Source organism: Caloenas nicobarica, chromosome 4 (genome assembly GCF_036013445.1).
Source record: "Caloenas nicobarica isolate bCalNic1 chromosome 4, bCalNic1.hap1, whole genome shotgun sequence".
In the NCBI taxonomy this organism is placed as follows: Eukaryota; Metazoa; Chordata; class Aves; order Columbiformes; family Columbidae; genus Caloenas; species Caloenas nicobarica.
Window position 1 is genome coordinate 47,977,140 of NC_088248.1, and position 72,089 is coordinate 48,049,228.

General features: G+C 37.8%; 2 protein-coding genes across 8 annotated transcripts; one reads left to right on the forward strand and one right to left on the reverse strand.

The window, feature by feature from the left end:
• Positions 1 to 465: 465 nt before the first annotated feature.
• Positions 466 to 53,476, reverse strand: MICU3 (mitochondrial calcium uptake family member 3). 7 transcript variants are annotated; one of them, XM_065633360.1, is made up of 15 exons: positions 53,154 to 53,476; positions 40,878 to 41,031; positions 36,910 to 36,941; positions 35,986 to 36,064; positions 32,941 to 32,988; positions 31,451 to 31,533; positions 27,361 to 27,432; positions 25,993 to 26,031; positions 22,237 to 22,332; positions 17,082 to 17,179; positions 15,109 to 15,280; positions 10,408 to 10,516; positions 9,269 to 9,426; positions 6,348 to 6,422; positions 2,662 to 2,746 (listed from the first exon to the last, which is right to left on the reverse strand). In XM_065633360.1, exons 1-14 carry the CDS (start codon positions 53,433 to 53,435, stop codon positions 6,354 to 6,356), a joined length of 1,491 nt encoding a protein of 496 aa, XP_065489432.1. In that variant the 5' UTR covers positions 53,436 to 53,476; the 3' UTR covers positions 2,662 to 2,746; positions 6,348 to 6,353. The 7 variants fall into 7 exon arrangements, with proteins under 7 accessions (XP_065489431.1, XP_065489435.1, XP_065489436.1 ...); XM_065633362.1 differs by lacking the exon at positions 2,662 to 2,746 and adding an exon at positions 5,046 to 5,311; XM_065633359.1 differs by lacking the exon at positions 6,348 to 6,422 and having other exon boundaries at positions 466 to 2,746.
• A 9,004-nt stretch (positions 53,477 to 62,480) lies between these two features.
• On the forward strand, positions 62,481 to 66,780 carry FGF20 (fibroblast growth factor 20). Its single transcript, XM_065634454.1, is given in 5 exon segments — positions 62,481 to 62,510; positions 62,512 to 62,568; positions 62,570 to 62,999; positions 65,278 to 65,381; positions 66,535 to 66,780. Coding segments are annotated over 5 exon segments (867 nt in total).
• Positions 66,781 to 72,089: the final 5,309 nt, after the last annotated feature.

Sequence of the window (72,089 nt, forward strand, 5' to 3'; positions counted from 1 at the left end):
TTTCTTATCTTACAGAAGAGAACAAGAACTGGTTTTACTAAAAGCCTTAATCTGCACAACTATCACATGACTCAGTTGCAGTGTACGCGTTTTCTCTGCTGCCAGGAATCTGTCAGATTTTGAACAAGATTTTCTGGAGCACACTGACTGCTGCCTGTCTGAGGGGTGCCTCCAGAACAGATGGCGTGTCCCGTTACCCTGCTTTGTTCTCACCTGTCTGTCCTTGTACTTCCAGATCTTTTAAAGAGAATTCTGTGGCAAAAATCCACAAAGCTATGTAAAAAAATGACTGAAAGAAGCCAAAAAGTCTTAATTTTTTTGTCATGGTGAGATGGTCTAAGTCAAAGCACTTGTACATTCATGTTACACAAAAAAGATTTTTTTTTAATGACAAAAGAATTTTAATGATATACACTGCAAAGAAAATTAGTTTCAAGTGCATTTATTTTGAAATAAACAAGACTATCATATGCATATATTCATATTTATATTAAATAACTTATTATTAAACATGAGAAAAAAATACTCTTAAAAACTCATCTGCCACATTCCATTTTATATTAAGTGACTACAGTTAGGAAATACATAGAAAAACAATAAAATTGTCTCAAGCCAGCTGTAAAAGCAAAGTGCACTATTGCCTTGGGCAGTGGAGGAGCTGGATGATGATGGTGCCGCTGCTTCCTCCGAGGGGAGGGTCCCTGTGAACGGGCAGCAGTGAGGGACAAGGAAGGGGGGGAACCCTGTCAATAAAGAAGCACTGAGACAGTTCTGTGTACAAGACGATACCTTGAATACAGTTAATTCCCTAAATGATCACACAGGGATTGCAGCTTATCCATGTTCTGTTGTGTCTTTATCCCAATTTATTTCATTTTTCTTGTCAGTAGTTTAAGGATGCCATGGTGGAAATTTGTTAAGTATTTATAATGAAATATTAACTAAAGTAGAATTCTTCAAAAGCTTTCTGAACTGGCTTTTTCTTAGAAAAAGAGCCACACTTAGCACATTTTTTTATTTCTAAGATTCCCAGAGTGGAATTTCTTAAAAAATTATCTTCCTTTTGATTTCGTTTTGATTTTTTAGCAGAGATAAATCTTACTATAAATTAAACATTTCTAAATGTAAGTGTACTTACACGGATGCTATACATCTTTTCTATTCACATGTAATGTAAGATGGCATCTGAGCAACATGTACACTAAATAAAATTTTGAAAATGTTTGCTTACATGTATTTTGAGTAATAAAGGATTTAAAACCATTATTTTGGTTATATTTTAATTGTCATACTCCACCAAATATCCGCCTTTCCAATAACAATTTACTGACATTAGTTTTAGTGTGTGTATTCAGTTAGAAATCCTTCAAGGCACAAATTGTTCCTAAATAGATACTGACATTTAATGGCTAGTGAAGCTTTTCAAGGAGGAGATAAGAAATACATGTTCGTGATTGTTTGGGTTTAATTCATACCACCTAACAATAATCTTGAAATGGAGTAAGGAAAAACACTGCTGCTGAATAGCAAAGAAAAGTTTAGAGAATGAAAACAATGTAACAGTGTCCTTACCACTGTTTCAGTAACATCTAAATCTGAAAGGCATGAAAGGTCATGGTGCCTACTGATCACCTGTGCTCTCCATAACCTTTGTAAGGCCTAATTTATGTCTGCTATTTGATGTATAATATTCAAATAATATCACTTGGTGAGTGTTGCTTTGTCTTGCTGCATGCATTCATGTTCTGGTTTGCTTTTTTGTTTGACACAAGTTATTGATCTATTTTTCAGATACTGATTCCAAAGTAGCAAGTTAGATAACTATAATTTCTATTCAGTGCCACGTCTTACTTCGTATAAAAGTGCACTATTCACAAGAAACACACGAAATTTTACTCTACCAGAAATATACCAGTGAATTTATACATATGGCAATAAATTCTATAATAAATATTACAAAGTGTGTGTTACTTTATGTGAATTTGAACATTTTGACTTTTCTTCAACATACTGCTTGTAAGACATTTTAAAATCTGTACTTTTTTTTTTAGGATAAATTAATAAAAGTAATAGTAAGACTTGGAAAATCTGAACATTATAGTCCATACAGTACCATTCCTAGGTAAATACCTATCATTCACATTAAAACCATGGCAGCTTCATACTTTTTAAAATAACAGCTTTGTTAGCTTCTAGGAATTTAATTTGTACATTCAACTCGTATACAACGTTTTCTCATTATCAATTTAGCACAAACTTTTAACAGTGCTCTTCTGAGAGCAAATTCACAGTCTAAGCTGATGTGGGCAGTTTCTCTTTGTTGCCAAAACATCTGCCTACCCAGGTGTAACACTTATTTTTGTTTTCTTTTAAATGACAAACATACCTCAAAAAATAATATTCAAAATATGTTCTTAAAAAAAAGGCTTCTGCCAATCAGGTGATAGTTCGTTTTTTAAATAAAATACTGAAAAGGAGTTGTAAGGGCTGTTGATCACTATATTAAGTGGAAAAGAAGTCCCGTGTTTTCTATGGCAGCTGGAAGATTCACAATTTGCCTGGGTTAGTTTATTCTTCATTAAGAATTCATGGGAATAATAGTTCTAACCAGTGCAGATACTCCTTCTTTCTTCCTTCATCTCAGCATATCTCGTCTCCGAAATTGCTTCCATAGATCTCTGAGATGTTCACTGGTTACAGTCATCACACAAGAGTAATATTCCTTCCAACCATACTTTGGAGTCTCCTGTGAAAAGTGAAAAACATACAATTGGAAAAATATATTGTTCACTAAATTCCTTAATATTACATTAAATTTGACTCAGACTCATACAAACTAGATATATGTTTTAATATTAAAACCGTGAAAGATCAAATACTTGTATGGCTCAGAAGCACTTCTGTAAAATAAGAGTTATAAATCCATAGACAGGTTAAGTATTCAGAATGCATCCTCACCTCACAGCACACAGTTAGTATTCAACAAAGAGCCTGTGTATAGTAAAAGCTGCAAGAAAGGATTTCCTCTTTATTCAGGTATGTCCTGCTCTCTCTCTAGTTTTGTTTCTTGCTTCTTCATGTTGACTCTGGACTAAAAAAAGTCACCTCTAACACCAAGTAAAAAGCATAGAAAAATATTGATATTCATGAAACTGGAACAAAAGCCAAATACAAAAAAATAGGTGGATGATATTAAAGCTTCGTTATAGGAGGTTCCTTTAAACCTAAACTGCATTGTAGTTCATTGACATTAGTAAGTACCCAGTGAAAGGAGAGGAATATTGGCCAAAAGCTGGCCTGGGAGAGCCGCTGGACTCTGTGCCATCTGTAGTTACCTCTGGGTCTCATTATTTTTTCTGCTATTCCTACCTTCACAAGCCTGTTTTGATAGTAAGTACAGAAAGATGGAGAGGGGCTAAATATTACATCAACCGGGGAATGAAACTAAATAAGGAACAGGAATTTTAACTGTCGATGAGTCAGAAGGATTTACAAGTAATTTTAAATTGTCATCCATCTTAGAAATTAAGTCCAGTATCTAGACGTAAATGGTTACCATGTCAAGGTGAGAGATTGCCTGTTTTGGTTGAACTGAGTGAAGAAGTTACAATTATTGTGACACTGCACTATATTAAAACCAACCATTAGAGAGTAAAGCCCACTTTCCATTTATTCTTGTTACTCATCTTGTATAACTCAAAAGCATAGAACATGATGCAGAAGTTGTAAATACTCAGAAAATAATCTAATCCACAGCAGTATATAACCGAGACTTTAAATGAAATATCAGAAACAATACTTACATGAATGCATTATTTAGTTGAGATTTATAGACAATCTTATGAAAAGATGCATTACTTGCAAAATGCATTGCATTATTTAACAAAAGCACAGTCAGTTGATTAATCAGTGCTTTAAGATACATATTTATTTTTTCTTTTATGAAACAGGTTCAGAAAAATGTTCGTGAAAATCAGTGAAAGAAACACTGAAGTACATTAAATGTTCATCTCCTTATTTCTAATGGATGCATTGTTGTTGTATCTCCTCAGAGTGTACGAAATCCATAGAAAGAACATTTTACCCACATACTCTGCAAGGCTTTCACATTTCACTGGGACATTTTCCTCCCACTGTATCTGGGTATGTTTTTAAAGTTCTCCCACTGCATAGTGTAGATGTACTATTATTGAACCTTACAAATCTCTACTGCGTATTTTTTCCCCAGTTTAGTCCATCTCAACAAATTAATTAATTTATTGCCTGAATTCAGATCTCTGTCAAGGTGTCGATGTATGTAAACTTGATGCTTTTACCACAGGCTCTCTTTTTGTCACCAAGCTAATTTTATTAGGCTTGATGATGAGATATTGGATTCTTGTGTGTCACTGCATTTTCTTCCACTTGGTCACATACCCTTCACTGAAATTATTAGGGAAGCATCACGACTGTATAGTGTTTTGCCAGTTTCCTGTAATAGCTGTTCTGTATCTTGAAAAATTTACAGTTTACACAATACTTGATATACGAATACAACAGGGGTTGTAGCAGAATCAGTGGGGACAAAAAGACAAAGTACTCCTAAAAATTATTTTTAAAAAACACAGGAAAATAAGAAAGGACGTTTTGAGAGCCAAATGTTTCAAAGAGATGAAGTTACATAAAATTAACCAAAAGCGATGAATTTCCTCTTATGTGACTGGTGAGTTGGATTACCAAAATGTTTTTAACTATCTCATTAGTCATTTACACTTCCCATTAACCAGGTGGAGAAACCAGATGGTTGGTTTGTTAAGATCAAATTTCCTTTTCTGTTCCTCACATATTAGTACAATGCTTCAGTATTTGGGTTATACTTATAAAAAGGAAGTATAATTTTTTAAAAATGTTAATAATTAATCAAAATAATAAAGAAATAATCCTATGGATGCTAAATGTTAGATGCAGGAGAAGAGCATATGCAGATCAAACAGAACTCTTGTCTTCTTTCTAGGAGGACAAATCAGCCATGTCCCAGCTCTTGGCTGGGTAAACAGACCTCACCTCTCATCTTTACAGATTTAGATTTTACACTGTTGCTGGAAACCAGCCATCGCCCCAGATAAACAGGATCCAAGATTCTTTGTTTTCATGCCATGCTGTTTGAGAGTTAGGGAAGAAAGACCACAGGCCCGGTGCACTCAGTGGCATACAAGAGCTCAGACAGGCGCAGGATAGGAAAGGGCAGGATTCAGAAGGTCAGACGCCAATGTGATGATGTATGGAGGCATCTATCGCCATTCAACAAAAAAATCTCAGCTTAATATTGTGCCTGAGAATTAAAAACAGTGGAAGAACAACAGTCAAACCCTCCTGGCTCAGGAGCACACAGATGTGTTGGCTGCCCCCCAGGTCCACTCATGGAGCCTTGTTTGTCATGGTTTGCATATCTCTGTTCCTCCCTTCTGCACAATAATACATCTGGGACCTACATTAACCATTAACGGCCTTCCTAGCAACTGCTGAAAAGTCCACAAATAAAAACAGGAAAAAAGTGCTGGCACCAAAACCTTGAATTGCAAAAGAACAAACTCTTGCTTTATGTAAGAAGATAAATGTGTACTGACACATTTCTGCTGTGTCCACCATGTGACAAACAATTTCACAATAGTGCTAGAGTTAGGTTATGGTTGGACTCAATGATCCTGAGGGTCTCTTCCAACTGAAATGATGCTGTGATTCTGTAATATGGCTACAGAAGATGCACACTCCATTTTTTACACTGAAACCCACAGTACAATCTAACTGTAAAAATGAATATTCATGTAGCGGATATGCAGAAACAGCCATGGTCATCACATATGGGCAAAGTGCCTATTTTTGAAAATTGCCAGTATAGCATTAACCGAGCCAACGACACAGTATTGTTTTTGGAAGTGTAACTGTATAAATCAAAATGGAATCAAGTTACTAACAGTCTCTCAGGAAGAAAAATCTGCCTCTACAATCTTCATTAATAAATACTTATTAGCTGTATGTACCTGAGAAATTACTTGAGAAGTGGTCACAAGACAGACAGAAAACAGCAACAGGAACTATGAAAGAATACTTTTCCTTATTTCAAACATAGTACAAAATTGCAGCTGGCTTACAAAACAGTGACAGTGCGAGTCAGCCATTGTCAGCTCCAGCGTAAAACTCCATTGCTTCAGTCAAAAAACACAACGTGACATTTTGAGCTACTACGCCACTCACAGTCAGAGAGCCTATTCCTGAATTTTGGAACGGAAAACAAAGCAGTGACAGTTTAACATTCAGCCATTCCTGCAAGCATGCCAGCACACTCAGACGGGGCGGCCAACACATACCGTCATTTATCTGCTATAGAGCTCCTTCCTCACGCAGGATTTGAAAGTAGTGTACCTCTGTACAGGCTTGTAGCCCTGTGGAGCAGAAGATGGAGAGGTGCGCAGATGCAGACAACATGTGAAGGCAGCCAGAGGTAAGCATAAGACAACGGTATTGTGAAAATACAAAAAAATGGCTTTCGGTGACAAATAGCTAGAAGATACAGTACAGTATGTGCTAGGTAAGATGTTTATCATTTAGTCATTAAGTTCTAAATCTTTCAGTTTAAAAATGGAATTTATAAAGGAAAGGGAATATTCTCATATATTTTTAAATTAAAAAAAGGAAATAACTATTTTAAACCAAACCAACAAGGAAAAATACAGCTTTTCATGTCTGCACATTTTAATAAGTTTATGGCAATACTCTAACTGACCGCTTGATGGCAGATTAACATACTAATTTGTTTCAAACTATTAAAACCAAAAAAGGTTTCAAATGAGAGAAATTTCATTTGATAAACTCTTGAAGACACTTTTCCAAAAGCATACCTAAAATATATGTTAAAATGAATATTTTTGTGTTCCCATAAGGAGTAGCACCTGACCTTCCTCAAGTTTATAAGTTTATAGCTAAGCTTTTAAATAGGAGAAAGCTGGTAGGTACTGACTTGACTTTTCAGAACTCCGGTTTCATCAGACTTGTGTAACTCTTTGCTCTTAAATATGTTTGCATTAGTCTGACCATATAACTACAAAATGCCTTTTTCAAAAATACATTGTCCTAGTACCAAGCTCTGTGATGCCCTCAAGATTCTTCTGGACAAACATTTTAGTAAAACGACTTTTAATAAAGTTGAATTACTATCTGTAAGATGTTAATTGTAAAATCATACTTCAAATCATAGGCCTATTTGAAAATATTACTTTTAGATGTTTTAGAGTGATCATCAGAGACTACATTGATTTGGGGAGACATTAATCGTAGGATACTTAAATTCAGGCATTTACAGTTCATAAACAGGTTCAAATTTCTCAGGCCAAAAGTTTCCAAGTTGCCACAAAATACTGCATAAGCAAAAGATATAATGTTCTATTATCTCTACAACTGAACTGACCAAATCTTAATACGGATTTGAAAGACAGTTATTAACAAAGAAAAGGTTAGTGATTTGTTAGTTTTGATGTAGCACAAGACAACATTTGAGCCCTTCACATTGTAGGAGCAAGAGGGCAAACTTCTACTTCTTCTGGCCACACTAAATACTGTTAACTTTTAATGTACAAACTATAGGAAGCAATTAATGACACTTTCCACCCATTTGTTCCGGGCAAAAAGTTCTTTTGTGTTCTTTTCATTCTAAACCAAGACTGAGGTGGGCAGGGGGTGTTTACTAAACTGAAAAGGCAAAAATTTGCCTTTATGAAAACTTAGAGGAAATTGTAATTCCTAAGTTTGGTACTGCATGTAGGCATGTCTGCATATTACTGAATTATAGAACCAAATCATGATCATGTCCTATGCAATCCAGGAGATATATCTAATTAAAATTAGACATAGCATTTATGAAAGACAGTGCTATTCTTCTGAACATCGCTGGCTATTCTTTTATAGTCCAATATTTTATAGTGGCTTAGGCAAAAGAAAGCATAAGACTGAATAGTGCTGGGTGACAGAGATTCTTAAGGATTACAGGTGATTTCTGTCAAGCATTTTGTGAAATAGAAACGTAATACATTTACAAGAATTACTGAGTAAGCAGACTTTTCTGGTTCAATTAACATACACTGCACACTTACAATTAGTAAACAATTGAAACATATAGCTGAACATCTTGAAACAGTTATGAAACAATCATTCCCACACCATAATAAAAGGAATTGAGGACCAACGAGGAAATAAGTTTGTTACAAATGCAGTGGCTGTTATCCACATATTACGTTCAATCATAATATTACAAAAATGACAAGTACACTATTAGACTCAACACCACAGAAACTTCTAAAATTATATTTAGGAAGCTAACTAAAAATGACTAAAATTACATTACAGAAATAACATACTGAAATGTGAATTTAGGAACCATAATACAGTTTAAGATTTATGTCTAAGGGATTAGGTTGTCAGTAAGAACACCATTTTACATTTAGTTAAAAATGTTAACACCTGTCATATGAAGAAAAAAAAGTGACTTTTATTGATCTTGCTCTAATTAAAATTTTTTCTGCTACTATAAAGTTTCCCTGTACTACACAGAACCTGAAGAGGGCAGCAAGGCCTCTACATTCACCTAAAAGGTAAAGCATGATATAAAAGCTTGTTGCCTATGAAAATTTTCTGCAAGTAACTTCCTGCCCCCTAGCTTCTTGTAATTTACTATATTAGATACAGGGTTAAATTCTCAAAAGCAACTTTGAACTAGAATATAGCATTGTTCAGCACCACTTCATTAATTCTTTATTTGAAAATAAAAGCTATCTTCTGCTGCAACTCTTTCCAACAGTCATTATCAATACTTGGTATTTTAAATAGTGTTTTAGAGGAGCCAGTGGTTGACCTTCAACTAAACTGCCTGAGTTTAAGAGAGACAAACTCTCTTTTCCCTGCAAACAACCCAGACATAATTGATACCTTTGTTAAAATCCTTAATTCCAATCTATCTATCACACAATACAGAAGAAATGACAGTACGCACAGGATTTCTCATCTCCAATTTGATTTGTGTACTATGAGGGTACATTACGTCCTCTATGTATTGCTTTTCAATTAAAAAATATCAAGAAGAAATTTATCTTATAGGCTGCTTCACGATTTCTACAAAACATTCATCTTTAAACATGCGTACCTGTGGGTTTGCAGCCTACTGGTGCTACAGGTGCTAAGGTAAGTAGTGGTAAGTAGCAAAGTCAACTAAGATAACTATAAAATTTAGAATCCTTACCCTAAACCCTCGATTGAGTCTGTCTTTCATAATGCCAATAAATTCTTTATAACTCAACTGGTCATCTCTGTCGACATCAAAAATCTTGAACACTGTGTTCACCAAATGTGGTGAAAGCTTCACACCTGTGGCTACATACACAGCACGTTTGAATTCATCTGCATAAGGAGAACATCAGAAGAAAAAACAGAATACATTAATGCAATCCTACTTTGTGGACAACATAATTTGAAATACAAGCAAATTTTTAACTTGAGTTTTCACATTTAAACACTCAAAAAATAAGAAAATGTGAAAATTAGGATTGAATTTCACAGTTCTAAACCAAGTAGTTCTCAACCGATATAAAATGATACTGCTTAATTGATATCAATTATTTTACACAAGAGATAACAGTCCATATATTATACTATGTGTAATAAAATTAGAAAATCATATTATAATATAAACCTATGTTACATATATACTGCCGGCATCTACTTAATTGACACAAAGCAGAACCTAAGAAACAGAGCACAGAGAAAACAGTGTACTCCTTTGGCAAGGCCACATGAGGTAGGACTGTGCTGGTGTTATTGTATCAGACCCATGAAGATGCTACTTGAGGAGAGCGCACAAGTCTGATCACCTCACATATTCTTCACCTTGCACTCCCCAAGCATCTCAACTGTTATATTAAGGATTTTAGTGAGTACACACTTGCCTAGTTCTTTCAGCACGCACTTACTGATTTGTTCAAAAATCTGTCTAATCCCTCTTTGGACCTTCCGACGCTGTTTCCTTCTACGACCTTCGTGGAAGGCCAGATTCCAGACACCCACTGTACAAAGAAATGCTTTTGTTTGCTTAGAACTGACCTCTTACTGGTGTCATCAAACGTCTCTTAACTCTTGTATTGTAGGATTTGGTGACCAACTATTCTGCATTCAGCTTATCCAACACTTAGATGACTTGTAAAGCTTTATCATATCTCTTACGCTATGACCGAGCCTTCTCCTCTCAAAGCTGGAGTCCCAGCCTTTTTAGCCTTTTACCTCAGACATTAAAACTGCAAACTAGGAATTACAAAACATTTTTGTATTTTTGTCAACGGTTCTGTATCTTTAACAACAGATTTTCATAACAATATAAATACTTACCTTGACCTATGGAACGACTTGCAAAATTATACATTTGCATTGCAATTGTAAAATCTTCCAGGTTGTTCAAGAATTGGAAAAATGATCTAAACTCATCAAATGTGATACCCTAAAAAATAAAAGAACAATATGCACCATAAGAATTAACAGTAGTGATGACAAATGAATAAACCAAACTTGCAGTTGCACATACCTACTTCATTTCAGCATAGATAATACACCCATTGAAAAAAACCAGATTTGTACTGAAAGTCAATAAAGTAAAGAATTGGAGTTTCCTGAGGTATGCAAGATATCTTTCCTCTTTGTCACTGCAACAGATATCAATTCTGATCCCAAATCAGACAAAAATATTGTTTCATTGTTTAAGGCAATCTTTAAGAATTCCAGAATTATGACAATATGGCAGTTAATATTGAGAATAAGAGTCTAGGTTTGTATGAATATTGTAATACGTTTACAACTGAAAACCTGCAAACCGCTATCATATATATGTGAGTATGTGTGCTCACATAAATACATTAAATTAATTCATAGATACATGTTGTGACCTAACTTAAGCTCTGTACTTTCAGGTGAAGCTTTTACATATCCAAATTTAGACACCTAGGCCTCTCCAGCTGATACTCCCAAATATCAAGTATCGGCATCTTTTGCATTTTGACTAGACTTCAGAATATCTTCTGTGAAAGTTCCTCTGAAAGTGCTTTTGTTAAAAGAACTTATTTTCTCTCCTTTTCTTGTGATATTTGTTCTGCTTTTCTTTCATCTTAGCTACAAATCCAAAGACCCAATAAACTATCTCTAAATCGATTTTGAAAAAGACCTTAAACAGAGACTTTGAATTAAGCCAGGACCATTGCCTATGTCTCATTCTCCATAGTCCATCAGCCATTCTGCCTATGGGATGGCATTCTTCAAACCTTGATCTCCCTGGTCTCCTGTAACTATCATTCCTGGCTATTCTTCTGCCTGCTTTTAGCCTTTTATCCTAGTTAACTATTTCTCTCTGAAAACAAACCTGAATACAATAGAAAGACCTGTAAGCCTTTCTGTTCAAACTAAAATCTTGACCCACATCTCTCCTCAAAGACATACACAATCATATGGTATGGTGGAACACAGAAATACTAAGTAGGTTTGTGGCAGAGGAGAAAATGGCAGAGGTTGGGTGTAAACCCAGGTGAGACAGCAAGTACTGTGGTAAATGTGGAGTGCCACACAATATCATTAAAATAAAATACTTCAATAGGCCTCCACCCACTTGAGATGTAAACCACTGCTCAAGTGATCCTACCTAAGGTCTAGCTAAGATTTATAAACCGTTTGATTGGAGAGCTTGACCCATCCCCCATCACGAATTGCTTTTCTCGACAAGCATATTTGTTCTCTCTTCTGTCCTCTGCTATTGGGAGAAAACTCTCATAGACACAAGCAGAACTACCTCCTTACTCTCCTTTGAATTTTTAACTTAAAAACTTAAATTTACTAATACTAACCAATACTGTCTTCTTGTTTCATTGCATTTGACATCTAATAGTTTACATCCAAGTTCTGTTCCTTGCACCCTGTTCAAACTGAAAACTCTCTGGGACTGGAGTAATTTTGTCACGTATTTGTGAAGTACTTAGATCAGTGAAATTTCAGTCCCCAACTAGGACCCTCAGGTACTATGGTAAAACAGCAATAATACAGAACGGCTGTCAACGTCTTGAGCTAACGTTTTTAGGTTCACAAGGTTTTTTTAAAATCCTTAATTTGCACCAATTTGTCTGTAAAGATTCCAAATGTGGGAGACACTGTAAGAGGTTAGGCTACTGCAAAAATCCTGGCTCTTTCCAAATAATGAGAGAGGATGTGATCAGTCTAGATGGAAAACAGCCTTTGCGTAGGAAAGGCTGCGAAGTGCTGGTTCTTCAAACAAGCCTTTTTGCAGCTTCCATGTTTCCAGCAGTGATGAAAACTGCTGCCATGAATTGACACTGGAGATGAGGCTGGGAGATAAAGGAGCCACATCTGCAGTTCATGGCTAAACTGTACATACTCTCTAACATTTTAGCAATGAGAAAAATATCTAACTTCATTTAAGAGTTCCACAATTTCTGCTGAAATCATCTGCAATCATACATGTTTATTTCCTCTCAAGGAAAAACAGCAAAGGACACAAAAGAGGCAGAAAGGCAGACAAAATGACACTTGGACAGTTGGCCATACAGCCTTCTACTGTCTCTCTCTCTTCCTAGCACCATATTTTGTTCAACTGGCAACTGTAATAACATTTTGTACTTGCCATATGTTTTGCATTTTGACATAGGAAGTTAGTTAGTTACATGTAGCTATCCCAGAAATTTCCTACTGGGCACTATTTATTTTGTATGTAAAAGGAAACAAACTTTTTTATTTATTTGCACAGATTATATTTTACTACAGCAAAGAAAACTGTTATATTAATGCACCAATGCTGTTAAAAATGCATAGCCTTTCTTTAGGAGCTGATATTTGTAGTAATTCCATATGCCAGCTTAAATGAATCAATGTTTGACATCTAGTTAGTAAGATGAGGAAAACATCCTGCAAGCAGGCAGCGTGCCAGCCGCCACATTTTAACATGACTACAATATGCCAAATGATCATCGTGTTGTTTTAGAGGCTCCTACATACAGTGACGTGAAGATTAACATTGCCAACTTTGAGAGTAGCTGTCGATTACTCTACAGGCTAGACTAATTTTTCTTCTAAATGGAATCTTCTAGTTTTTATTAGTATTGCAGTGGATCACTGTGATAAAATAGAGAGTGCGATTTGTAGTTTTCTATTTGTATGTTATTACAACTGTAGAAAAGTGCAAACATATGAATAATGCCTCCATAACAATATGAGGCAAAGTCCCATTCTCAAAAGCCCATGGCCAGCACAGGAGATGTCACAGGGATTTACTTCTTCCACTGCATTGAAAGTGCATTTACCTCAGCAGTGATATGGAGCAATGGAAAATGGCAATGTCTTGTTTTACTTCATGGAGGCATAGCATATGACTGCAGATACATGGAATTGGTCAAGTGCCAGGATATTCCCAGAACGTAGCAGAAGCAAACCTGTAAATGAGTGACACAGCTTCCTAACATGGAACTTTTCCTTAGCTGATGGCCCCACCAGAGATCAAGAAGAAAAAACTACTGTGGAAGACTTGCTATCAGAACAGTGCCACTGGACAACTTAGGGATGAACTTCAAAGAATACTTGTTTTCAAATGAAAGCGTCAGTATTTATATTTACTTAATCAACTTCACCTTTGCCATTCAAAGAAGTATTTCTCTATACCTATGACTGTCTTTATTTTTCAGTTACCCAAGTGACACTTATACCATTGATGTTATACAAGCCAAAATGTGATTTTTTTTTTCCCCAGATTCCATATGTATGGAAATCTTGATTTCACCCTAAAGAAAAACATCTGGGAACCCTGCAAAAAAGCTTGCTACCATTTCTGTTGCACTGTCTTGGCTTGGAATATTGAAAACTGTACAGACCTTTCAGAGTAGATAAACCTGAGCCCCTCAGCAGCTAGACCAGGAACTCAGAAAGGGTCTGTGAGCAGGAACTCTGATCCCAATCTTGTCGCTTCATCTTACACCTGATCCGGAGCAAAGCAGACAGCCCTGCTTTCCCTTTCCACTCCCCAGCTATATTTATCTCTTAGTGGACCTAACTGCTGTACAACCACAGCAGATAATCAGACAATCCAGATATTTGAACAGATTGTTGGTGTATGTTCCTATCAGGTCAGCTGACTGATCTCACTCTGTAGACTGAAATTACGAGATAACAATAATAATAACACCACCACCGCCGCCAAACAACCCCCTCCCCGACTCCATAACAAAACAAAACCCAACCAAACAAAAACCCCTCCAAACCAGTTTATTACTTTTCTTCACAAGTTCTGCTGTCAATGCTATCTAAATACATGGCTATCGAAAGAGATTTCCAGGACAGAGTAATCTGATCTCCTTATGTAAACACGAATGGAAGTATATCCAAAACATCCATTATTTGAAGAGCTACATTTAACCTTACCCAATTGATTACCATTGATGCATAGTTGCCACTACATTTCTCCGATTCACTTCTGACAACACATTTGTTGTTAAACAAATGAAGGACTATCTACCTCTCGACATTTACTGTTTTTCTTATCTTTTCTATCTCTTCAGCCATTAATAAGAACCACATAGCCATCAGTAATTATATACAAGTGATCCATTATTAAGACTATAAAACAAGACAAAGGGTATCAATGTTTTTTCTGAAGAGGTGCTATCCCAGTGGCAGTGCAAAAGAGAAGAAAAAAAAAGGTTTTTTAATGACTCATTGCTAGAAAATTGTACATTTTCAAGTCTTACGGTTTTTGCTGTTTAAACTGAATTTTCATGTAATATAAAGCCTTGTTATTTAAACATCAAAAATATTACTAGCTAAATCCTATGAAACATAATTCTATGCTATTTATTCCTCTACCTTTTACTCAGCAAGTAATCTGAAAAACATGAGACACGCATCTTATGATCAGAGTAAAATCCTAGTGCTAATTATAATTAATTCAGTAACGGAATCCCGTTCAGTCCAACAAGGGTATGTTTTCATCTTGGTGACACTAGGATTGGATGCTGTGGCCCACTGCTGTTTTAGTTAAACAATTACCTTTTCCTCAGGAATCCTGCAGCGCATGTTTTCCAGGTAACTGGATGTATTTTCCACATTCGTATACCTCAGAAGAATATGGGCAAAGTCCTCCTCACTGATGGTGTTCATCCCATTAGAGTAGGAGAGGAATTCTATCTCTAGAACCTCAGTTTGTAGGTTATCCATAAATCTAAAGCACAAACATAAATATGAAGAAATAGTAATACAATTAATGTCCTTACATGATTCATAGAATATAAACCTAAATACCATTATACAAATTACATCTCTTTTCATAGCACTAATGGTAAATAGGGTAAACCCTTTATCTGTGTTGACATATTTTCTAACCAATATAACAATCTTAACTCGAAGATGAAGTGTTTTAGCAGTGATTAAAATAACTTAATACATTTCTAATTTAATTCTGGTTTGTGTCTGCTTAATTTTCTTCTTCAGTGGGTCACTGATCTTTATTTTTATACGCTGGACTGAAAATTCCATCATGGTACTAAATAAATTCCCCAAATTTATTCCCCATATAGTTACTTACAGATTGTGATTAAACCTTACCTTTCTCTTCTTAACAAGCTAAATATGATGAGCTCTTGCAGCCTTTCAATCTAAACTTTTTTTTTTTAATACTTCACTATTCTTATGATATTTCTATAAACTTTTCCCAACTTAAGAACATATTTAGTATATTCTGGACACCAAAACTGGATAAAGTATACAACCAGCTACATATAAAAAGGAAACACAACTTCCCTGATTCTTCTTGATGTCCTAGTTATACAACCAAGGATGAAATTAGCTCTCTGGTCACAGTACTGCACTGTGAGTTCATGTTCATCTGATTGTCAACCACAACCTGGAGCATTTCCCTGTTACAGGTTCCCACGAGTTCCCATCCTGTAGACACCACCCGTAACACTCCTTCCTAAGATACAACTTGACTTCTAAGAACTATAAGGAGCTCAAATCAAACGGATGTCTAGACAAAAGTATAAGTTCAAGGTAAACATACAACAGTATTTCCCTCATCAATCCACAGGTTGATGTGTTTTTTAGCTGGTAAAGTGCTAAATAAAATTTGATGGATCCCTCTTTCATGAATATGTCTACTAGGTTTTGACCTCTTTAGTACACACAACATCTTATGACAATTGATGGACATCTTAACTTTCTAGAAAAGCCTTCTGAAAAAGCACCTTCTTTTCTGGCTCTTGTTCTGAACTCACATCATGATTTCACTTGATGACGGTTTTTAAGCTATGTGAAATACTTTTAATGACATACACAATTTTAAGGCAAAATATTTTGCAAACATCTGATTGATTAGAATGCACAGATAAGCGATAATTATAAAGACAATAGGTATTGGGAGTATTTTCTGAGGAAACAATAACCAAGCACCGTATCTCTTTCAATCATACAAAACTATACAGTTTTATGGCTCTGTTTCCACGGCATTCTCCCTGTATTTTTAAATTCTGTTTTAACTGGCCTAATAATTAAGCCAATAGCTTCTTCCACTGTGTTTTCACTTTTTCCCAGAAGCAGCTCGTTCTTAGGTGCCTACATGATACCTTCAGAAAAATTTTTACATTTAAATATGTCCCTAAGAGCAGAGATGCACATAAATTTGCTTTAAAGCACTGACAAACAGGGGAAAAAATAGAAATAATTCAAAACCATGAAAAAAATTCCTACCTACCAATAAGGACAGGATTGGGGTATAACCTCTCCTCTTCAAATCAACCGCACACAAATGCTAACAAAATTTGCAAATGCAGCAGCATCAGTAAAGGACTTTTTATTGTTGGTCCCCTTACTGTTTTATTTTGCTCCTTGTATATATAACACACACAAAGGGAACATAAATTTTATATACGTGTCTGCATAAACTATGTGTATAGTAATATAATATACATTAATTAGAACAAACATGCAACTATATTTTACAAGGAAATAATGAAGTTGAGACTCACCTATAAAAATCTTCAAAGTTCAGTTCAGCTTTTCCTTTTTTGCCAAAAAAGTGTACAAGCAGTGTGGTATCCGACAGTGAACTTGAAAGATCATCACGCTTAAATATTAGAATAAAAAAAAAATAAAGGCCATGATTGGATCAGTTACAGAAGTATAATTTGAGAATGCCTGTCACCACAACAGACCCTTCTATTAAAAGAGTTTGTGTTTTATGTTCACATAATCTTAAAAAATATTTTAGCATTAAAATCCATTAAATTAACTTAGTCATGCAATCTTCACACAAAATAGCATTAGGCTGTTAATTGCATTTAGTAGAAAATGCTTAAATCAACAGTTTAATGTAATGCAAGCTGCAATGAAGGAGGGGAAAGCATGAAAAATAAAACCAGAAACTCTTGAGAAAAAAAAAGTTCTAGTCGGTTGAGGTAAAACACAAAAATAACTCCCTTTGTACGCTATCTCCTTTCCTTTCTACTAAGCGACTACAAAGAAATTAAAGGAAGTTACTTCATATGCTCTTATTTTATATTTCAAAATTAAGTATGGGATTGTATTCCAAAAATCACTCAGATCAGTCAGGTGTACTTTATATGATTCTTTTCTGTAAGTAGCAGATGACTAAGTTTAAATTTTACTGCCCAAAGACATTTAAAACAACAGAACTGTAAGAAATTTTGAAATCATGAAATAATATGTTGACTCATTCTTTTAAGAATGTTCCTCATCTACAGAGTATGTAGTCTCTGCATTAAGACAGAAATCTTTCAACATGTAGGAGTACTTTTTCCTTAAGAAACATCAGTTTTGAAGGCACAGAATTAGAATAGTAAAACCAACTAATTTTGACCATTTGGAATAGCAAGAGTTGCAAATAGGAAGACATGCATATAAACAGAAGTAGCTATCATCAGTGTATAGTGCCTGTGCAACGTTCCACTTTTTTCCAACGTATTAATTACCCTTAACTGTCGTATACGTGCATTGATTTTACCTCTTTTACAAAGAAACTCTTGATATACTGAAGAGCTAGAAGAATAATTCAGCAACATAAGGCTTTTAAATAAGCCATAGTATTCCACCATGGCAATATCCTTCTGGCATTAATGTGCACCTGCCAACATTTGAAACACAAAAAGTAATACATATAGTCTCCTTGCTGCACCTGCCTAGGGAGAACCTTGTGTCGGAGCTCTCATTTTTCTTACAAAGACAAGATCTTATGAAAAGCAAAGAGTGAGAGCTGGTAGTCTCTGGTCTTCCTAGGCAAGCCACCCCCCATCAGCAACACCATGTTGTTATGAAAGTGTGACTGCCAACTCTAGTACAAAACAGAACAGACAGTACAGAAACCTAGTAAGTATTTGGGAGATGTAACAGTACTAAGTTTATCACTGCAATGTTAGATTTCAAACCTATGGGATTTACTGTAAGTATAGAAAACTGTTTATACAGATCTATAAAGATCTACATATACAAACCTGCAAGCTGTACTCAGAGTCCTTTAAATCTGACTTTATTTCACAACTGAAGAGGCCACAAATTTATAACAGGTGGAGAAAGTCTCAATCAAGAAACTAGGAAGAAATTTCGAACAGTATGCAGTAGTTCGACATCATGTACCATGAAAAACCATTTCATATCTACGTTCTCTGAAATATACTATATTAATTTCAAATTTACATCCTGATTTGTAAAAAATGTAAAATGCATATGTACTTATGTATCAACAAGGAAAAACATGAGGCAGTAACAACACAAATCCTTTCCTTTCAACATCCAAGAACTAAAGAAATGGGAGAGACTTCTCCGTACTCCAGTATAATCAGTTTAAGATTCTCAAGATTGTATTTCATGTACTCTAGCTTCCTCTTTATTCTCATAATCTTCTCCAGGGAGAAATAAGATGACATAGTCTACATACTGGCAGAGAGATATTTCATGTCCTTCAATCGAGACAGTTCAGCTCTTCAAGTGAGCAAACTATTTCAGAAAAGTAATCACTATTTGTCTTTGAATATTGTTATCCTCCGCTACAGGACACAATATACTGAAATGCAGATACCCTGATTTTTTATGTCTTTTAAGCAATTAAATCCCTAAGCACATTCAAACAATCTCCCTCAAGTACACTGAAAAGATATCGAATGTTAAATTACGGCCTTTCATCTTGCAAAAACATTCCAAAACCTTAGACTTAGGTTGCATTCACCCATACCTAAAGAACCATTTCAAAAAATACAATCTGTAAGTCTTCACAATTCCCACTTGGTCAGTCTGACTAAATGAAAAAAGCCTCACCCCAGAAATTCAAGCCAGTATGCTTTTCCACAGAATTGCAGGCAACTGAAAACTATTCCTGTGCTCCTTCTGGTTTGAGAGCATTACATAAATTCTCTCTCTTAAGGGGTAATGGTAAAAACAAGTCTTAATAATTTCAAACTATTATTTATTTTTCATAATAAAATGAATTTTGTATTTTTGATCAGTGAAAATGCAATGACCACACTTGTTTCCATATATAAAAACACGAGACTCTATTTTGATAAAACATATTTTAGAAGTCTTTTAAATGAGAATAAAAACCTGCCTCACTTCTCTTTACCTTTACACTAAGTGCAATAAGACAAACAGGAGATGAATGTTTCAGTCACATTACTGGCTTGCTGCATAATGGCAACACCTTGTCCTCTCTCTATTTCCTAATGTGAAGAGCAGGAATTTGGTTGGGGTTTTTTTGTTGTGGTTTTTTTTTTTTTTTACATTCTGCAAAATTAATTCCAAGCTTTTGATTAAAGAGGGTCAACTTAAAAGGAAGTCAAACTCATGAGCGATGGTTCACTTGTAGCAACATTATCGTGAGAATGAAGTATGCATATTATGTTTTGAGTTCCTAAGAGCTTTCTTACTGCACGTCCTTGATTTTTCAATAGTGATAACAACCATACTGATTTCCAGTTTCATTTAGTAATTTAAAAATAAACCCACAAACTGAACTCAGTGGTAAATGGCATATTCCAACAGGATAGTGTAGTTGCTTTAAATCAGGAATGCCAGGAACAATATTGTGAACTGTCCTACAAAGAAACTGGATGTGACAAATAACTTTTCCCCCAGCAAAGAGACCTTGTAAGTTGATTCTTGTAACAACGAACCTTATTTACACTTCCTTTCAACTTACACAAGGCCTTCTCAAAAGGCTGTGAAACAACACAGACTCCAGTGTCACCTAGCTTTATGCCACTTTCTTAGTAGAGATGCCTATTAACATCATTCAGATGTGAAAGTACCTGGGGGAGATAAGAATATGGATGAAAGCCAGCTGGCTCAAACTTGAACCAAACAAGACAAAGATGATTATGGTGAGAAGTGGGAAATTCTCAGTGAAGCAAATGAAGGGCATACTTTCTTTTTTCATAAAATGAATTAAAAGTGAGCAGAGAGACTTTTTATACATCTTATGGACAATTTAAATTGATGTTTAATTTAACTGCTGTTAAGCTTCAAGTACATTGCAGTTACAGACAAGAGCCTGAGGCATCAGATGTAAAAAAATCTCTCTCTTCAAATTAAAGTTGTGTAGAGATTACCAAATTTAAGTGTATCTATACTTGGGACTGAATTAATGCCAACTAACTGTGGATTAAGATGACAATTCAGAAAACTCAGTGCCCCAAGCTCCTTAAATAGTCAATGAAAAGACCAGCCCTCTCTCCCCTCTGTGTCTCCCTTAGCTGACTAGACAGGAACACTGATGTTCTGGGCCTTAAAATTTGGTGGAATAAATAAGGACTAACAACTGGAATCATAGCTCAGGACCTCATCAATTTAAAAGCAAAAAAAAAAGGCTCGGTATACTGCTTTATTGCTGGATTACTGTTAACATATTATTACTGTGAATATTGATAGAAAGATTGGTCTAAAACTCAGTTCTGTAACACTACATTTTCTTTTGTTCAAAGGCAAATGAACTCAAGCTGAGAGAGGTACAAAGAGACCCAGTTGATACCTGGGAAATGTAGATTCTACCCTAAAAGAAAAATCTAAGACCTTACTTTGTTTAGCCTACGCTAATTAAAACTATGGGCTATGATTGCATTTATAAAGACAACCACGAGTAAGAAGATTAAGTCTAAAGACAAAAAGCCCTGTGAAAAGTAAGGGACAACACACTGGTACAAAGGGACTGTAAGTAAATTTAGCCTGGAAAGTCCATCCAAGTCCTCAGGTTATTCAATGGCTTCTGCAGAGGAACAGCAGGGACAAAACACTACTTTTAATATGGAGCACACATTGCTTATGAAGCAAAGAAAGGGATTGTTTTACCCTGAAGGTCTGTTTCAGTTCCATGTTCTTTTCTCATTACGATCCTGCATATGAAGCACGGGACTTGAGACCAGAGAGTCAGTGGGGAGCTGCTCTATGTCCTTTAATGCCACAACCAGCAGAGCAATCACCCTTACTGTAGGGGGCACAGAAAAGCCTGATTTATCTAGTTTTCTAATGCTCTTAAATGATCAGTACAAATAAATGTCTTAATTGTCTGAAAACAGATCCTGAAACAAGAATCGGATTAGAAGTCAAAGAACTATGGAAATTAATTTGACAGCACAGTGATACTGCTAGGCCTCCATAATGATCATGTAATATTCACAGGCTGTTTTAGTTACCTTAAAACATTTTTGGTTCAGTTGAACAATTAAAACAATTTTTGCATGATACTGTTTTTGTGAAGATCAGCTATGATAACATATAGAAAAAGCACATTAAGGACCTAAGCATTAAAAGCTTAAAGGGCTGCAACTCTCGTTAAAGTTGTCACATCACTGGACCAAGTCGAAATGACAAAGTATTCCTGAATTATTTCTCTAACTGTGAAATATTGTCACTACTAGTATCAGAAAATGCTTTTTTTTATAAGGACTGAAGAGGGCTTGATCTTCCAACTCTTTGAAAAGGTAACTTTGCTTTTACTCGGAAACAACAACTTTGAATTATTGCACTGTGTGGAACCAAATCCATTTCATCTGAGAACTTTCAGGCTTTAAAAAAAAAAAAGAAAGAAGCAAAGTGCGTAAAATAGGAAAATAAACAGAACAGAAATAAATGAAATAGCAGTCTGTTTATGGACCAGAGACAGAGGTTGCCTTATACCTCCGCAAGGTCCGAAAAGAGTGCTTGGCTTGTGCTACGTCTCAAAGTATCCCAATAGCTTCTGGGGACAAGGTCCTCTCCTTCTGTTTTAAGAACCTGCAGAAGTTTCAAGAAGCACAATTGTTTGAGAACCAAAGAACAATAAAACAACTGCTTACAGACCTTAACATATTTTCCAAGTGATCTTCAACAGCATGGCTTGATTCTTTTCCTTCTACACAGAGAAATTTCTACCCAGTTACATGACACTCTGTAAATCAAAGAAACACTAGTATTTTACAGCTACGTGTTTATTACTCATACTTGGCTGTGCCAAACGTATTGCCAGATTCCACCTTCCCCCAAAAAATAGAGAAAATATTTATTAAAAGTACATGTGAAAATGTCCTCTGAACTCAGTATTTTGCTGTTGTTTTTTCCAACAGTTATTTTTTGCCAAACAATATTGATCATATCTTATGATATGAAATTTGTTTTCCTGTTGGTCAAAATAAAAATGCTACCATCTAATTCATTATGAAAAATCAATTTCATCCAATAATCAGGATGCGATCCTTGCAACAGCGAAGAAAAGCAAAACCCAAGCCTAATAAGCCCAACTTCAACTGTAACATACTCATCAAGAGAACACTATGCACATCTGATGATCAAACTTACCTTGTTTAAACAAACTATCAGTGTTTAATTTCACCAAGGGAAATATGCTTACCTTTTTACTCTGAGATGCTTCATATTTGGAATCCTGAAAAATCCTCTCTTATTAAAATAGGCCTCCCTTCATCTAGCAATTAGTCTTGGAAGATCTACCTAATTATTTGTTTTCTCCCCCAAATAATCTAGGGCAGGTGATCCTAAATACAGCAAGAGGCGATGTGAACTCAGCTAAGGTTATTGCAACCAAATGAATTTTCCCCTTTCTCTCCGTAAGTCTATGTAAATTAGGTCTTCTACTTTCAGGGCTTCCCACTCACATCCATCTGGGCACGCAAGACAAAGACAGAATTTTAGTCTTCTAACTACAAACGAAAACCACTGGTTTTTGAGTCAACTATTCTAAGATTTACACTGATGTGACTGCTGTATGATGTGTAAAGCCAGACTGTTATCATAAAGGTTTATTGTCTCTATATATTCCATATTATGTAAATCATGGAAATATAAATTTAATTCTTCAAACAGCGAAACATAGAATGATTTCTATGTTTCCGTTTTCCTTCAGTGTTCTTTAGCACAGTATCTCCTCAGGTAACAGGTCTTCAATATACTTGCAGTACATCCAGCAGTGACACACAGTTAAACAAGTGCAGATATTATGTAAGGGCTCTTACCAATGTAATGAGGCTCAGTGTTTATGGATCCATCTTGTATTAATTTGCTTCAGGAATATTTTACATATTTAAACACATGCTTCTGTATATGAATTATTATATAAATTTACATTGTATACAAATAATGTCCTTAGTCCAACAGAAACAGTATTTCTGCGATAAGCCAATACATAATTTGGAAAAAAACTACAAAAAATGCATTAAGATATTGAATATGAAGTGTGTCTGGCTTCAGAACATCACAACATATTTGGTGGAAGTACACTAAACAATATAAATTTTTTTTCAACCTGTGTACTGCTTCTACAAGTTCTATTATGTACTTTCTCCACTAAGCAATTCAACTCAGCTCTTTCGGTAAATTGTCATCAAAGAAACATGAAAACTACCAGGAATTATATCTATGCTTTATGTATATTATACTTTTGTTTCCTTTTTGAAAAATTCTGGTTTTATCTTTCTCATATTTTGGAGTAACAGTGCCTACATTGTGGACGCAGTATTCTCATATATAACTCCACTCCGTTCTAAATAGCTAAACTCAAAATAAACAGGTTTACTTCAGTGTGTACAAGCTTAGGTCCTTAGGGCTTCAGTTTCTTTCTTACACTTATTTATCCCTGTGGTATTTACTGGGTCATGTGTATGAACACCACCTTAATCCTTTATCCATAAAATAACTATTTCAAGTATTCGCTGAATTTGTTCTCTTACTGGAGGTTTACTTTAGCCAATGGCTTTAGTATTTCTGGACATGCACGCTTTATTTTCCTTACATGCATCTCATCATAATTATCATGTTCCAGTTGGCATTTGGCTAGTAAGAGCACTCATGCAATACATGCCGAAGTAGTCTTAACACACAACTGCAGTATGCACCAGAACATGACTTGAAAGAATTAACCTGTGGAAATGAAAAGACAAAAATATTTAACCTATTTAAAACTTCACTGTATGCATCCTATGGCTTACGGACTTTGACATTTTTCAAAAAATTAGAATGGTTTTGAAGGATGAAGTGACGAAAAGGGCCCAACACAGCACCTTGGACTATCCCAGGCATTTCAGCACTGCATCTCCTTGGCCTTGAGTACCTTCAATGACCCAGGACACCAAGGGAAACTGAAAGGGCCGCTACAGTTCTCATTTCCGTAGGAGAAACAGAAATCCAAAATATCAGTATTCTGGGGTGAGGGAACTGTTGGATACTGTGAATTCCTATACATCTGAGTCTCCTTTGTGTGGAGATCTCCATTCAGGAGGGCAGGAAAAGATGGTGGGCACCGGGGCATCATCTTGATACAGAGTTAGGATTTGGCTGGAGTGGACCACATCTAGAAAGAGATTTTTTTCCTAAAGTTGGAAACTATTATATGAGTAGGAAAGACTAAATAGTTTGGTTTCAGTTTGAAACAGGCAGTACAGGAACACGGCAAGCACTGTACAGCACCTTACACTGCAGTAAAGCCTCATCTACAATCCATCAAATCTTATGGCCTCACATTTCCTACATTATTCTCACAACACTGCAGCATCTACACCATGTCACTGCACCTTTTCTTGTAGACTTCATTCCTGTATACTGCCCAAACTGTATTTGCTAACCGCACAGGAAATAAATCTGTGCATTCCTGTGAATGGTACATAAAGAAACAGACTTTAAAACTGTGATTGCACTAGTTATCCGATTCTTGTACATTCCCTCCCTCACTTTGAATATCACAATAATCATACCAAAACAAGTTTAATTATTCTACTTTAACATCCCATGAAACATTTTTTTACAAGTTTTACTTCTGCTATGATCCAAAAATTAAGCAAGTCAGGGTGAAGACGTTCAAAAACCCAGAAGATCTCTCTCTGGCTGATTCTCTCTCCTGCTCTTCAAAAATGATTGAAAATAAGGTTACTGTCGCCTCCATAAATACAGGGACTATTTTCTATAAAATCCTATTCTAGTTCAGCACTGAAATTTCTTACTTATTTTTTCTGTAACTGAAGCACAAGAATATAGAAGCTCTCTTCTGGCTTCTTTCAATTTGATGAGCTATTACTTCGGATTATACACAAGGAGACAAGACAGACCTGTATCAAATGATTCATGCAGGATGACTTAATTTACAAATGTTAATTAAAACCACGTCTATAATTTCCTAATATATACTTTGTCCTGTCCCTTAAAGATATTGTTTCCTTCATTTTACATAAATTGAGAGAGCAACCTTTCCCTCTGGTAGGCTTGCCTGTTTCAGAATGTATTCAACAAGCATGCACAAACTTTTATGCAAGTAAAGATCCATCACGTTTTTACTGACTAGCAGAAGTCATTTACTTGATGAAAAAGATAAATATAGTAAATTATCTTACAGCATATTATTTCACCTGACTGGTGAAGACTGCATAAATTGAAAATAATTAGAGTACATACACTGTTAGTAGAAGTATGATATCCATAAAGTTGAAGACGCTGACATACAGCAAAAACGGGCCAAGCCAAGTATCACGTCAGAGTGAAGCCAAAAGAAAGAAAAAAATTAAAACAACAGAATAGGTTAAGACAAGTAAATCTTCATTTTATCTATATTTAGGTTTTTTGTTTGTTTGTTTATAAAATGAGAGTGAAGAAAAAATGGTTTATTTTCTATCTCATTCTTTAAATTTTCAAAAGAGAAGTACAGAGTTACAGAGATTACTCTCAGGAGAATTGTTCCATTTTGTATTCTTTACTTCTTCCAAAAACTCTTCTTTTGGGTCTAAGTTTCCTTTGTTCAGAGTAAACAGTGTGCGAGAGATTCAACAATTGACCTATAGTTTTGAAAAGTTGAGAAGGTCTCCTGCGTCGGAAGAAAAGATGCCTTCTTGTGCTCGGGGAAGGTTTAAAAAGTATTAATTGAAATACAAAATTCCTGTGGTTTCAGGGACAAAGATCTGAGATCGAGCATCTGTGGTCACAAAAGGATAATGAGCACTATAAAGAAGCTTTGCATATATGTCAAAATGTTTCTTATAATAAGGAATTTTTGCAATAAACATGGAAATCAAGGGTTTTTTTCTGCTGTGGGCTTGACAGAGACTTGTCCCTGATTTTTACTTGTCCAACAGTAAAATCAGTTCCTGCTACTGCTTCCACCCTCCAGACAAACCACCACAGACTTGTCTATTTCTGACTTACCTTTCTTATGCACATAAGAAACGCAAATTTGACATTAAATGAGTATTCAATATTCCACAAAAACCTATTCACATAATATAAGCAACTAAAAACATTTTGTATTGGTCATAAGCAGTATTTAAAAAAAAAAATAATTTGAATATAAAATCAAAGTTCACTTACAACATTAGCTATTTTTAAATTACTATGTTAATAACAAGCGTAAGGATCAGTACATCTACATGAACAGTTTCAGGTAGTTATGAGGGCAGAAGTACAGTTTGGTCTTGCCCTGAGATCTCTCACTCATATAGACATATAATATAGACAATAACACTGGGGCATTACTATTCCCTTTTCCTTCATTTATAGATTCAAAATGGAATCAATGCTACTGTCATAGTATGTAATACAACAATTAAACATTTTTTTTTCCTTTCTATAGATGACGTAATTTTTTTCCAACAACTGCAGTTTAGGCTAAATATTGTTTTTTTCTTTAGTTATACATATTATTTTAATGATATGAATATATTGTTTAAAAATAACTGAAAGTGATTAGTGGAATATACACACACACAATTTCATCTGACATTGAAGAAAACAAACCAAATACCAGCTGCAACTATTCTAAATTTAACTTACCAGCATTGCACGTTTTTCTTCATCTCCTCTTCTTTCTCTCTTCTCATTTTTCTTCCTGAAAATCTCTTGTAGCTAAAAAAACCCACCCAAAACATTTTATCTTTATTTAGTTTTCAGGTTATTTCACAAGCATAACAATGATTCATCACGAGGAACACTGCAAACAGTTTTAAAATGTAGTTCTTTACTAAAATACCAGTGTTTCAATGATGCTTTATTGTTCATACTCATGCCTTTGTGTTCCTTCTGTGACTCTACCCATCACACAGAAAGGAAAAAGGAAGTATTTTTTTCACAAAGTAAGGCTAATAATTCTATTTGAGAGCACAATAAGACGAACAGTCTATTTAGCTTTATATTTTAGCCAAAGCAGCCTATACAAAGAGAGGGAGTTCCAGCCTTTTCCACCACCTCCAGGCACATCCTTTCTTGTCAGGTACTAATTAGTACGTGTGTGGCTGTGTAGTCAGCTGGATCAGTCTTGGTTTTTTTATTGCTGGTTTCCAACCAGATTCAGTTCTTACTCCTGCTGGCACAAGGGAGGGGTGGAAACACCTGGTGGGGGTAAAACATTTCCCTTCAGCAGCAACAAACTACTACTCAAAGTAATTTATCAAGTACCCTTTTTTTTCAAGTCTGTTCAAAGAATACCTTCAGGTCTTGTAAAATACCCCTTTCACAACTTTCTCTACATTAAGAGCTTTAAACATGACTTCTGAGAAAACCTCAAATACAAGATTTAAAACACACAGATTCTTGCGCATATTTATTTTTGGAAATGATAAAGTCTCCAGAGTAAGAACTGGTCTGTACTTATCCTTTTTTGTAAGCATCTGTATTCTTTAAATAGTTTTATTTATAGTAATATTCATTAATATTCCTAAACTATTAAAAAGTGTCACAATGTCTACCCTTCACAGCAAGAGAGAGCAGTATTAACTATGATGCCATCTGTACCTCTACCACTGAACTTCAGCTTTTCAAAAACTGCACGTGAAAATATTGTACTGCCACTTGTAGCATTTGCTGTTCTCAAAGTGGGCTGGAAAAAGAATAAACGCTGTGGCTGACAAATGTGTCCTATCTAGAATATGGTATTTTCAGAATCAAACATCATGGCATACAGATGGTGGTACCACAAATATGCAACTGTAGTAGTCATTTCAAAGACCTGATTTTACCTATCGGAAGTTTGATAAAAACCTGATACTGTAATGACACACACACAGAGCTGCCCGGAGATGATAATGTGAAAGATAAAAGTGTGTGTGATAAATTTTGCAAGCAAATTTTCCAAATTAAATTCCAGAATACCATATTTCAGAGAAGGCAGATGAGTAAGACAAAGGGATCATCAAACACTACTGTAGGGGTACAACAACACTGAAATAAATGAATACAGTGCCTAGCGATTAAACAGCAAACACATCTATAAATAACGTTTAATGAATTTCCAAAATTGACTACTGTGTTCTGGAACTGCCTATAAGGCAGATACAGACCAGAATACTCTGCGTGTCGCTGTATCTATTTTTGAGTACAGGGTCAATTCACAGATCTTGGTATGTTTTTTCTGTTTTTTGCAAACCTACAGACACAAACTACTGCTACCTATGCTGACAAAGAAAGAGTCACGATAGGACATTTAGCTGGATGGCCTAGAGTATTACACAGTTTGCAACCCAAAACTGCAGAAAGAAAGGTAAATTAAGAGAGAGAAGTAGAAAGAAAAAACCTTGTGACAAGCCATCAAGTAGGAGAGAAGAGTGGCAGTAATTGAAAAATCAAAAAAGATTGGTAAAAAGCAATGCACCCATGGGTGTATTTCCCCTGCCACAGAGGCAAAGGGAGTAGGATTCTGTTGCATTCATCATTAAAGCACTTGCTAAACTTCTGGAAACGGATCTTTTGTTCAGAAAGAGTGCTATAGGATACCAGGGAATAGAAAAGTGAATGTGAAAAGGATCTAGGAGTACTTTCATAGGAGCACTGTTTGAAATAGGATAATGAGACTGATTGCTGAAAGCAGCAAAAATAAGATCTCATGTAGCAAGGGAACACAATCCTTCTGTTCTCTGACCTCAGCCCTATGACATAAGCAAAGAGAAAAGCACAAACACCAAGGAATTAATTTACAAAAAGACTAAAGCTGTTATCAGAAAAATTAAGTATTTTTCAACTCTCACTACACATACTCTTCAAGAATCACATAACATCAATCTCTTGAAAGTCTCTTTATTTGTAAAACTGAATAGTATTCACTATACTTCCAATTTTATGATAGCTGACTTTAATCAATGGAAAAGTATTTTGCAAACACTGGCTAATAGTTCAAATGGCACGTTTATAGTCTCCTGCTTCCAGGCACACAGGAAATGCTGTACACCCAAGCAAGGCCAGTACAGATGCCAAATATGTGTTCTGGGGCCAGGTCTATCACATCTGCAGCATCATCAAATCAACTTTTATTTTCATATTTACTTTTACTTACACAGACACTATCTATCTGTGTTACCTACCTATCTATTTTTGTCTATCTCCCCTCCCTTCAGATCTAACATTCTGTCTTAGAGGTTTTGCTGTAATTTTTGAGAGGTCACTGACACGCTAATCAGGCAGTGTAAGGGTCTGGCTTAATCTATACAAATTTGTTAAATACAACAAAAGGTGGAGAACAGTATATCTAATGTTTGAAATTTCTCCTTCTGTCCACCAAGTCTGGTCATAGGAAGAGACTAAGGAGGAGAAATTTTTATCAGGGACCATGAAACAGAGCAAATAAGAAGAAGGACATGAAGAGGACTATAAAAGCATAGTAGAATTAAAGGTGCAATATCCATCGTTAAACGTTGTCTTTCCTTCCTGCTTTATGTCCTTATTTGATTTCATTTTCAGCATCAATTTCTGCAAGACAAAGCCTCCTGCTTCAATTTCCTCTCATTTAGCTGTTGTAATGGAAGTCTTTTAAACAAACAATCAAACAACACAAAACAAACCAAACTTGTCAGTCTATTCCACCACATTCTGTTTTATGGAATGATGAAAGACTTTTTTGGTTCAAAACTGTGTCAGGGGAGGTCTAGACTGGACATTAGGACTGGACATTCTTCAAAGAGAGGGTGGTCAAACACTGGATCAGTCTTCCTAGAGAGGTGGTTGATCCCTCAAGCCTGCCAGTGTTTAAGAGGCACTTGGACAATGCCGTTAATAACATGTTTTAACTTTTGGTCAGCTCTGAAGTGGCCAGGCAGTTGGACTAGATGATCACTGTAGGTCCCTTTCAACTGAAATAGTATATTCTGTTCTATTCTACTCTGTTGTTTTTTGTTTTTTTTTTTCCTTCTTCTTCTTCTGTTTTTCCTTTGGCCAATTAATCAATCCAATGTTTGCTGGCTTCTTCCTTCCACTAGACGAGATGGGTAGTAGGAATTAGCAAATGTAAGAATATGTCCATTTAGTATTAGAATAGAAAAAAGTATTAGCATGCCATAATTTGCAAGTGGTGAGAGCTTCCAAAATAAATGAGCCCTGTTCTGCTTAAGTTATGCCACCAGAAGGTCCTTCCAGACCTCACATCTTCCTCGCTTGGTTGTATATCACTTCCTCGAAAAGCAGAATTCAGGGAAGTGCAGTGTGTTGAGGACACTTTCTTGTCCGAAGCAGATGATAGTGTTACATTATGTCAGTCAATATTTTCAGGTCGCCTGGGACCATAAGCAGAATGAATAACACAGCGAAGTCATCTCCCAGGAAAAGATTCTTTCCTAAGTCACTGCATCGTTATGGCAATTAAATAATTCTGCTGACCACTGATACAGCAATATTACATTAACGGTCTAATTATCTGTGAATGTAGTAGCAATTAAAATGGTCCAGAATAAAAACTGGAGTTAAGTTTCAAAAAACATTATATACAACACACCCATGCACTGTAATAAGGAGTTACCATTTACGATTTATGTTACATTACATTTCCTATTTACATTTAATAAGGCAATCGTGATCACTGACATCATCAAGAGTCTCAATCTAGACAAAAAATGAATTTCAAGACTACATCAAAATATTCCAAGACCGAAAATATACGTACCACTAAGAATTCCTTTTTGTCCACCATCTCATTGCCATCAGTATCAAACATGTTGAAAGCAATTCTAAAACCTGCGTGTGGCTCTGCCAAAAAAAAACCTCCATTCAATTATTTATTTGCTTGGAAATAAAACAAGTATAAAGCTCCACGGAATTATTTGGTATCTGCTTATAAAAGCCATATCCTCAACTAATTTAAATTAGTACACTTGTACGCATGGTAAATGCAAATCCTAACATTTATAAAACAATACTATTCATGTTATGAAAATAGGGCATGCTCTCAAATTCATAGATTAGGGTAAATATACAGTAGAAATGGAACATGAAATATTCAAGAAAAAAAAAAATCACACAAGAATGGCTAGTTAGGTAGTTAAGAGTGTTATTTCATAACTAGAATCCATGTTATATTACAAAACACAAATTCATAGAAAATAAATTTTCTATGAAAATACAGCATTCTAAAAGACACTTCTGAAAGTTTTGCAAAAAAGGTACAGGATGCAACTTCTGGTCAAAACAAACGATGTGTTGAAAGAGACTCAAAATTTCCTTACACACTTTGAGTCACTGAAATTTGAAATCAGGTTAGAGTTTTAAATCAGTTCTGAAACATGGGGCCTTTGAAAGTAACTTGAAGTGAAACCTTTAGGTGGCATTTTGGTGATACTCAATGATTTGCAATATGGATAAATCATGGCCAACAGAGTCCAAATCACAAAGAAATGATGGAAGAATATCCACTGATTCAGCAGTTATGGATTGTAAGGGTTCAGGGTCAAGTTCCTACTCTGATTCACAACAAGAATCCAAATCATGTCTGAAGAAAAACCTAATGAATCCAATAGAAATGTTTTAATTACATACAAAGGAAAGACATGTAAAATACTTCACTCCTTCCCACAAAACACCTTGTAAAATATCAAAACAAAGTCTCTATGAGGCTTAGTTTACACTGTAGCTATAAGTTCTTCTACTTTGTTTTTATGGTTGGTAGAAGAATAGGTACTAAAATTTGTTAGTGTTTCCTAACATAAATAAACATTTACTTTAGTTTGACCAATTTTATATTTTATCATTTTCTCATTGATGTCACCCATTATGCATTAATAGGTGAAACAAACCAGCAGTAATGTTTATCTTCTCCCTGTATTCAATATCACTTATGAACCTCAGTAAAATCAACTAGAAATTTTATAGGAATTTCAAAGAAAATAAACTTAAGCTCTTAACTGGAGTTTAGCTGAAGGTAAACTTTCTCAACAGTCAGTAAAAGTTGTTGCAGACAATAAAGCCCTTAAGTAAAATATAACACAAAATTCCACTTGGACAGGAGAGGTTCAAACAGACTTAAGAGATGCATGATACATTTTTTTCAATATTGGTATACGCAGAAGAAAAAAAATGTATTGTAATGTACAGTAATACATTCAGGGTTTAGAAATTTGTAAAGAACTTTTGGGGGTTTTTGTCTCAAAAAATACTTACTTGTTAAAATACATAAGAGGAATAAATATTCTGTGTAAGATATCACGCCTGAAGACAAAAAAGAAGTTATGCCATATTAGTTTCACCTTGTCTACACATCCTAAACTTGAAAACATTAAATCTATGTATAAGAAGGAGAATTTTTATAACATGTGCATATACATATGAATATCTGTGTGCATGTGACCGTATTCACTCTGGTCAATTAGTTATTTATCTAAAATATTGATCTATGGGGTGGGGTTTTTTTTGTTTGGGTTTGTTTTTCAGTATTTTAGAGAAGGAACACATTAAATACGGCAAATATTTGAATTTATTTGAATACAGTTCTTGACTTTAATAGGTGCTGTGTAAGTGCATGTGCTATATCAATTGAAAACTTAGCTTCATGTTACTTACGAGAGCACAGATGTGGGCTTTTAAGTTATTTTTGTAAGCACATTCTCATAATCATCACCTGAAGTTCATATTAAAACTCTTACTAAATGAATGTGTAAATTTAGTTAAATACTTTTAAAGTCTGTTATAAAGACATTTGTATTACCTGTTCTACATTCAGAAGATCTGTAAGGAACATGTTCTAAGCTTTCCCTCTTTTGCTAAGTGTCAAAAAGCAACCACAGTGTGGAATGGCACTTTTCTCTTCAGAAATGATTAAGGCAAAATTTAAATTAGGACTGAAGTCAATATTCAAATAGTATGTCTGGTACCATAAGCTGTAGTTCTGTTTTTCTGGCTCTGGGTTAAAGAGACAACCTTGAGGAATGCCCATAGCAGAAATGAAGATAAGCATCTTACAGTTCAGTAAGAACAGAAAACAATGACTTGCTGCTCTACCAAAAGCCATTAATTCTAATGATCTTCAAGGCTGAAACTGGTTCCTGATTTCTAAACGATTGATTTTGTCTGTCCTGCAAAACCAAAAATGTTAAGTCAGTCCACAATGTTAGACTATTTCAAGAGTTAAAAAAAAAAAAAAAAAAGTATTTAGATGCCTAAGAGTAAAGATGTCTATCAGCTGGGACTTTCAAAAGTTCCTGGCTGTCTCCTTGATTTCAGTCCAAGTCAGGTGCAAAAGTTTTTCTAACAACATCTACATCTTTTGGATGTTTACATATCTTTAAAAATCTGACTTAACTGAATACGTGACAAACTATGTAAATAGTGATCTGATCTTTTTTTCACTGAAAAACCTGTAAAATTAAAACTCAAACATGGTTTCATCCATTTTGATTTTACAATCTTTGAATACATTTAACACCAACACTTCCAACACTGCCAAAGTAAGAAACTTTGGCATTTTCTACTAATATTTACAGCACAAAAAGTTCCAAATTAATTCTGTCCTGAAATGATACTCAATAGGACTTCCCATCCTCTTGAATAGCTAAGATATGAAAATCTCAACTGTATTTCTCTTGGATACCACTGTCCAAATGCCTTCCCAAACCTTTGATCATACAATACTCCTCCCTAAGAGCCAATTGTCCTGAAAGAGGAGCACATTCAAGAGAATCCTGTCTCACATCCTCAAAAATAAAAGTAAAAAATAACCAATGACAGAGATCACCTCAGATATTACAGAGACTGGAGTATAAAGACGATACAAAAGAAAGACAGTTAACTAAATTGTCTCTGGAACCAAATCACATACTAGAAACAATCACTAAACCCCTCAAACTCTACCAGCTGAAATGCTGCCCTCCTAAAGTTCCTTCCATTCATAGAAAAAATTTAAGTCTCTAGAACTAAGATTTTTCTACTGCCAGTAGATCTAGTTAGGAAGGCTAAGTATTTTTGATACCACCTACTCTTTTCCTCAATTTACACATAGCTATGCACTGAAGATTAGCAAATATTAAATGCAGGCATTTAAGTAACACATGCGCTGTGCTTTATTTTCTTGATTTTATACAGCAGCTTAGATAAGTTAGTTTTCTAAGACCTACTTGAATCAGTTTGGGCAAGCAGCTATCAAGAAATCAGAACACCTCAAAGGTTCTCATTCAGGGATGTAAAACATTCTTTAATAGCTAGTCAATAAATGTAAATATGTATTTTTGTTTGTTTAATAGCACCTTCTTTGTTGTAAAGCAGAGGAAGGAAGTGCAATTGTGAAGTAGTCTATGACAAGGTATGAAGACAGCAATAAAAAGGTGTTGAAAGCTTTCTCTCCTTTTGTTTGTACTGGTATATTGTAGCTGTAGACAGACCGTTCTGGGTGATTGCTCTGAGTGTTATGGGAGAGAGGCTCTGAAATCATGGCTGAACAGAAAGAAAAACTTACACCAAAATCAGAAAGAAGAGGTGGAGGTCACTCAAGGGTAAAACATAAAAATAAGATTTAAGGAAAACTGGTATAAATCTGTGTAGCTTACCTGATTTAAATGAATCTATGGCAAAACATATAGACATAGGTCTTTGCTACTTGTTCCATATTAAAATGTTCACGTTTTAAAGAAAATGAGTAAATTAATCTTGGAGTATTCATGTCATGTACAAAATAAACACTAAATTAGAATGAAGGAGACCTAAATTCAATTCCCATTCCTGCCACTGGCTTACTGAACAACCTTATCAGTCATAAGACTCATCATCTCTATAAAATGAGATAACAGAATCGCTGTTTTGTAAAGCATGCTGAAAAGCTATGGAAGTGCTAAAGTTTATTACTAGTTCTACCAACTTACTATGCCAATTTTGAGTCCCCTTAATTCCATCAACTTCTGTAGAATTTCACTGACAGAAAACTGGAGTAAGATATTGTTGAATCAAGACTGCCATTACAACAAGCTGAACTTGAAACATTGAAACATTAGCTTAAAATACTCTGAGATACCAATTCATTCAAAAAGGCTCGCTGTAAGATGGCATGAATGAAACAGGAGAGAGACTAAAGGGAACTTTTCCATTCTGTAAAATGCAAACCAAATACTTTTTATCTTATTGAAGATGTGACTCAGATAAAAGTACAACATTACTTTAGGGACAATAAATTATTACAAGTCATCATTTGGTTCAGGAAAATAAATTCTTATCCCTTACCTTTGTCATTAAGATTTCGGAAAAGTTTGGATGATCCTTTCCAAACTGGTGGTGTCTCCATAAGGATCTGATTCAGTTCCTAAAAAAATAAGATTTGGAAAATATAAAAGTATATATTTAAATATTTAATGAAGTACTTATCAAATTACGAGTAAATGGTAGGAAATCAAGACAAAAGACAAGGAACCGCATGCAAATCTACCAGTTAATTTAACTTCAGTCTACCACAATGACTTTGGAAGTAATCGAGCATATATATTAATTCTGTACACAATTAATCCAACAATTGCACATTTGAGCAAATCTACATGAATACTCAGTGTTTGCAGAGTTGGAGAGAGACATGTAACATATTTATTGCTGAAATTACTCACCACTGCTCATATTCACTGAAGCCAAGGATAAGACCCCCTGGATTTCAGTAAGGTTTTCATACAAGCTCCAAGCAATTGTTCTTTGAAAACACTCAACCTGAACTAAAGCAAACTTCACCCATATGGATGAACTTTATTTAAAATACAGGGATACAGACATAGTCTTCTTGGAGTTGTACAAATGTAAGAAAACCAAAATATAAGAGGCACTTCAACATCACAAAAGGTTGAGAGTGGCCTGAGTATTTCAGGTAGCTGTGGGTACACCTGTTATACTTCTGTGCTAGGGAAACTCAGTCAGATATGGGTTGAGGCTTCAGAAAGTCAGTAAATCCAACAAAACAGGCACAGCTGATCAAGTATCTTTGAGATTCTGAGTTACATTCAACTGAGTCTGAAGTGGCAAAAATTAAGACATTAAAGTATCTTTTTTTTTTTTTTTCTGGATAAGGATAAACTCCTTTCTTCTGTGACTCCAAGTTTCCATCATGTAAGAAAGTAACTGTAGCATAATCTATGGTTATAAGATAGCACATGAATTATTGCCCACCTGCTTTGAAAGGGATCGCCACTTCTTAGCACCTGCAACAAAAGGCAAAGTTATGAATTCACAGAATTTAGTTATGCCAATGTGGTATCATAAAAAAATAAAGTACATCTACACTCTGTGTTTTCTAACCAAATAAGTATTTTCCCTACTTTATGCATGAGGCTAATCTTCAACCTAGTTCCAAAATTCTGTTTATGTTACTAAAAAAAAAAACTAGCTTAGTACATACCTAAACTCCTAACGTTAAAGAATCAATTCAGATGTATAGTTTTTAATCTTATTCCCCTTCATTAAGAGAAAATACTTTCTACCTCCAAAATACACCACTGAAACATCAAATGAGCATTCGTGGTACCAATATTCTGAAACAATCATTTAGCAGCAGTAGCATTACAACGCAGATTGTAGGGAGACCTAGACTCTGGGCCCTGCTTCAGGAACTACCCATACATTTTAAAGCAAATACAGCAAAAAAACCACTTGAAACTACACCAGATACTCCTTTCAGCCATTCCTAATAACTCTGATTGATGCTCCCTTTTACAGTGTCTGTCAGGTTCAATTTAAGTAATTTTAACAGAGAAGATGAAGAGGGTCTCCAGTTCAGAACTGGAACTGCTCATTAACACTGAAAACTGATGATGAGTAAGACTGAACAGATGTTTTCTTCCTAGTGCCTTACATGACAGACTCCGGGAGCAGAAAAAGATACTGGCATTTGAAAACAGTTGTTCACACCCATCCAAAAATTCAAAACTTGAGGTTCATCACCACCCTCTTAAGACAAACATTTGCTCAGATTCATTATTAAGATAAAGCACTGTGAATATCAGAATTCACAAAGGTACAAATGTATTGTGTGGTCAAATCTGTAACTTTTTGGTTGGTATATCATAGAGCAAAACTCCTTGTATTAGAAATCCCTTCCTTCCTCATTATGAACTCCACACTCCACTGAATAATTGTCATGATACAGAAACTACTCACTATGTTATTTCATGAGCTCATGGTAAGAAACTCACCGAAATTTTAGTTTTACATCTGGGTAAAGGTTAGCACTAGGACTGCCTGCAAATCCCACTCCAGCTAATGTGGAGTTCAAGCAATATCACAACATGAGCTAACAGATTTTCACATACTTTTCAGCTTAATTTTTTAGCATCAGTTAAAGTCTTGTCTCAAAATACTAAATAAAACCCAACAAAACAGTCTCCTTTGCCATACAAATTGATATAAGTTTATGCCTACCATAAAAAACCCAGGGGAATAAACATATCTAACTTTCTGATCAGATCATTTCCCAGTTCTCATATATTATGTATAGCTTTTCTTTCTAGACAAACAAGTAAAGATTTATGTGTATATACATACTTCTTAAAGCTCAGTATTAGGTTAAAGTTACTATACTTAGAATATATATATATTTCCTCTTCTCTTAATTTGCTTTCTAAATATATAAACGTATATTCAGATGATAAAAAAAATGTATCAAGCATGACTGTTAAAAATATTTTATTTTCCCAAATAAAAGCCTGCATCATAAAGACAGCAGCAAGTTAATTACAGGATTTTATATTGTTTATAATAACTGCCTGGATTCCAAAGTTACATTTTACAAAAGAAAATATACTCTTACCATATTACTTAGTGGTTTATCAAAAAAGGAAGTGAACACCCTCTTGACTTCTGTAGGGTTTACAAGATTTCCAAAGTAAATCAATTACAATAGACGCATTCACTCCATCACAAATCTCATTCAAGTCTAGCATTATTAGCTTTTCTATAAAGCAGACATAAAGAGCTACTATTACTACTCTTCAAAGGGCATTTTTGGTTTGCTTTTTGACAAAACTCAAGACCTCTCTAGTCTTCATCCATAAAAACACAGATGTATATTATTTTTTTTTTCTGCAAAATATAGATAGTCTAGTATGTCAGCGTGAATGGACTCAATTATTTACAGCTTGTAACTTATTTACAAAATTATCCAAAAATACAAATATGGTGTTTAGCATGTACTAATTTGTTCAGAAAAATATATTCCTTAAGCTTACTATCTTCAAGAGAACAAGACAGAAAATTAAGACTTGCCTAAACAAAGCTGTACTTTGACAAAGCTGCAGTACAAAGGTTAAAATTAACATAGACAGAGATCAGAAGCTGGAAGTCGTAATCTGCAGGTCATCTACTTCACCTGTTACTTCCTACTTGTCAGCCTTATGTCCAAATGTCCCAGACAATACAACTTCCATTAAAATGAAGTAATCCATTTCTACTTAGCTACAGCCTTTTACATTATTCCTTAAAATAATTATCTCAGTCATGTAATCTCTGATACTAGTCTATAAAATTAAAGGACATGCAGGTTTAGTTTTGCTTTCAGTCTCAGAGATGAACTGGATGCACAGAAGGATTTTGATACAAACAAGGTTTGCTACACTGAACTCAGAAGGGTGCCTGACTGTTCAGATCCAGAACTCATCTCCTTTGGCATGAGATTAACAGAATGTCCTTGTGAGCTTAACGCTTTTTGGTTTGTTTTTTAAAATCTCAATACTTGCTGTGAGAGAGGAGGAAGCATAAATTTCACTAGCATGGAAAAAATTCAATGGCGAACCATACATACAGCGTGGTCAAACCAAAGTGTCATAAAATGGAGTTAAAACAAAATGTTTAACTGATGTCCAGTATATGGCACAAATGCTTCATGACCATACATGGTGAAACCCAATTCCACAGTAACAAAAAAAGGAAAACTTGGAGATCTGGGCAGAGGAAGTAAATATAAAGTGCTGATGTGTATTTGTATTAACTTCTGTGACAAGCAATCTGCTTCCTCTCTTTTAACTGCAGAGCAAAAAAAAAAAAGAGAATGAAGATTTTTTTTCCGGGTAAGTTTCAAAGATTTTCAAGTTTTCACCATCTCAGCTCTATCTTCTGTCTTCACTGTTACAATGAGATTATATCTCTATTCAAAAGTTATAGAAGTTTTGATCACTGATGTGCCATGGCTGAATTCTTTCCTCTTGTTTCATTACTGTTATGAGAACAAAGGGGAAAAGTCTAACATCTGCACAGAGATTTAAGCTCTCCTCTGACTGTTTTAGCTGCTTTTGACTGTTCTCTATACCAGCTTTGTGATGTAGACTTGAGGAAGAAAGACCTGAGGTGAGTTACTCCACATCACACCTGAGCAAAGATATTAGCTTTCTGCAGAAGTTGTGTGCTGCTACCAATGCACTGCAAGCCTGAGGGCCAGGAAATCAAACTAGATCAGAAATGGATCACCTTACTAGTTAGTCACTCTTTGATACATAAAGCAAAAATTTTACAATAAGTGAACTAAGTTGATAGTTTATTTTTCATTAATTTAATTAACACACAGTGCTAACTCTGGCAACTGTTAAGTGCAGAAAGTGGATCCCCTGGGGAAGTGAAACTCTTACACAAAAGCATGTTATTTAGAAAGCCATGATAGGGTTATAAAATCTCTGTAGAGCAAAAAAAACCCGAACATGATAGCAAATGACAATTAAGATTGCAGAACGGTGATATCCTAAATTATTTAGAGAATTCATATCTCGCCTGCCTATCTCCACAGCAACTATACAGAGGAGGCGGCAAGAGTTTCACAGCAATATCAGCCCGCTGAGAAAGAAACCGTAACTATAACCGTGTCAGTGCAAATGAGACAGATGAACTTCTTGTCTTTCATGCCTGTTGAGCTGTGTGTGACCTCTAAGAAAAGAATGTTCAACTGATGACTAGCATACAGATGTTTACAATCTAACAATCAGGATACTGATTGTATGCACTTGGATACCACTAAAAATAAAATTCTAGAAGATGCATACAGTACCTTTTCACCACAATCAGAAACAGAAGTAGTAATCAAAAGCAAATGGAAAAATAACATACACCACTGGTATTTTGCCTAGCAATTTTATCAATATAAAACTCCTGCTTACGTTTGGGTTCATCATTTGTGACAGCCTGAATGAAGTCATATGGAGTCATATAGAGCTGTCCTTCAAATTCTAAACTGGCAAACCTACGAAACCGTTGCTCCCGAGGAGTTGCATAAAGGTGTAAATCTTCAGGGTCTGATCTGTTTTCCGTAACCTTCAAAGACAGAAGGAAACAATTTTAATGTACGAAAAGTTTTGGTTTACATTTGCCACTGCCATTCACCATAAAGAAACTGTAAATGTAAAGATGACAATTTGTCAAGTCAAATGCATCCAAATATTTTTGTATGGTAAGAGCTGAAACTACAATCAGGATTTCACTGCTATCATTTTCAGTCTTCTACAATTTTAGCAAATAAATCTTAACGCATTGAAATTGTCGACACTGCCCAAGCTCATGGAAAACAAAACCAACCACCACCACAAGCCAAAACCAAACAAAACAGGGAAAAAAGGATAACTTCGGCTCTTGAATCACAGAAAAAGGGGTGGCAACTTTAAGTCGAGAAAGTGCATGTAACTTCAGCAGTCAGACTTTGAACAACTCTGCTAAAACAATTTCAGTTGTCTGACATTTCCAGAAGAGAATGGAATAACACCATGTTTATATTGCTTCTTCAGGGCATAGTGCAGCTGTTGACAATAATATGCAATACACCTCCATAATATACTCCAGTGTAAATCTTCTACAGATACTGCTATTTCAAGTATCCAATCCAATTAAAACTCCCATACTTGGGGGAACAGAAGAGCGTAATTATTCCTCCAGAGTTACAGAAGTACTATATGGTTCACATCTCATGGGAGTTTATATATGTCCAGAGTTCCTGGTATATTTACCATCCAGCTGATTTACATGTAAACTTAGCAGTGCAAAACCATAAATGTTCTAAATTATCACACCTTTGTGTTACACTGTCAGACCTTTTAAGAGAAAATACGCTACCACTATCTGAAAACTTTTTTTAGCCTATAATGAGGAAAGCTCCTCTGTTGAATCAGTATCTTATAGAAAACGTAAGTATATTGAACCTTTTTTCAGAGATTAAAAAAATCGAATCCAAACTATTCCATAAAAGCAAGAGCAAAGATATAGCTAACTTCTCCCAGTATGTTAAAATAGGAATGCAACATCTTATCTATGAAATATCCCAAGTTGCTATTGTCCTCATTCTTGTCACTTCATAGAGTATCCCTAAAGTTCTTCAGGTGTCAAAGGAAGAAAAGGCAACAAGTAGCACATGGTTTAACTAATGTCTATATTTTCTTTTTACAACTATGAGAACAGCCAAATACTTTTTTATTTTTTTTCAGAGAGGCATCTAAACAAAAGGGAAGTTGGGAGATGTCTGCAGTTGATGTCCACCGAGACATAACAGTCCTCAGCAGCACACAGAAATCAGTTTTCCAAAACCTTTCCAAGACTAGGTTTCAGATTTCAGCAATTAGAAGCAAAAGCACATTTATATCATCAGTAAAATATCTGGGCTCACTTTCCTCCTCCTTTTGAATCAATGTGCTTAAAAAATAAAATATTAGTAAGGCAGTGAAACAAAATTTTATGGCCTCAGTTATTTTGTAAAATAGACACATCAAAAATGAATACATCTAGAAGAGGTCAAACAGTTTTTATTTGGAAAAGCAAAATAAAACAAAAAAAATCACATGTATAATCACAATGTAACATAAGACTGAATTCTCTTCTGATATACTCACATGCTAGCCAAAATATTTCTGTCTTATCTCGCTGTTAGAATATTATGGTCTTAGGATTCTTCAGCAGTCCAGTGGCATTCAAGCTATGCCTTCACGTGGTATTTACACGACTCAATTGTTTTGGTAGAGCTTGTAGCAACATAATTGATTATCCTTGTTTAAGAATCTATTTTATTTTTGATACATATGTTATTGTAGCACTACTACAAGCATGCTTTTGAATACATGCAGGTTGTAATAAGGCAGTATTTCTGCAAAGTCAATTTTAAGAAAAGAAACTGCTTCAAGGCCATATTACACATGCAGTGTATATAATTGATTGTAATCAGTCATAATCAATCAGGAGACTCTGTAGATAACGTATCACTCAAGAAATATCATCTTAGTTGTGATTACCGTTAGTTTTTGGAGAGCACGCTGAGATTCATTGCTCTCTTGAGAAACTGACACTATCTCAGGTACTACTGCTTAATATATTGCTTGAGACACTAAGAAAAGCATTTGCTAAATTCTCAGACGCATATTTCAACATTATCTTAAGTATCCTATGCTACTATAAGTATAAAATAGCATACTGCAAACATGGAATTTTCAAGACGTGTTTAAACTTAACTCATGCCAGTACTCAGGTCTGCAAAACCTTAATTCCTGCCTCAGTTTAGCTAATCTAGAATTTGCCTCTGACTGCTACATATTTCACATTCTGGCTCGAAGTCATTGTAATCTAATATGAATACAGCCTGCCACCAAAAAGAGCAGTACCTCCCTAAAGGCTCGATACACCACATGCCCTTGCTTTGGCACTTTACACTCATTTTTCCAAGCTTCAAACTGGATAAGCGAACTGCTCTAAGAACTTTTGGTTTGGTGGTGTTATTTTTTAGCCAGGTAAATGCCTGCATCTAGCCCATAGGAACAGTTACTTGTTTCAAAACCTAGGCCACAGGAACTTGCAGGTTAAGGAAAATAAAATAGCAGCTGTTCCACCAGCAAGCTCCACCTACTTCAAGATAAAGGGATGAGAAAACTGCAGGATTAAGTATAATTTTATTCTAAGGAATAAAAATACCAGTTTATTTTGAACTTCGTGTTTTTATGTGAACGAATCAAAACAAGTTGTTTCTGCCATTGATCCAACATGAATTCAAACAAATGTATCCATGGCTTAATGTGTATTAGATCACTGGTCCATACTCTAAATCAACAAATAAAAGCAAGGCTTGCTTGCAGAAGACTCCAGGCACACACCGTAGCAAACTGATAAATAAAACCGTCTTTGACAATAATATTATTTTTTGTCCAAATTTCTTGTTCAGAGCTTTCCTTCTTCTATTACTGCTTATCAATTTATGTAACATATAGTAACTTTAAGTCTCTTGCATAAAATCTGTATTATTAGGTACTAATTAATACTCTAATTAAAAGCCAAACCATTCCAAAGTATGACCTCAATTCTCACCTTTTCAGGCATTCATTTAAGAAATTTGTCTCAACACATAAATATGAAACATCTCCTGTTTTCCCCAAATTTAGCACATCACAATACAGTGAGACAGGTATGAGAATCTTAGTGACACCAATTGCTCTCGATTTATTTCATATTTATACCCATGTTAGGCAATCTTATTTTAGCAGCAATAGTGTGATATCCAATGGACACACATACAAGACACAGAAAGTAGGTGTTGAATACCTCAGGGAAGGTACTGTTGGTGAAAGAGTGAACAGGATTCAATAAGATTCCAATTTCTATTTGAAGTTTCAAGAGCTTATCCCGACTAAATCTCTCCGTAATTATCAACAATCTTCAAAAACTTTCATGAAAGTAAATCTCTTTGACAATCAAAAGTGGGGAGATTTTTTTTTATGCTTCTGTTTACTAATCCTCTTGGCAATCCTGCCTACTAATTACTATGATCTGGTATCATGTTATGGTTCTCTGCCTTTTAAAAACTGGACACAGCCATTTCCTTCAAGCAGAATGTCATGAATCTCCCAATAGTGGTATTATCTTAATTTTAGACATAGCAGGTTAGCTGTGGTTTACCTTCACATGTATATCGACGTACTTTGTTATTAGAACTTTCAGGGGAAAAAAAGCCCCACAGCTGAAATCACGAATCTAGCTGGTAGCCAGAATTTCCATCCTCCCAACTTCACCACTCGGGAATAAAAAGAGGCAAGACTGAAGCTCATCAGCGTACACAAACAACATATAATGATCTCCCTATTCTCAAAAAAATCTAAGCATAAATAGTTGTAATCAAACAGCTCATGGTTATCATCCTTCTGCCCTTCCTCCCTCAAACTCTGGTACCTTGTTGCACTTACATGCAAACCACCACCAGGCAAAGGAAACAGAGGGAAACATTTCCCATAAGGAAGTCCATTTTAACATTGGCTTATCAAAACAAGGTAAGTAAAAATCAAATTGAAGACCAAATAGCAATTTGGCAGGGTATTTCTCTGAATGCAGGGTATCACATTTCCATTACATGTGCTTCCACTGTAAATCTATGCGACAAACATATTACAAACAGCCTAAAATACATATTTCAAGGACTTAATAGAATTCCTTAAAAACTATTTTCTAGAAGTACTCCATTTACAGAGGGCTGTGTAAAGCTATAACAACACGACCACGTCTCTCACAGAGTAGTCATCTTTCAGACAAAGGTCTTTGTTATGGAAACTCAACATTTTTTAAGTCAATCAACTTTGAAAGCATTCCTTGCAGAACCTCTTGTAGAGTGATACCCCTCTGTATCTTCTCCCTCTACTCACAGCAAAAACTTGAGTGGAGAAAATCTAGGCTTCCTATCAAGTAAAATCAGTGTTCAAAACTCATTCTCATTTTAGATTCATCTTTCATGCACTGTGTCTGCCGTTGGAGACCAGTCAAAATGCTCTGAAAGTCTAGTGCTCTCACCAAAGGTTTCCACGTAGTACTGAGACTTCCTTGAAGCGTGGGCTGATCTCCACTGCTGGTCCCATGTTTGTCTTACTGGCTCTCTTATTACAGAGATACAGGCTGTCTGAATTTGGTATAACATGAATTAACCTTTATGGCCTTCCAGTGAAACCCATGCAATAACTTTACATTGCCATAAGACGGTCTAACACAGGACATGAGGGTACATTAAAATAACCAAAATTTTGCAGTAGTTATGACCCCAAACTATCTGAATATATCAAATTGTAATTATATGGCTCAGGTCCCATGGAAGTAAGGTGCAGAAAACATGACATCATTACCCTTTCTATTAAAAAACACAAAAGAAATGTTATTTGCCAAGTGTTAATCTTGTATTACACTAAATCAGTAATCCAGAAGTTATATTCTGTGGTAAAAGATTTCATTTTCCCATAGAGACAAACTTAAATGCTAGATACAGAATTTTTCACTTGAAAATTAGAAAAACTGATGCCTGCAAGCTCGTAAAACTCTGCAGAAGTAATCCGCAAGAATCCATTATCAAAACCCAGAACAATACTCGAACTCCCATATTCTGAGAGTATCTACAAATAATGCAAAATATTTTACAAAACAAATAGGTAAAAATATACACGCTGTGTGTGCATGCATATGAGGGAAAAAGCTCCAAGACTATCAATAAGAAACCACAACTGTGCTGTGTTCCAAGTCAAATCAGTGTTCTCTTGCTCCTTCCAACTAAGATAAAGGTGAGACTATTTTAGCTAAAGAAGCCAACATTTACTACTAAAAGTACCTTTTGCTTGCAGTCAAAAATATGTTCTGTTACAGCAGTTTAATCTTTAACCAATTTATTTCAAGTGAGTGAGTTTCTTTGAATTTTCACTTGCAAAGTAATCTGTCTTCCATCAATGAGAATCTGTGCAAACTATTAAAATAAAAAGGTTTTCAAAGCAATGCTGTTCCTTACTTCCTTCGTTTATATTTGACTTCGGGCTTATTTAATACGCTCCCATGTAGATAAAAGTAGCGCAATTTTGTTTTCATGCTGGGTGGCCAAAAGGTTAAACGTCAAGTTCCCAGTGTGGGAAAATCCCAAAGTAGACAAAACTGTTTTGATGCTCACTGAAGTTATATTTCTAGCAGACTACTTAGATGTAGTACAGCCAACAATTCTGTTAGTTGATCCCGCTTCACTGAGATAAGGACATTATTATATTAAAATATTTACAAGCATAGGAAGCTGGAATGTGTTTAAAATGCTGTAAAAAGGGCCCTGTTCAAATACAATTCTGTTACAGGAAATCCTTGGGGTAACAATGTTTATCTGTAAGCACAGCTCTTCCAGAAATCCTCCAAAATAAGTATTATGCTAAAATATTCTCCAGTCCTTTTTACATTAGTTTGACAAGGAAGTTACTTAACCTCTAGCAGTTCTTTAAGAAGCTTCAGTCAGTGTTTATATCCTGCTATACATGTCCATATGCTTCACTACATGCAAGACTAAAACATACTATCAGCTGGATCTGTCTGTCCTGAATATGTATAATCTTTTTCTTTTTTTTTTCTTTTAATATCTTGAGGAACACAGAACTAATGTTGAGATGTAAACCTTCCTTTTCCTTCAGCATGGCTCTCACTACAGCTGGCTGGAAACAGTATCCTCAGGATGATGACAGTGGGGAGCTTCAGATGTCATCAGCCAAAGAGCAAACCATCTTCCTACATCTGGCAATTGATCTATGACATTAAATGCACAATGCTTATGAAAAAAGGTTACCTACAAGTGGTTCTTGAAAAAATGATCCTTTACACATCTCTTGGAACAGCATCCTCTTTGAGCAAGCAGGAGAGTCTCCTCCCTAGGGGAGCTGGCCTTACTTTTTGGGGTTAATGTCTTATTCTTCATTGCAGAGAGATGGAAATACATTATGTAATCCACTTAGAAATGTGGTGCTACAAATAAACTTGACCTTTTGAGTATTTTCACAAAGAGAGAGTTTGACAGTACTACTGAGGTACTAGGAAAAAAAGCTCTGGAAACATCCAAAGTATGCAGCTTCCTTCTGGAAATGAGTGTGTTTTCAAAAAATGTGATAAAGTACATACTATGTGACTGTCTCCCCCTGACTCTCTTTTAATTCCTAAATCACTTCTGAAGGAAGTGATTCTCAGGGAATATTTCGTAAAAATAAACAGAGACACGGAGTTCACTATGTCTACACAAGGACAACATGATTATAGAAAAGATCTCTTCGGAGTGCAAAAAGGCATCACTGGTATTTCCCAAACCATTTTAACAAGCTTTACAAATGACACTGGAATTTGGGAAGGAACATGGAAGCAAGGAATTGGAAGACAAATATTAATTCCTCTGAGGAGTTCTGACAGTAGTTTATGTTTTTCTAAAATTGTTATACTTCTCTGAAAAAGACATGACACACAACTGTTCGGACAAGGTAGATACTTCATAAGCAGTATGCTGGATCAGGGCTGTTCTGGGGTCAATAGCGTTCTCAGTTGTCAGCAGAGAGAATCTGTATCAAATTAACAGTTCTGTCATAGCTTCTTGCTCTGCACAAACATCTCCTAGACTTTAAAGGAGCTGTCTGTTAGTAGAGCTCTCCCAGTCTTCACTAAAACCCTCAGACACAAAACCAGCAGCTCCGAGTGCAGAATTTTACTTTCATTCTGAAACATCATGTGGCAGTAACCCTGGAATTAAAACTGTTACTTTATTGTACTGTCCAAGATTTTGCTCCAGATAATCACATATAAACCCTTAGTCCTCAGGACTGGAATTATTCTAAGAAAGCATCTAGGAAAAGGGAATCCTCTTCCCTGGGGAGCTTAGCTTCATGCTGCTCCTGTAATAAATATTATCTACCAGAACACCTTCAAGCATATGCTTGGTCAAGCAAGTATTTTTTGTACTGACCACATGACATTTGTCTGTTCAAAAAGTTTGCCGCACCGCTGACTCCATGCTAGTGACACAAACCATGGCTTAGTCTACTTTGAGCAGACAGCAACTTCTTAGTCACCTGTACATAAATTCACAAACCCATTGCTCAGCAGGTTTCATACTGTAAGAGTTTCACAGAACAGGGAGAAAGATCTGCAGATCATTCTGATGCTCTTTTTCTCTAGGAGACTCAAACATAGGGTTTTTTAGTTACCCTCAACTGATGTACCTCATTTCTAAATTGGCCAATGGGAAAGTGTCCCACCAACATCTGTCCAATCACGACTGTTAGTCCTGGAATCTAAAAGCCCTTTTAAAATGTATTGGTTCAATAAATACTAGAGCATCAGTAAACACCAGATGTCAACAGTAGGACAAAGCAACTAATTATCAAGGTATATATGATAAACTTATATCCTCAAATATTCCATCACTACTGCCAAATGTTATTTGAAATCAGTGATAGAATCTGAAGAAAAGTAATCTGTAGGGATAATACCTGGGCCCAGCACAACTCTCAAGATACTTTCACAGATCACATAAACATTATCTGGAAGCAGGTAACCTGCAAGAAGAAAGATGTTCTTCAGAACTCAAGATGTAAACTAGTTAAACCCCCCCCACACACCTTTTTAGTATTTGGGGGGCTCAGAAACCTATTCTGCTGTCTGCTGGAGCTGACTAAATGAAATAAGGTGGCCATTCCATTTATTACACTTTTACAAAAATTCATGTCAAGAAGTAAGAAAGACATGGGAATTCAGAACTAAGTATGTGTACTGGTTTTGGCTGGGATAGTTAATTTTCTTCACAGTAGCTGGTATGGTGCTAAGTTTTGGATTTGTGACCAAAGAGATGTTGATAACACAGGGATGTTTCAGCTATTGCTAAGCTTACACGGTGTCAAGGCTTGTTCTGCTTCTACATTGTCCCACCAGTAAGCAGGCTGGGAGTGCACAAGAAGTTGCAAGGGGACACACCTGGGATAGCTGACCCCAACCGACCAAAGGGATATTCCATACCATACGATATAGTGCTCAGCAATAAAAGATTTGAGGAAGAAGTGCCGGGGTGTGGGGGGAGATGGGGCATTCAGACTTATGGTATTTGTCTTCCCAAGTAACTGTTATGCCTGATGGAGCCCAGCTGTCCTGGAGATGGCTGAACACCTGCCTGCCCATGGGAAGTAGTGAATGAATCCCTTTTTTTTTTTTTGCTTTGCTTGCTCATGTTGCTTTTGCTTTACCTATTAAACTGCCTTTATCTCAACCCATGAGTTTTTTCACTTTCACCCTTCCAATTTTCTCCTCCATCCCACCAGGGGGGATGAGCAAAAGCAGCTTGTGGGGCTGTGTGGTAACTGCTGGCCAGGGTTAAACCCAACACCATGGATGAGACAGCCACAGATGTCTTGAATACTCTTGAACTCTTTGACTATCTGTACTTCACATTGTGATACTGTTTTCAGTTATAAACTTACTATATGTCAACTATTAAAAATGAAATTATCCATTGCCAATTAATGTTTCAGAATGGATTTTTTTGAAGGCAACCAAAAACAGGAGGAGAAAGAGTTTGTTTTGCCAACATAAAATTTCGTTAAAAATCTCCAGCAAGTCCACATTTTAAAGGAAAGCATTTCAGGTTTTGCAATGGGTAGTCACTTTAATGTCAGGACTGGGCTTTTCTAGTGGTTGCTCTGTTAAGGAGTAAGTAAGTTATGAACCTATGCAAACCCTCATCCAAAAATACTCATTTTGTTAGCTAAGTCCCCCCAAATATAGACCTGGTATATAGTCATTCCAGGTCAGAGCCCCAGGGGTGACACAAGAAACATTCAGTGTAATTGCTTCTACCAGCTGCTGTAGATCTCTATAGCAAGGCATTGCGAACAGAGACACCACCTACTGCTTGCTTCCAATGATCCAACTAAAAACCAACTGGGAAAAGCATCCTGCTGGAGGGAAGTCTGGGCAGAAGGATGCAAATGGAAATATTTGGATGAAGTAGAAAAGTTTGGGTTGGATGGCAGGGGGGAAAAAAAAAAATAAAGAGGTTGTTGGATGATTTGCCTTGGTGGAATGAAAAGCAGACTGAGACTGGAAATTAAATGGGGAGCTTGGGAAACAGGAAAGAGGTGGGAGGAGGAGAAACCTAGAAAGCCCCAGAAAATGGTGTCAGACTTTGTGCATCAGAAATAAAGGAGAAACGTCTTTGACTCCTCCTTGACCTTCCAAAAGCAGCTGGAGAGGATCCCAAGATACTTGAGCCTCATCATTCTTCATTAGTGAGTACATGATATAACCGTAAAAACCTTCTAGCAAAATGTGCATCACATTTCCATCAAACTCATCTATACAGAAACTGCAGGTTATCATTCTCCAGCCATTACTCTAAACACACGCTGCAGTAAATCCAAGAGCTTCAGCCTTGACACTAGTAATACCAATGTATGACTTTTCATGACAGAATTTTCTACTTTAAACATTATTACGGTTTTTAAACTGTTAAACACTCTTAAGGTTGTTAAGCTCGGCACTTAAAATTAAGAATTAAAAAAGTTATTGTCACATGGGCAACATTAATTCAGCCTTCTAACAAAGGACAATATAATACCATTGCAGAATACCAAGAATACTATTCAATGCAATTTGAACACAGTATTTGCATCCTTTTTTCCCCTTGGAACATACTTCTGGAGGTGTTTTAGAAATCTGTAATGAAAGACTTGATGCTGATCACAGGTCTAGTGGGCAATCATAAATGGAGTACAGATGCAGCTGGAGCTCATGGTCATAACACTGCTGATTCAGGTATCCAGTATCAAACAGTGGTGTTCCCCCGTTGCCATACAAGCCCTTTTGCAGCATAACAATCAATAATAAAAAAGCACAGGAACCCACTACTTCAGATCCAAAATTCCACAGCTATTCAATCATCATTTTTGGGAGGCTTCAATTGAAAGGATATTTTTCCAGGAATGCTGAGTGCTCAGATCTGCAATTTGAAATCAACGAAACGACTCATTAAAAAATAAAAAATTGCAACATGAAGCTAGTATTCTGAGATGTCAGTCTGTGCATTTAGTCTGACGACAAAATCTGAGTGGACGTATTTCAAATTAATCTTTAATTTTTTGCTATGCATATGGAAAGCCTAATTAATTAGAGCCCTTTTCCACACGGGGCCATAAAACCAAGAAAATTATTTCTTTCTTTCCTTTTTTTCCCTTGTTTGTCTTCAAAAAATAGTCTGTGTATACATAGAAGGTACATTTTATAGGTTTTATTATTTAACATTGATTCAAATATAACCTTAATTCTGACTTTGCAACCTCAACACTTTTACAGCGATATGTGTGACAATTCCAATTACACATCACACTAAATTTATTGACTTTCCAAGGGTGCAGTAGCCTTATTTGCCTTGAAAGATGACTGAGAATTAAGACTGGATAAATAAAACAATTTAAAGTTCTGTCAAATCAAAACAGCACAAAAGGCTGAAAGAGTCTGTCTTTGATCTTATAGCCACAGCAACACACTCAAGACAAAAAGTACATGAATAATCAAAATTACCTGGCTCAACATCCCTCCATAAAGGATGCTGCCAACAGAATCTGCCTTTGGGCTAACAACTCAGAGCAAAAGGATTGACAACGTTCACTTAAGCCCAAGGCCTCCATTGCAAAAACGCAGATCCTCTTCACAAACATAAGATACGCTTAATCTATAGAAAGCAGGCCGTTTTCACCACTGATTTCCAGCTTTACCAGATGCCATACTGACAAACCACCTAACCACAGCCCTTGACATTTTCCGAAATACCTAATTTTTTAATGGAAAAACCCCTATCATTACCATAGATTATATATGGCACTGCGCAGGAAACTTTCACAGGAAACTTCATTTTCCAGGTTCACACCAACTGTTTTTTGTTACCCATGGGTAAATGGTTAATCAACCCATGTTTTCGTTGAATTAGTCCAACTGAGGCATTGCTTGCTTGCACCAAGGGCTATCCTATCACTTGTTATGAAGCTCTGTGTAAACCTTTCACCCAACAGAAAATTTTATACTACATATAACTGTCCTAAATATAAAGAAGACGAACACAGGTTTGGCACTGTCAGCAGCGGTTCCATCTGCAAAATAATATTCTCCATTAAAGAAAGATTTGATTAGGACAGCTCCAGAGCCGAAAAGCAGAGTACGAAGCTCACGGTTCACATTCTGAGGTGCAGCGAACGCGTGCCAGCGCCCGCTGCGTACCACGGCGCTTCAGTGACAGCTCCTGTCCCCCGAAGGAGGCCGGGTGACAAGCTCCTGCCTCTGCCTTCGTCCCCCGGAGGACCTGCCCGAGCAGGCTGCCTCGCCTCCCAGCCCAGAGCCGGCTCCACGCAGGGTCACCTCTGCGCGACAGCCCGGGGAGCGGCTCCGCCGCCGCCAGACGCCGCCTCGCAGAGACGTCTCCACAGTGAAAGGGCGGGAAACGACGTTCCTCCATCCCCGCCGGCTGCCCGGGCAGCTGACAGCGCCCGGCGGGGTCCCCGGCACCCCCAGCCGCCCCGCCGAGCGCAGCACCGAGCGAGGCCGCGGTGCGGAGGTGAGAGGCCGCCGGGCCGTGATGCGGCACGGGGGCGGCGCGCACACACACCTACCGTCTCCTTGGCAGCGGCCGCCACGGGGATGGGGAGCAGCGCCCGGGACCCGCCTGGCTGGGCGGCTGCCGGCTCCCGGGGGGGCTCCCGCCGCCGCTCGGACAGCCGGTATCCCATGTACCCGGCGAGAGCCCCCCCCGCCGCGCAGCCCAGCTCCCGCCGCCACCGCCTCACCGCTGCCGCCCCGGCCCCGCCGCCGGCCCACAGCCGCCGCACCGGCTGCGGACCGGGCGAGGGGCCCAAGCGGCGGCGCCACCGCAGGAGGCTGCGCAGGGCGGCCATCCCCGCCGCTCCGCCCCGGCGACCAGCGGACGGAGCCCCCCGGGCTGCCGGCAGAAGCCTCGCGAGAAGCGGGGAAGGGGTGGAGAAGCGAGAGCGCCCTGCAGTCCCCGCCCCGCCGCGCCGGCCCTCCCCACCCCGCGTCCCCTCGGAGCCACCGGCGGGGCTGGCGGCCCCGGCTCCCGCGCTGGTTGCGGCAGGGGGTGCCCGAGGGGCGGCCGTGGGCCGGGCGTGACTCCCGGGGCAGGCAGCGGGACGTTTTGTGCCCGCGGCGGGCTGCAACCGAGCTAGCGGAGACGCGAGGTGGTTAGACCGAACGTGGAGAGCGGGCACGGGCACGGGCAGTTGAAGCCAAAGCGCCCGGGAAGGGTGATGCGTGGAAACTGCTGGGACTTGAGGCTTCACTCGTGCGTGGGCCTTGCTGCAGTTCGGCATGCGGAGCGCAGGCTGCGTGTACTCAGAAACACCCTCCAGAGCCTAGCCCTGGGCTTCTGTAGTCTTGCTTCCAGGGGAGCGTGTCCCACGACCCAGCAATAAGTCTTTGCAGAAACCTGGAAGCGCTAGCTTTGGCAAAGGAAGAGTTTCCAGCTGTGCCTCCTGTACCTTGTAATCCTGAAGGCTGGAAGCGGCTGCAGCATCGTGATTGTTCACTGTTTTACTGCCAAGGCTTTATTGGAAGCATCCAGCGGTCATAGTTACCCGTATTAGAATGAAGATGGCTGCGATTCCATCAGTCCTGTACAACCTAGTAGTGCCCAAACCTGCTTCCAAAGTCTTGAAAACTCTTGGTGCCTTCCCAATATACAGCTGAAACTAAAAGCATGAGGATTGGTTCAGATAAACTGAAATTAAACAGTGTTACCTGTGATGCTAATCTTTGGTGTATCAGATCTTTGATTTTAAAACTTACTGAATGCTGACAAATAGTCTGGCAGACTATTCCATACTTCTTTTTGAACTGTGCTGTAAAGTGTCCATAGGCGGCACTTAGTTCCACAAAGAACAGTTTTTACAAATGAATTGTGAAATAGAGCTGAAGAACTTAGAGAGTAATGCTGTCCTTTACCCTTCTTAGACTGATCTAGGTAACATTCCTTCTGTTTAGTTGCTTACTGCATTGTTGTATTTGGACCCAATTTAAATACTTAATGCTCCAAATACCAGTAGGCTGGAAACTTCTACCTTCCCCAGGTCTATCTGACCTCTCCCTCCAGTACCTCTCTCTGTATCTCAGGTTCTCAGAAAAGGGTGATTCTCCTGGCCCCCATTTCACACATATTTGCTGTTCCTTTCATTTCAAAGTGACCTCAGACTACAGTATCTCCTGCCATCTTAGACCCTTGTGTTATGAAGCCCTGTCATCAGGAAACCACAGACACCTGCAGCCTCTCCTCATAACTATTCCTGGTTGCAGGCAGCCTCCTCAGCATAACCAAGCACTAGTTAAGAAACAGTTGTTAAAGATGAGCATATTCTTTTATCCCTACCTGGTGGTGATGGGCTTTGTCAGGCCATTTCATGTTACAGCACTCATGGTACAACCTGTGTTGCAACCTACACTACCTGGAAATTTCATAAGCTGCTGTGGCAGTTGCACATCCCCTGATGAGATCCTGAGCCTTCAGTAGGACAGTTGACGGCTCGTTAACACCTTTTGTGCCCCACTGTGCCTTTCCCCAGGTACACACCTAGGGTGGTGCCAAGGTGCTGACAGTCCCATCCTCCCCTACCCTGGGGCAGGGTGACTTCACCTCTAGGTGGCTGGGGGGGCAGGAGGGGTGGGGCCCTCAGTCGATTGTCAGGGTCCTCGACAAAGGAGGTGTCCAGAGTAGCTGAGAAGCTTCTGGACCGTGTCGTAATAACCACAGCCAGATCTGACTAGGCTATAAAACAGGGCCTCCGCCAAAGACCCCTTTGGAGTGGTCTTCTCGGAGCAGTGGGCCTGCGAAGTGGAGCCCTCCCCTCAAGTCAGGGACACCATCTAAGGAGACTTCCTGGGACTGAGTGCACCCCACGTCCTCTTTTGATGAGTGTTTCTCCCTTCTGGATATATCCTTGAGTGAGCCCTTGCTAGCCCAGGCAAGTGATTATTTCTTCTGGGTACTCCTGGGTGAAAGAGGCCTCTAGTTTTGTTTCTTGTGAGTGAATGCGTGCATGCTGTGGATCCTCATTATTGTTCTGTGGTTGTACCCCAATAATCTCCTCAACTGGTATCCAAATCTGTGGTTTATGTTGTCGGAGTGCTACATAACTTGTATAAACCCTGTTTCTAGTTGGTTTATTTGCTATACTTTTCCAGCTAGAATAAAGTCCATTTTGGAACTTGTTGTCCACCTAAATTGACTTTTGGGGTGCCTCTGTGGCAGCTGCAGACAGACATTTCAAGTTACAGCATGCCTTACAACATTTTTTTTGCAGTGGTCAGGTGCAGCCTGTCTTTTTCTTCTTTATATAAATACGGTCTTTCCAAGTTTCAGTCAGTTTCGCTTTTTTTAACCTAAATCTTTGCTGGCTTTGTATACAATTATGAAAAAGATTTCAGAAAAGACACAAACTGTTACTCATTTTAATAGGTTTAAGACACTCCCATGCATTTTCAATTTCTAAGGACCATTTCAGTGTTACGATATTGTACCAAGGGAGAACTGTCACTGTGTTTGTTGACTGACAGTCTGACAGATCATACATCTGTAAGCATGTCCAAGGTTGAATTACCTCAGAGCTATGTTTGGAAAGGCAGGTATCTGGGGTGAATGACAGAGTTACTGCATTTCTTTCAATACTTTGGAGTACCATAAGCCAATTAATCCCTCAAGTAATTCCCTTGACTTCATTACCCCATGCAATGCTACAGGCTTGGTGAAGAGTGGCTGGAAAGCTGCCCAGTGGAAAAGGACCTGGGGATGTTGGTTGACAGCCAGCTGAACATGAGCCAGCAGTGTGGCCAGGTGGCCCAAAAGGCCAACAGCATCCTGGCTTGTATCAGGAATAGTGTAGCCAGCAGGACAAGGTCAGTGATTGCCTCCCTGTACTCAGCATTGGTGAGGCCCCACCTTGAATAGCCAGTGTTCAGTTTTGGGCTTGGCATCATAAGAAAGACATTGCGGTGCTGGAGAGAGTGCAGAGGAGGGTGATGAGGCTGGTGAGGGGCCTGGAGCCCAAGTCTGATGAGGAGCGGCTGAGGGAGCTGGGGCTGTTTGGCCTGGAGAAAAGAAGGCTGAGGGGAGACCTGATCGCTGTCTGCAACTACCTGAAAGGAGGTTGTAGCGAGCTGGATGTCTGTCTCCCAAGTAGCAAGTGATAGGATGAGAGGAAATGGCCTCAAGTTGTGCCAGGGGAGGTTCAGATTGGATATTAGGAAAAATTTCTTAATGGAAAGGGTTGTCAAGCACTAGAATGGGCTGCCCAGGGAAGTGGTGGAGTCACCATCCCTGGAGGTGTTTATACGGCATATAAATTAGGTTCTTAGGGACACAGTTTAGTGGTGGACTTGGCAGTGCTAGGTTGATGGTTGGACTTGATGATCTTACAGGTCTTTTCCAACATAAATAATGCTATGATTCTATGATTATTCCCATCTGTTAAAAATTTACATTTTTTTCTTTTATTTTTTTAATGTCTACTGCTTTATTTATCAGTGTGTTATACGTACATTTCCCAAGTGAAAGTTTTATCTCCAAACCTGAGCTACAACTCTGTATTAAAAAGGACAATATTTAGGTATCAAGACAAAAATAGTCTCAGATGCTTAGCATGACTGGAGCTCAAGTATTTCTTCTGCAGTTACATGACTAAGCATCCAGTTTGGAAATTTTTGTAGAATGTGGCTCTTGGAGCTTTTCAGTTCTAGCTGCTTCATTAGAAGACAATGTTCGCCAATACAATTGCCTTTTTTAAAATGGTCTAGTTTTTCCATTAGATTGGAAAAGAAACCACATTTGGTCAATGCAGTGCCCCAAAGTAAACCTGTTTTCTGAATGACTCATCAGTTGCCTAAACTGTAGACATGAGTTATCTCCCTGTTCACATTGTTCCCCTGGAATTGGTGAGCCACGTTTTAATGTTTTAATGACCTTTCAATAACACCTTTAGGCTAATCTTTTTTTCACTTCAAAAACTCCAATACACATCTGTAACTACTTACACCTGGGTAAGTTGTTCGTCAGAACTTCCCTGGTGAGGTGTTTGCTTAGGAACAAGAGTGCAGTTTATCTGTGCAGCAAGTCAAAAACCGCAAGCTGTCTGCACATCTTACGTGCACAGATCCAGAAAGCATCTAACTGAAATAAATCAAGGTGGATTTTTTTTTTCCCCAGTGATCCACTTAAAGAACTAATTAAAAAGCTGACAAATGAGGCATTTGAATGTTAATATATATGGAAAAGGTCCATTCTCACTGGATGTAACTGGCTGTAAATGCGTGGTCACTACCTGGCTTCTCTGTCCCATCTTGCTTATACAGGAGTTATTTATGTGTAGCCACAAAACCATGGACAACAAAATCATGTATCTCAAAAAGTCCTAAGAATTTCTGTCTTCATTTAAAGAAATAAAACAAAAAATGAAAGTGTGAGGAATGTAGAACTTCCTTTCCGTAGGAAAATATTTTTTTCAGCATTACTTTTCCCTCCTCTGGGTTTTTGCAAATAGGTAGACACATACATTATATACACATGTACATTACATACATACATTATATATATACATGTACGTACACATGCATACATACCTGTAACTATATCAGTTCAGAAGAAGAAGTTCCAAATGCTTTTGAAGTCTGTATGTGTTGCATTTAAAAGGCTTTAGATCACAGAATCACAGAATGTCAGGGATTAGAAGGGACCTCAAAAGATCATCTAGTCCAATCCCCCCGCCGGAGCAGGAACACCTACATGAGGCTACACAGGAAGGCGTCCAGGCGGGTTTTGAATGACTCCAGAGAAGGAGACTCCACAACCTCCCTGGGCAGCCTGTTCCAGTGTTCTGTTACCCTCACTGAGAAGAAGTTTCTTCTCATATTTAAGTGGAACCTGTTGTGTTCCAGCTTGAACCCATTACCCCTTGTCTTATCATTGGTTGTCACCGAGAAGAGCCTGGCTCCATCCTCGTGACACTCACCCTTTATATATTTGTAAACATTAATGAGGTCACCCCTCAGTCTCCTCTTCTCCAAGAAGAGAGATCCAGCTCTCTCAGCCTTTCCTCATAAGGGAGATGCTTCACTCCATCATCTTCGTGGCCCTGCGCTGGACTCTCTCCAGCAGTTCCCTGTCCTTCTTGAACTGAGAGGCCCAGAACTGGACACAATATTCCAGATGCAGTCTCATGAGGGCAGAGTAGAGGGGAAGGAGAACCTCTCTCGACCTACTAACCACCCCTCTTCTAATACACCCCAGGATGCCATTGGCCTTCTTGGCCACAAGGGCACAGTGCTGGCTCATGGTCATCCTGCTGTCCACCAGGACCCCCAGGTCCCTTTCCCCTACACTGCTCTCTAATAGGTCATTCCCCAACCTATACAGGAACCTGGGGTTATTCCTGCCCAGATGCAAGACTCTACACTTGGCCTTGTTATATTTCATTAAATTTTTCCCTGCCCAACTCTCCAGCCTGTCCAGATCTCGCTGGATGGCAGCACAGCCTTCTGACGTGTCAGCCACTCCTCCCAGTTTGGTGTCATCAGCAAACTTGCTGATAGTACACTCAATTCCCTCATCCAAGTCGTTGATGAATATATTGAATAGTACTGGCCCCAGAACTGACCCTTGAGGGACTCCACTAAATACAGGCCTCCAACCAGACTCCGCCCCATTGACCACGACTTTCTGGCTTCTTTCCTTCAGCCAGTTCGCGGTCCGCCTCACTACCCGATCGTCCAGTCCACACTTCCTCAGTTTAGCTGTGAGGATGCTGTGGGAGACGGTGTCAAATGCTTTACTGAAGTCAAGGTAGATCATCAGATTATGGCCTGATTTGTATATGAAGCCTTGAAAATGATTCTGTTCTTTTCTTCCTAGTAAATCCTGCACAAGAATACACCTTATTTTACTCAGACCTGCAGTGTGCTGAAAGGGTCTCACTGTAACTTCTGCATGTTCTCCTCATCTTGTTGAAAGCAGCTGACGTGTTTTCTTGTCCAAATCCAGGAAGAATCTGGAAATGACCATAATACACAGGTATCTCCAGCTGGACATATTCCTTTATGTTCTACTCAGTAGTTTTTGTTCCACCCTGCATTTGTTTTCTCATGTATTCATGAACCTCCACTTCATTCTCCTAGCCAATATTTTATTATATAGTTAGAATTTTATGGCTGGCGCAGCACTGTTGTAAGAGAGTTCTAAAATTAATGAAGGTGCAATAAATTGCAGGACAGCAGTTTTACAGCTAACCACCTTTTTTTTTTTTAAACCAACCTGATAGATGTATAGATCTCTTTTTCTTTCTCTCTCTCTATATATGCAATCTATCAAAGATTTAAATCCATTGCTTTCTCCACTCCCTTGGTAGCCAGCAGGTTTTGCCTGTGACAATATGCTATTCTTAGGAAATATACAGTAATTATATTGTCTACAGAAGCCATAACTACTTGCTATAGAAATAAAAACTCGACCACATATGTATTTGTTCAACAACACTGAAAGCGCGGTCTCTAGGAAGTATATGTAGAGTTGATTAGATTGTAATGTATACTTTAAGTTGAATTATGTACTCTTGTAAAAACCCTCTTTAAAATTATTTAACTTCCCATGCTATAGTCTAAGAAGGTGCAAAAAAAAATCTTTAGTGTTATCTTTTCCTGTCACATGACTAGTGCAAACACAAAAAAAATTCTTATCTTTTTGTTTCTCTTCTGGTACTTTATAAAACAGCATAACCGGTTTAGTGCCCAGACATTAAAGACTCCACTCGGAAAAGATCCATGTTATATGTTCTGCTCTACTCTTAAATCTTTCAGTTATATAATAGGAAAGATTTAGCCATAAGGGTCTTCCAGTGTGTAATGGCTGAGGATTTTTTTTTTTAATCTTCTCTACTGGGGACAGTGGTGCCATCTAACCAGAAGAGCCCTCTCCTGTTTGTAGGACTTGCAGGGTAGTGCTTATTCCTGGCAACATTATCCATAGTGGTGTATCTTTAGGCTCAGCTCCATTTAGCTGTACCATCCTAGTGCATGTCCTGCAACTTAGCAGCTGTGATAAACAGTTTGATCTTGACCTATCAGTCATGTCAATGAAAATACTTGATGCGTGTTTCAAACGTTTTAGGTATATTTGAGTAATCAGTGTACAGGCTACTTGAAAAATAGGTGCCATATAGATTATTCAACTTTGATCTATTACTTTGATTTAGCTCTGCAATTAAGTAGATTTGGTTCAAAGAAAAAGCTCATTGGTTGATGTTTTACACTGATGTGATAATGTTTACACAGATGTGCTTTGAAATCTCAATTATGGTGGATTTTTGGGTCTCACCACATGACAGGCTCCTGTTATCTGAAAGGTATAATAATATAACATCCATCTGTAACTGCCTTCAGAGCAGGTCCGCCTGTGCTCTCTTCTGAGGTGATTTATCTGATCATTGTATTTAGCATTAGTTTTTTCAGTTTTAAATCCCTCCACAGTAAATCACTTGCTTTAAAGCAGACTTTTTATAATTCAGGTGCACACAGGGGCAGTACTTAGGACTGCAATGATGAAAAGGTGTAGCATTACCTGCTTTAAAGCACCTGCCAATTAATTAGCCCTATACTCTCCATAGCAAATAAAGCTAAGCAATCAAATCCATTTGATCTCTCAGATTTAGACTGTGACTGAAAAGACCATGGAGCAAGACAGGAGAACTAATCTTTCATGATTCTCTGCAACTTTTTTGTTTAAATGAAACCTTAAACCACCAAGTGACTCTCTCAAACTTTTGAAAGAATTAACTAGGAAAGTTCTTTGTGTTTTATACTCCACTACCGTGTTTTAACGTTGGCAAGGAACTGCATTGCATATCTTCAATGCTAAGATGGGTCATGTAGGTTGAGCCCTAAAATGCATTAGACATTACAGAAAAAAAACCCAAAACACCAAAGAAGGCAAAAGTCAAGCTCTTAGTTTTAATAGACTGTTGTTTTAGCATTGCTAATAATGAACATGTCTTTCACCAACGTATTTGCATGCATGAACCATTCTGCTTTGGGGATGAAAAAAATGCATATGCTCATCTGGAACAGGACAGCAAATCCTAAATTTATTCAAAACGCTGTAGAAAGACAATGGAGATCTTTCAGTAGCTGAAGTAATTGCTAATTTGTGATGCTCGCAGACTTTGTTTACAGGCCCAATGCAAAACCCCAAAGAAGATGGATTAGACGAGCCATTTCTCACTTTCTTCCTCTTTGCGGGTTTTGAAAATATTTATCCCAAACCAGGAGTCTGCCCATTTATGTTTTCAAGACATTGTGTCGATATCCAAACTCTATAGATCTGTTTCATGTCACGTTAATGATAAATTAAATGTGAGGGAGAATTTGCAGAAGGGAAAACACCTCCCTGACGATGCCAATTTCTTCAGAAATTCCCCTCCCCGTAGCTGAAGTGATAAAAGGAAAGGATAATGCATGTACATTTTATTAGCGTTTTAGAAATGGAGTAGAACTGTCAGATCTTTGTGGTTTGGGGTTTTTTTTTCTTTTTTTTTTCCTTTTTTTTCTTTTCTTTCATGTGTGTCTGGGCAGGTCTAACCCTCAGGTAACGCCCTTTCTCCTCCTTGCCTCCTGCTTCTCCTTGCACCTGTCCACGTAACGCTCCGGCACCTCCCGCCGGGCCCGGCTGGCGCTGCCCGCTGCCCGCTCCGCGCGGGGCCGCGCGGCCCGCCCCGCCTGCCCCCGCCGCGCGTGTCCGCGCCCGTGGGTGCGTGGCGGCGCGCGGCGGGGCGCGGGAGGCGCGCCAGGAGCTCCCTCCCCGCCGTCCTCCCAGATCAGAGGAAGGTGCGAGGAGAGGGGGAGCCGGTTTACAATTTCAAACGCAGCCTCCCCGCGGAGGGCTTCATTAGCATATGTCAGGGGGACCGCCGTATATATATATGTACACACGCGGGGCGTATAAACACCACCCCGCCGCCTGGCTCCCACCGGCGCAGCTCGGCTCAGCACGGCTCGGCTCTGCCGGCTCCCCATGCTTGCGGCTCCGCCGCGCACCCCACATGCCCACCGGGACAGGCCGGCAGCCGCTCTCTGCCGCCGCGCCCTAGCCCGCTCGCCCCGCGCCCCCATGGCTCCGCTGGCCGAGGTGGGGGCTTTCCTGGGCGGCCTGGACGGCCTGGGGCAGCCGGTGGGCGCCCATTTCCTGCTGCCGCCCGCCGGGGAGCGCCCGGCGCTGCTCGGGGACCGCCGGGCCCCGGCGGAGCGGGCGGCCCGCGGCGGCGGAGCGGCGGCGGCGGCGGCAGCAGCGGCGGACCTGGCGCACTTGCAGGGCATCCTGCGGCGGCGGCAGCTCTACTGCCGCACCGGCTTCCACCTGCAGATCCTGCCCGACGGCAGCGTCCGCGGCACCCGCCAGGACCACAGCCTCTTCGGTAGGCGCGCTGCCCGCGGGCGTGTGCGCGTGCTGCCTGTGCGTGTGTGCGCATCCACAGGTGTGTGCGTGTGTGTGTGCGTGCGTGTCCGTGTGCACCCGAGCGCGCGTGTGTGTGCCGGGGCGCCAGCCGCCGCGCTCTCGGGCGGGAGGTGCGGTGCCCGTGGTGCTGGGGTAGATGTGTGAGCTTCCCCTTCAGCACTGAACCGTGAGGGCCGTTCGGGGGCGTCAGGGCAGGGTGGTGAAGGGGGGGCTGCATGTCCCATGCAAGCCCAGAGACGTGCACACGTGCTGGGTGTCTATAAGTGTGTGCATATGCCTGCAGGTTTAGTGGGAAGGGTCAAAAGTCCGGCCGATACTTTTTCTTTTCAGGATCTGTACGGGAGCCTCTTGAGTCTTTGCAGAGTAATACGGATCACCGACTCAGACGTGCTGACCCTTAGGCTGCATTAGGCTGCTTTGTTTTGCAGGGCAGAAAGTTGGAGCAGAGTGGCCTAAAATGCCGCTTTGCTCAAATACTTAAAGCACTTCCGAAGTACTTTCTCTGTCAATAAACCAAATGGAGGTGAAGACAACCCCAAAATGTAAATGTTTCCTGTGATATAAAAGTAAATCCTAAATAGTAGTTGTAGGAACTGGACATCTGAACAAACCTGCTATTGGCAGCTACGTGTGAGATTTTGTGTGTATTGATTTAGCAGTCATAAAAAGGTGATTAAAGAGTTTCCTATCATCCTCCCCATAGTCAAAACAATCTGCTGGAATGGCTCTTAATTGCTTTTATAACACATGGATGTTTTCAGCAGTAAAAAAGCAGTAGTTAGACAGTTCTCAGAAAGAAGATTTCCTACAGCATGTAAACATGAAATAAATCTTTGCTTTAAAAGAAAAAAAAAGTTAGCCCCAGATCAAACATTTACTGGGCTTTTAAGAAATGTTCTTCCTTTATTCTACCACTATTCTCAGCAAGTTTGTCTGATGTGGTTGCTTTGTGGGTTGAATCACCTGCTTATTATCGTTTTGAAAAAGGGTGGCTTTGAAAATGATACCAGAAAGACAAAATACCTCCACCTCTTTTTATGGGACTTTGTGCTTTAGGAGCTGGAAAACCAGGATGATTTACATGCAATAGACTTTTTAATGCTTACTCTTTGTAAAGGATTTATTTTCTTTGCTGCTTGGTAACATAAATAAGAAACCTGCCAAAGCTCAATTAAAATTAAAAACATTTTAAATTATTGTATAGTCCAGACAGTCTATCTGTCTGAGAGTAAACAATGGTCCTGAATGAGAGTAATCATAAATACAGCAAATAAACAAAAAGTCATAATCAAAATCAAATGCACTATTGAAAACCACTTACCTTAGATTTAGATTTCTTTTTAATGTCAGTGCTGCCACACAGCAAATTCTTAGGTATGATTCTAGAACAACTTTTGGAGGCTTTGTTTACATTGATAACTTCCAAAAAGCCAGTTCACACATTCCTTTTCTTTCATGTTTTATATGTACTGTAATCTGTGCTTATCAATTGGTTAAATATGTCGGCATACCCTTGCCAAATTCAGGCTTCAAATAGTGCCTCATCTCCCAAATACCTTATATTATTAATATATATTACATTTTTGGGCAAATGTAATATAAATAATGCTATAATCCAAACATTAGCAAAGAGAGCAGCATATTTCATGCACATAAAAAGCCTGCACTGGAAACAGCAAGTTGTGTCAAGAGGTGTGGGCCTATTTGCTAGATAAGATGTCTGGCAAATTATTTTTTTTTCCCTGTGGGTAGATTCTGTTATATAAAATTCCCATCTGTACTTTGATTTCCATTCAAATGATCTAATAATGGATGTGTTTTTTTTAAGATAATGCTATAGAGAAAGTAAAGTATATTTTCAGGTAATTCAAACCTATCTTCCAACGTTTGAATAGGCAGTTTAGCAAATGGTGTATACTCGTTTTAAATTGCAACTGCATAGTACTGAAGGCTTTAGCCTCAGCTCTCAATAAAATCCTCTCATATTCAATGTCAAAAAAAAAAGGTTTCTAGGATTCTTTCTCCTAGACCAGGCTTCTGAGACTGCTTGCCTGTGAACGTTGTATGCATTTCCATGCAGTATTTGAAACTTCAGGAAAAAAGTAGACCACATTTTTTGTAATATGTGCATTTTTCACTTGCTTTCAACTCAATTTTGGATGTTTTTATACATTTTTGTTACAAGTTGAATTAAATCAATCTCTTTTCTTTTTTTCTTTCTTTGGATATATGTTCAGGTATCCTTGAATTCATCAGTGTGGCAGTGGGACTGGTCAGCATTAGAGGTGTGGACAGTGGCCTTTACCTTGGAATGAATGAGAAGGGGGAACTCTATGGCTCTGTAAGTAACGCTTTCATGTCAGCTCATACGTGTTGAGGGTTTGATTCACTTCTTAGCACAATGCAAACCCCTCAAGTAGCTAGCTGAGCTAGTATTAGCTTTCAAAGGACATCTTTTCCTGTTGAAATGTATAATATGTTCTTAAAGTATATGTCATGGCCTTGAATACTAAAGCTTTGATGGGAAAAGTTTCTCTGTCCTAGATAAAGAGAACTGAAAAGAAACGTTCCTCTTAAATTATGAAAAAATAGCTAAAGTAAACTAGCTATTCAAAAAGCATTTAAGTTGCCTAGTATCTAACTTTCTTTTTATCAATACTGCAAATGTATCACAGTACACACTCTATTATCAAAAACATTGAATGCAACTGCGAAAAAATTAAAAAGTTAGTTGTGGAACAAATAAACAACTCTGACTCGCTTTATATATAGCCTATGTTCCTTTACAAATCAGCAGGTGGTATTTCCAGGTACTAGCTTATTAACATAAAAGGATTCTTTCAAATGCTGGGACAAACAGGACAATGCCACATGTTACAGTTAGGTACCTCTGTTGTTTGAAAAATCTGAATGGTGCAAGAGTACTGGCAGTATCTGTAGATCCTGACACTGGAATATTTGCATTTAAGAATGAAAATTAGCTTGTTACTCCTTACAGTTGATTTGTATCTGTTGAACAACTTCAACATACTATAAAATTTAATCTTTGATAAAATGTGAGAAGTAATGCACACCACAAAGAACACATGCAAATACCTTCCTGGTCTCTTACTTTGCACCCATGTCCCTCCATCCAGTCTCGTTTCTTGAATGGTGGATACCCCAGGGTAGAACTCTACATAATCCAGTTCCTGTAGGTCAGGTGACCTTTGGTTAAATCATAAATGAGTAACGCTGCCTTAGAGAGTTACATAACTTGTGTTTAAATCCAAAATTGTATATATGCAGGTCCATTTTTAAAAAGAATGAAGCAGGTTTCCAAACTTAGTGTCAGGTCTACATACTCCACATACTCTTTTTGGGTTTGATTTATTAACAGCTTAATGAACAGTAAAGCAGTGCAAACCCTAAAACATTTTGTTTATCTTTTTTTATGTATGTTCAGATATCTAGCAACAGCTTGACTTATTTTTCTTCACTGTTTCTTTCTGTAGGAGAAACTAACTTCTGAATGCATCTTCAGGGAACAGTTTGAGGAAAACTGGTACAACACTTACTCATCCAATGTGTACAAACATGGAGATTCAGGGCGGCGATACTTCGTGGCACTTAACAAAGATGGTACTCCCAGAGATGGGGCGAGGTCCAAAAGACACCAGAAATTCACACATTTCTTGCCCCGGCCTGTGGATCCTGAGAGAGTTCCAGAACTGTACAAAGATGTGTTAGGATACAGCTGAGGAAGGAGGCAACTTTGGAAAAAACCTGTACTGGAGCCGTTTGATCTTGCCCCTGCTTTCATGGCAATACCAGCCTGAGGAACCTGCAGAGCTCTAGGGTGCTGGATGGGAAGAAGCTACTTTGTGATGGGCAAGCCTCTGTTTTCTAACCTTTGGATTTAGGTGACAAAGCTGTAAAGCTGAGAGTGGACCGGCCTCCTTCAAACTTGCTGAACTGGTGGTAGCCGGTAACCAGAGGGAAGGTGGAGCGTGACTTTTTAAAAAATAACGAACTCTCGGCAATTTTGTCTGGATTACCTGTGGTCCATAAATTAACAAAGAACTACCTGCATCATACGGATGAGACAACAGCTGGAAGAATTAGAAAGAAATAGACTGTAAAGCAGTAATAAATCCTGTGAACTGTATATGAAGTTTTAGTGGCTCCACTTTAGTGCTGGACTTTAGATGCTGACGCATCATAGTCAGAGCTGGAACTTTTCTTCAGGATGGACCTATTTATACATCTCCAGATAGCATATATTTATTTTATATATTTATTTATTAAAGAGTTTATTTTTTACTGGGATATGAAGAGAGTACAAGCCCTAACCCCAATGATAAATCATTTACAGTGCTAATATTTACTCTTAGTAGCGTCACAATACAGAAATTACATTATATTGCAATACATCAAAAACCTGACCATTTGTACCTCATTGTGTATCAGTTACAAATAAGGTTATATTTTATGCACATACCATTGCATTGTGACTATTCTTACTTTGGAAAGAATGTTTAATTTTTTTTTTACCTATGAGAGTGCCTTACAGATCTGTATTGAATTCAAGTGCACATTTAATAGGGGAATTAAAAATTATTTCATTTTATCGGGTTTACTGTCATTTTTGACTTGAGAGTCAAATGCATTGTAGCATTTCAAGCCTGCAACAATTGTGAAGAGTGTTTTGCAGTTACTTTGAAAGAAAAAGTAGCCTTAGTTCTTGAAATCTTGATTCAAATCATCTTTGATGTTTTTTTGCCAAATGATTCCTACTGTCTTTACTAACACACAAATAACTATTCTCTGTATTACTTAAAATTTTCATGTAGGATTCTCACTAATGTATAAGATATTTTCATTATATTCCCTATCAATATGTTTAAGGGGAAACAGTATCAGAGTAAGAAGTTTCTGGTATCGCTGTGTGAAAAGCTTGTGTGAGTGAAGGTTGTTTCTCCCCTGAGTACAGCAGAGTGTAAGGAGACTACTTTCTTATCTTAATTCCTCATTTAGGGAATAATCTCAGCATCAGCTTTTGTGTGAAGACTGTCAGGACAAAGATAAGGTACATCTCTATGCTAGCTACAGCTATATAACGGGTAGATGGCACTAATTTGACTTAATTCAGGACTGTCAGTTATGTAACAGGAAAGCCTCTGCTCTCTGTAAGAATACTAAGGGTTAATGACAGACCCTATGTGATTTAGACCTAAACCTGCTGTAGCTTGCTATCAGATGATTGCCACCTCTGTAGGAAAGGTTCCTCCAGGAGGACTTCAAGAAAGGCAAGGAAAAGTGCTCCAGGAGAGGGCAGCAGTATGTATTATATACTGTACCAGAGGTGGTCTTATGTTTCAGGTGCCAATGCTCCCAGTGGGCTCCAGCTCAAGTTAACTCATTTGAGTTCAGTTTCAGTTTTGTGGAAGCATATACAATTCAAGTACTGCATGTACATCATTTATATCAAATCAAGGTATGAACAAAAAGTGTTTTCCAGTATATAACACACTTGCTAGAACCATCACTGTACCAGGACTTCTTCCAATCTATAATGAGAAGTAGATCAACATAGATTACTGATGGACTGTGGACAAAATAATTTTACTTGCTGCCAAACAGAAATTGAGTACAGTTACCTGAAAAGATGTTTCAGTGTTTTGTGGCTAGCAATATGTAACTTAATAAGGTTAAAGGTTAAAGGCTTCATTAAATTTTTCTGAGAAACAGGCAGTGGAAGATGTACTGTGCACTCACTACAGTTTAGTAAAATAATGTTGTAATGTGCTTTGCTTTACTATAAAATAATGATTTCATGGGTGACCCTGAGTCCCACTAGTAATAGATAAATAACTGAAGACAAAAGAATATGCTTTAAATAGCTGAATATTTTCCTCTGCATGTTAAGAAGTAACAAACAAACAAACACTGTAACAAACAAAACAAAAGTAACAAAACAGTGGCTGCTGCTCAGGACATAATTCCCAGGCATTTCTGGCAAACACGCTCAGTGTTTAACTCAGACCAGTTAAACAGTTATCATTCTTTGGATTAGCATTTTACTGTTAATCCAACTACCTCAAAAGTACTTTGAAGATGGCAAAGGCTATAAACATCCTTATTATTATTTTTATTGTGCATTTTTTTTCCACAGATACAATCCAGTCCAGAACAGTAACCCAGGATAGCTTTTAAGTGCTGAATAATCAGATGAAACTTCTGGATCCAAACACTTAGCCAGCATATAGATGAAGAAGAAAAGTGATTTATGCTTGTCTTTTCTCGCCCCATTCCCATTTTAGGTATATGCCAGTTAATCCTTGAACAAAATGTAATGGAGCATTTACAGTGGTGATGAACAACTGTACAAAAGCTCCAGAGCATTGAAAAACTGTCTGAGCCACCTTTTGTGGTTCTGGCATATTGCCACTTAAGAAAGATGCTGCATTTTCCCGTTTCATTTTGCTCGTAGCATATATTTGCTCTCTGTTACAGTCTGTCCATTGTGATCTTCAGATGCAGTTAATGTTTTTCTAGATTGAAAATGACGGGTGCAAAAATAACACCTCAAAATACCTGTTTTCAGATGTCATTAGATTTATAGCTTTAGCTGCCAATGGTTGGGGTTTTTTTTGTGTGGTTTTCACTCCCACTTCAGGAAACCCAACTGGATAGAGGGGGAGAGGTTGCTTCTGTTTAACCAGTAGAATTAACGATCTAGTTTACCACTCATTACATTTCGCATAATCCTATCCATCTGAAAGTTGCAGGCTGCACTAATGTCATGAACAGGGTAATCTGAAGGAGGTGAGGTTGTTCAAGGTTCAGAAGAAATCTCTGAAGGCAGAGAAAATGTCACATCTTGAAATAAATCCCTGCATGATTGGCCACCTTATTTCTGCCTTTACTTTTTTTCCAGGGAAGGAGAACCATTCAAGGTAGTTATGCAGTTTGTGTAGCAGGTGCAGCTCCACATTCTGCTTCCCACTGCTTCTCCTCGTAGCTGTAAAACTCAGCCCTTTGATCTCAGAGCTGGCTGGAAACTGAGTGCTCCATGCCAGTTCTGTATTTTGTCACATATTTTGTTTTCTGCAGCTCTCTTTTCCAAGTTGTGTCAGAAACGATATACTAGCTGTATAGAAGGTTTTCTGAAATCCAGGAATAACCTTCTCAGCATATCTGAAGTTGTTACTTTTAGCAATCTTTGTGTTCTTGGTCAGAATGCAGGAGGTAGAATTTTTAAGTCTTCTGTGGTAGTCTTCTAGCCGTGATAGCCACAGGATACAGGAGAACCTGAGTACCTCTGGAAAAGGGTATTTTTATTAGATGAGCTGATATAATCAGAAAAGGTGGACATCTAGTCTAAAAGGCACACAATCCTTTCATTGGTCTGAACCATTTGTGTTTGCATGTAGCAGTTTGGCTGCATCCATATCTTCGTGTTTTTTGTCATAAGATTATTGATGTCATCTTCCACGCTCAGGCATGACAGCCAGCTTCACTGATTCTCTCCAGAAGTTCAAATCACTGCTACCGCCATGCACTCTGGTAACATTTCAGTGTTGTGCAGAATTTACTTTCTGACATGTGAGAGTCATTTAACAAGTACATTTTCATAATAACTTTCATTTCCAGCTGTTTTAATTTCTTCATGTACTTTTTTAGCTCTTTTTTCATAGCCATCCAATCTTGTTTCAGTAACTTTGTCAAGTTTTACTTAAACGTAGGTCTTTATCAACAGCTGTATGAGCTAGGGCTGTGATGCCTTTTTTTTTTTTTTCCTTCCCCCCCATTTGATGTAATCGTACTAGTACCGCTGTACCATGGCACTACTTATACCATTGCAAACCATTAGGTTTGCCTTACTTCTTTTTCTGTACAGCAAAGAACTGAACAGAGGTAAGGCAGTTTTATATACCATAAATGCATCTTCAGAATTGCCTTAATGTACTGGACCAAGCCTGTGTCATAAATACTGAGAACACTGCATTAAGATGCTTACATTTTGCTCATCTTGCTCTGTACTGCATGCAGATGCTACAAGTAAGGTGGCCTTTTGGAAATCTCTGCATTTGCTCCTTTTGCTTTTCATGTGAGAGAAAGAATTGTCTTCACTGCTGTTAAATTCTCTGCAATTATTCGGTGGGTTTTTTAGTGGTGCGACCATTAGAAGGCCCAAGTTATATGAACATAACAATGTCTGCCTGAGATCAGACAGTACCGCAGCTTCACTGCATAGGGAAGAGAGTAAGAATAAGACAGGTGTATATTCTGGGCATTCATTGTAGAGCCCTGACTAGGATTAGGACCTGAAGTCAGTTCTCCTCTGGGCCATTTCCTTTTATGAGGCAGAAAAATAAAGTAAACATTTCACAACATTGAAGAACTTAATGGTGGAACTCTACACTTCCTGGATGTCTGCATTGACCTGCACTTTATCAGACATTTCTCTTAATTCCTTTACAGTAGTATATTCAGCTGTCATGGTGACACTGTTGCTGTTAGGGTACTTGGTGTCAGTGTACATCTGGAAGTACATGTGCTCATCTCTGTACAAAGCAATAAATATATTGCTAGAGAGGGAGAAGGAGCACATTCTGAAGTTGTCATATACCACCAAAATGTTGATCAAGTTTGGTTTATGGCATTAGTTTTAAGTTTTTGAGAGAAAGTTTTGCAGCACTTTTGACAATGCCATATGGGTTCTTCACAGTCAGAGATCCATGGGCAGAAAACCAGCAACGTGTAAAAGCTTCTCAGGTGGAACATGCTTAATCGTGGCATCTTTATGAAGAAGTTTTGTGCAAATAGGAAGAAAACCAACCAAACAACAACCAAAAAACCAAAAAAAACCCCACAAAAAACCCAGGGAAAAGGTCAAACAGTTACTTCTATTACCAGTTGGAGAGATATTAAGTTTCAAACAGAAATTGGCTGGCAGCTTGCCAAAGTAACTATTTCATCTGCAACATGATTAGACACTAGAACCATTCTGGAAGTTCAGGAAAAAGAGAAAATACTGAATTAAAGTAGCAGTAACACTAGCTCT

Excerpts from the sequence above, each read along its gene's own strand:
- MICU3 (XM_065633359.1), bottom strand. The coding sequence starts at position 53,435 with ATGGCCGCCCTGCGCAGCCTCCTGCGGTGGCGCCGCCGCTTGGGCCCC. Across the intron at positions 27,433-31,450 it reads ACAAAAAGGAATTCTTAGTG|CTACAAGAGATTTTCAGGAA; the intron begins GTACGTATATTT and ends GGGTTTTTTTAG. Across the intron at positions 22,333-25,992 it reads ATCATACTTCTACTAACAGT|GTTCTTAAAACAGAAGGAGA; the intron begins GTATGTACTCTA and ends AAACTTCTGCAG.